Raw genomic sequence first — 72089 nt, 5'->3', positions numbered from 1 at the left:
AAGTCGAAACTACAAATGTCTATGCCAGAACAATCTGACCTGTGTTTGATACTGTTATGCCTGTAGTCTGAAAGATAGAGCACACCACCATGCTACATGTTAAAAAAATATCAGCACAGTATGTGCAGATGTGTAATGTGTACAGTCATGTCATCACCCCATAGTCCCATAGAAATGCAGTAACATGTTCCTAGACTTAAGCATCATCTAGCTGTCACCCAGACTGATGGTGCAATAGTAACAGAAAGCAATTGTCAGTAACACCCACAGTCAACTTACTGGTGCCGTCCAAGTGGTGTATCCTGCAGGCAGCCTGAGAACATATGATCATCAGAATGCACTGCCCTGCTACAGATGGCCTGCATCTGTCACACCTGCACTACAGGCCTCTGGCAAATGCCTATGCCTCACCCACAGTGCCCTTTAGCGAGTGTCATGGGGTCCACAACACCAACATAACACAGTCCACAAAATCCAAAGAAAGGCTATGCTGACAACTGCTAGGAGCAAACCTGCCAGCCTCAGGGAGCCAGAAATCAGGACAAAGCCATGAATAATGGGATGATGAAGGTCCAAAGAAAAGAACACCTGTGAAATACTGCTCTAATAATGTTATAAAGTTGATGGAATGATTTGTAGTAGCATTGAATGTCTGATGGGTACGAAGTCTGAAACTGCAGTGTCAACTGTCTGTAATATCTGACTTCAACCCAGAGTGACTTGCAAAGCACTTTTGCTGGAAAACTACACTTGTTTGTGTAACCAACAAGATATGTGAGTCATGGATGTGGACATTCTGTGATACTCTGTACAGTCGACAGGCAAACTAGGAGTTTAAACATGGGAATGCACCCACTGCAGGCAGGCCTAACCCTGGAAGATGATGACATGTCTGCACCCACAGAACCCTGGGCCACAGCCATGGGGAGTAACACACCCCTCCTTGATCACTCATCTTATGCAACATCCTGACCCCAACATGTGGCCATCCAAGCAAAATGAGGTGGGCCATACATGTATGTGTGACAAACACACACCTCCAGGCTAGTCAAACAGTTTGACACACACAAGACCCTCCAAGTGCAGTCAGCCACTGAGGAGAGCCCAATGCAAAGTACTGATAGCTATAGCCAAACATATCTGCCCAGGGCACACCCTCCACATATCCTATCCCCTACAAATATATCTGGAGTTTGCCTTTCACCCTGATCCTGTCTGATTTATATTACCCAACTGTGGACTCGAAATCAGACCAGGCCAAAACATAAATGCACAGAGATTCCACCACTGTAATATATCACCAAAGTGCTGGACCATTTCCACAGCACCAGCAGTCAATTGCTTGTAGGCACACCCCTCAACAGGCTGGATAGTGCAATAATGTGTAGCATTTGTCCCATAAACCTTGTGTGTGCATCATCCATCTTGTATTCCTCTGGTAAATCACTGTGATGATCTGAGGAGGTATGTCAACAGGTACTGAAACAGTACATGACAGTGTCAAATGGTATATATGACAGATGTCTGCTAAAACCAGCCCTGTAACCATTCATACATTACTGAGAGAAATTGTCACAATCATTGTATGACCCATTGTCCCCACATTTTGATAGGCTAAAGGTTGACAGGTATGGCTGTAGCACAAATCAAACAGGACTGCAGTACAACAATCTCTGGAATGGCATCCCACATGTACTATAGAAGGACACACTAGGCATGCTCATACACTTAATGAAATGTCAGTAGGATCTAGGAATAAACAGGCCTTCCCCACCCAGTGCACTTTCCATTGCCCCACCTTAGCAGTCTTGAAGATGTCTGTTAGGTAGAAGTTCTAATCTTAGTCCTGGAAAATGTAAAAGTGTGTGTGTGTGTGTGTGTGTGTGTGTGTGTGTGTGTGTGTGTGTGTGTGTGTGTGTGTGTGTGTGTGTGTGTTTTCACAAATAAAAGCTTTTGGGTCCATTCAAACCCAGTCCACATCCCCTTTCCCCACTTTACTAGTCCTGCAGATATCAGTCATCTTAGAAGTGCCTTCTGTCAGGTTTCAGCCCCATAGGCTCTGTGCTGTGTGCGATAACTGCATAACAAGATAGTACAAATAACTAGTTAGATAGGAGTTCTAATCTCAGTCCTGGCAAATGTAAAAGTGTGTGTTTGTGCATAAGTAGAAGCTGTCTGGGTCCATTTAATCCCAGTACACATCCCCTTTTCCCCACTTTAGCAGTCCTGCAGATATCAGTCATCTTAGAAGTGCCTTCTGTCAGCCCTCAGCCCCGTCAGCTCTGTGGCGCATGCAATAACTCCATAACTTGGTAGTACAAATAACTAATTAGGTAGGAGTTTTAATCTCAGTCCTGACAAATGTAGAAGTGTGTGTGTGTGTGTGTGTGTGTGTGTGTGTGTGTGTGTGTGTGTGTGTGTGTGTGTGTGTGTGTGTGTGTGTGTGTGACAGTTGTGGGTGAAAAGCTGAGGGAGGTGTGTGTTTGTTTATAGGTGAAACAGTTTTATGCCACATTCCCACCCACGACACTTCACAGTGCCCCACCTCATCAGTCCAGATGTCCGCCCTGTAAACTCAGTAGTGCATGTGATAAATGCTTAACACTATAGTGAAAATGACTAGTTTGGCAGGGGTTCTACTCTTTCCAGCAAATGTGTGTGTGGGTATGTATGTTTGTAAGTAGAAGTATTTTGATATGTTTCCCACCCACTGCCCTACTTTATCAGTCCTGCTGATGTCATTCCCCATATCAGCACCTCTGGCCAACTCACATCCCAGTAAGATCTGTAGCGCGTGTGGTAACTGTGTAATACTATGCTAGTTAAGTAGGGGTTCTACTCTCACATATAGTAAGTGTGTATGTGTGCCTGTTTGTAGCATAGCGTATTTTGATAGGTTAAACACCCACTGCCCTACTTTATCAGTCCTGCTAATGTCATTCCTCTTATAGGTTCATAAGTGTGTAGTAGGCTAATGGCTCAGAAGCCTTTACAAGCCTAGCCCATAGAAGGGCCTTGTCATTGTGCCACCCGATGTTACGTCCCAGTGCCTATATCAAGTATAACTATTGTAGTGATCCTTGGGTTGAACTATCTATTACCCATCGACTCATCAAGATTTCTCTGGAACAGGGTCATCTAGGTGCTCTGCATGACAGGTATGGAAAGTGTATTCCAGCATATGTGCAGCCTTTTGGTGAGGGACCTATCCCACCAGCATGTTGTGGGGATTGTGGTGCTAAGGTATGGGTATCTACAGTGTGTGGTGTGGATGGATTTATACGTAGCATTTCTAAACCAGCTGGGTCAGAAATGACTTTGTTAGTCAAGCACAGATATCTGCTAATTATGTCATATTACACTGAGAATAGCTTGGGTCTGCTGAGTCTGTCTGTGTAGGATGTGTGTTTAATGCCTAGGAACCCCTTTGTGGGGTGCTTCTGTGGCTTCCCTAGCAGTAGCAAGTGTCTAGTGAGGTACATGGCAAATGGGCCATAATACTTGAGGAGTGGTCTAATGAGAGAATAGTAGACAGAGATCATTATCTCTGTCTTCCTGGATGCAAAAGCCTTGGTAATGCAAAGTGCCATATAGAAGGATTTCCTGACCACAGTGGCAATGTGGTGCTTGAAGGAGAAGTTGCTGCCAACCTGTGTTCCCAGATCTATTATAAAGCATACAGTGTTCATTGCGCTACCAATCAGTGTGGTACTTACTGGAAAATTAGAGTTTTACAAAGGGGGATGATGATGCATATTGTGGTGTTAAGGTTCTGGGCATGGTTTCCACACCACTCAGTGGTCTCAGTGAGGCCTTTCTGTGGGATGTGTGCATCATTTGTGGAGTTAATGATAGCTCCCAGCTTGCAGTCCTCTGTGAACTTGGTCAGCCAGAGTTCATCTGTCTTGGGCTGGACTCCTGAAAAGTAGATGCTGGACAGGACACTACCCTGTACTGATCCCTGTGGGACTCCACTTGTGACTGCTTGCCAGTCTGACCTGGAGTTTGTCACTGTCATACTTGTGTGTTCTGTGAACCAGTTTGCACAACAAGCAATGATATGTGGGTTAATGCCTAGTTTGTGGGGTTTATCAATAATCCCTCACTGAGGGATGGTATCACAAGCTTTGGACAGATTTATGTAGGCTGTATGCAGTGCCTTACTGTCATACACAGCCCTGGTGACTCAGTCAGACGTCAACCAGATTGAGCAGGCATGATCTGCCATTCACAAAGCCAGACTGTGTGGGTTCAGAGTTAGGAGATCACCTATATCTTGGTCAATAAGGTCCCTGATAATTGGGTCCATACCCTTACATAGTAGACTTATCAGGCTAAGGGTCCAATAATACCTAGGGTCTGTAGATGCTACCCCTTTATGGAGAGTGATAACTGTAGTAGTGTGCCATGTTCGAGGGACAAAGCCTGAGGTGAGGCTGTGACTGATCAGGGCACACAGATTTGGTCCAAGGTCACTTTGTATGTCATGTAGAACACAACCATGGATAGGTTGGTGTCCCATGGAAGCTGTATTCTTACCTGTGGGCAATGCAGGTCTAACCTGGCCTGCAGTACTGCTGGATACCTGCCATTCATCTGCCATTGTGATTGTACACTTGTGGGAGGAGTGAGGGGTAAAGCTGGCACTGAATGTGTTGCCAAGACTGTGGCCAATATCTGTTGTCTCAGGATAGAAATTAGCATTGTGCAGTAACTCACAGCACTTGTGTTTAATGCTGTGGAGGTTGTTGATGTAACTATCAAAGGCTTTTAAGATTTTTGTCAGTGTCTGCTGCATTTCTGCCTTCATAGATGCCTGTAGGGGATTCCATGAGGGATCCCACGCTGTGCTTGAGGCTAATAAGGGGGTTCAACAGTCATGGGACACCACCTTTTTCTGCAACAGTGTCCTCCTTCTGTTGTATACTTTAGTAATGGCAGGGGACCATCACATTGTCTCCCAGTGTTTGGAGGACAGTGTCTGGTTTCTGTTGACTATGGCTAGTACCATGCATTCATGTACCTGTTTGTACAGTGCATATGTGTATGATTTGACAGTCATGCAGCTATTTCCCATTGCCATGGGTGCAGTGAAGTCATCCACCCCTGCTTGTATGGCTGCAAAGTCAGCTTTGGAGAGGTTTTGCAAGGTGGTTACCTTTGTGAGGGGTGTGGCTGACATGTTGAGTTCCATATTGATTACAGCCTGTGTGGATCTCACAAGGTAGGGATTGACATCTAGGAATGAGCAACAGTCCCATATTTAAGTAATCAACACAGGTCAAGGTTGCCGCATCCTCTACCAAGGGTCAGTATGAGCCGGTCCAGGGCACTGAAAATAATGAATTCCAGGAAGTGTTGGGCAACTGTACTGGCACTTGGCTACTTTCCTCAGGTGATGGAGGGGTAGTTGAAGTCTCCTACTATGTCAGTGTTGTGTTGGACCTTCATAGATGGCAGGGTGTTGAGGAATGTGCATTGACAGTCTAGGGACATAGATGTGGAACAATAGCAGGCTATCGTCTGGATTGCACTATTACTCCAAAGCAGTTGTACTGGAAGTATCTCTGATGCATTATGCTGGGATACTAGTCTGGAGGTGTTCCTATCCATAATGCATATGAAGACAACACCCCCTGTGGAGGTGTGGCGTGGTCCATGTTTGGGGGCTGAAAGCTGTGAAACGTGTTATAGCCTGTTACTGCAGGGCTGCTGTCTGCTGCTGTCAACAACCTCTCCATTACAGCAGAAATGTTAATGTTCTCCACTCCAAGGAGTGCTTTGAGTGACTGCATCCTGACAGTTAGATGTCTACTGTTGAGCAGTATGACCCTCAGATTGCATACATGTCTAGCTGTTATGGTGGTAATTACATTTGGAACACTGCCTAATAAGGCATTATAGGGGTGGCAAGACACTTAGCCAATACCTGGAAACCCAGGGCTGACAGATGTAGGACATCTGTGGCAAGTTATTCAGGTCTGTCTCAAACACAGCAAAATGGTGTGTAGGTGCATGAGCAAACAAACAAAAAAGAAAAGCACCCAAAGGACCACAGGATATTTATTTTAATAAAATAATAAAATAGTACACAGTGCATCAATGTTAAGCGCTTTCATCAAAAATTGTTTTTGACTTCATCAGAACATCCACACAATTTCAAAACTACCAATAAATACTCTCCACTTAATAAGCAATGAATTAACTTGCCAATAAATCAGTTAAGTAAAATACTATTTCCTTAAAAATATATCTTAACAATTCCCACTTCATATTAACAAATTATATGCATACCTACAAAAAATATAACATATAAAATACATATTATGTTCGAAGTCTATACAGATCCATATTTTGGTCTATATTGTTAAACACTACTTCTACATTAAAGTTAAATATTATAATGTATTTATGTCTTAAATATACATTGAAAAGTGCCCTTATAATTTGTAATGCCCTAAATATATGCAAATATTGTTCACTCATTAATGCATACTTAAATACTCTAAGTAATTCTATTAATTTTATTAGCTTTTTCCTTTAATACTGGGAAGATGAATAAATGGTCATTCAACCCTGGAGGGAAACTGGCGGCCAGTCTAGGTTGCCACATTAGTTCTTTTTTACAGAGATAATTCTTCCAGTCTCCACCCCTTACATCCAGGTTGACCACATCCACAATACCAAACTTAAAACCTGTGTGTCCCAAACAGTCCAAACTGTGTCTGTAAAGGGCATTGGTCTCTTTCTTGATTTTGATTTCATATAGGGGCTCATAAGTCCTGCACCTAAAAGCCCTCTCGGTCTTCCCAATATAAAACCATGGGCATGTATTGTATAATGCAATATAAACTATTCTATTAGTATGGCAATTTCCTTTTCTAAAACATAAAACACTGCCTATCCTGTTACTTAATGTAATAGAAGAACCCTGAAAAATGTCCCCACATTGGGAGCACCGCCCACAAGGTTTGGTGTTCTCCTCAATGTTAACCTGGCGTACCTTACTCTTCTCTAAATTTAACTGTATGTTGTTGCCAACTTTCATAGAAAAAAATAGGCTTCTCACCTACCTTACTGAAAATTTCACTGTTGATCTTAAAAATTTCCCAATTTTTGTATATAATTTGCTTGACTCTATTAGAAAAAGGACTATATTGGACAATACATGCCTGTTGGTAATTCTTGGTCCCTGTATTAGTGGGGGATTCAATAGTCAATTCACCTGCAATATTCCCTCATCCTTGATCTTGTTCGTCCTTCCTGGACCTTGTCCTGACATCCCCACAACTTAAAAGGGGTTTGTATTTATTTCCCCATTGGTCAATAATATCTTTTATAATAGGTTCAACCACGTGGGATGGGTATTTTCTTTCAAAAAACAAGGTCTTTAAAAAATTAAGCCCTTCTATGACATCTTCCTTTTCAGAGGTCATTCTAGCCACTCTGATGCCCTGCCCCTTCACAATACTTTTTTCTGTTTGTGAGGGTGGTGGCTGTGATAGGGTAAGGAACCATTACAAAAAGTGAGCTTGCGGTACACATTGGATTTAAAACAGCAAGGGGTCTTAGTAATCTTCACGTCCAGGAAACTAATTTCTGTTTTCCTGAATTTGTAGGTGAACCTTAAAAAGTTAGTATTGTTGTTTAAGTACTCTATGAACTGGGGTATATCTTCCTTTCTCCCCTTCCATAAAATAAAAATATCATCCAGGAATCTAAGATATAATAATATATCCCCCTGAAATCTACTATTGAAGACATGTTGTACTTCCCATCTCAGCAAAACCATGTTGGCATATAGGGGCACACATGTCGTTCCCATGGCAACCCCTCTGATTTGCTGGTAGTACTCTCCCTCAAAAAATATATAGTTGTTATCCAATACATGTGTCATGATTTCACAAATGAGCTGAAGTTCTCCAGAATCTAAATTAGAACATGTTGCCAATGTGTCTTCAAAAAGCACAATATAGACCAAAATATGGATCTGTATAGATTGGGAACATAATATGTATTTTATATGTTATATTTTTTGTAGGTATGCATATAGTTTGCTAATATGAAGTTGGAATGTAAAGATACTTTTTTAAGGAAATAGTATTTTACTTAATTGATTTATTTGCAAGTTAATTCATTGCTTATTAAGTGGAAAGTATTTTTTGGTAGTTTTGAAATTGTGTGGCTGTTCTGATGAAGTCAAAATCTTTGATGAAAGCGCTTAACATTGATGTACTGTGTACTATTTTATTATTTTATTAAAATAAATATCCTGTGGTCCTTTGGGTGCTTTTCTTTTTCATTTTGTTTGCTCATGCACCTACACACCATTTTGCTGTGTTTGTGTCTTTATTTTGGTCTGGGGACTTATGGATACCTTGGACATTCTTGATACACCAGTTGAGGTGGACCCTACACCAGTAGGGGAGATTGGTGAATTGAAAAAGGAAGTGGCAGAGCTTCGAGGAGAAGTTTCCAAACTCCTGAATCTTTCTGCTGGTTGTGGAGTGGATATCTTGGTCTTTACATGGCTTGGGGATTAGTCATGATAGTACGAAACCCAAGCCGGTTTTCCATGGCAATGAGGAAATTCTCATTGCTTCGGAAGAGGAGTTTCACGGGCAAAGGAAACGTAATGACGTCACCTCAGCAGCAGAGATCCATCATGGCGGCGACCTAAGGGCTGGTGAGCATGGTATTCAGCAAGGAGGAGCAGTTTTCCCACATTCTAAAGAGAAAATTCTACATTCTTCGTTTAACGGAGCTGTTTATCATGGAGAGGAGATGGACCTCATACGAAATGAGAATCGTTCACTTCCCAGGAATTCACCTATTGCCAACAAACGAGATACTGTGAACAATGTACATTCCCAGGTTACTTATTTAGGGGCTTTAGACCCAAATTTTAACAATAAGTCTTCAGTCAAACAGATTCATTCTTCTATACAAAACAAAGATATTTCTAATAAATATAGTAACCTGGTGAACAAGAATTTTAATTTTCAAGAACTCAGAAATGTACCCGGTGAGAAAGTTATTCACCCTTCTTCTAATGTTGTTGCATACAATTTTTAAAAAAAATTGATGTTTGCTTTTGAAAAGAAGCTTTATAAATTCAAAACATTACAAATTGAAGGTTTTTATCTCTCTGAATGTATTTGTTTAAAAATTGTACTGCAAGGTTTGTGGGCGTTTAAATTCCCTTTTGGCTTGTACTACGATGTAGAAATGGTTAATAATTTCACCAACCTGTTTGATAAATGGGGTTTGGACCTAATAGAAAAGGTAGTGTTTTATCAGGAGAAAATGAAAGTGAAAACTGAAAAAGAGCTAGATGAAATGAACAACAGTATATTACAAGATCTTTTGTTTTCCCAGTATGACGGATTGTATGCTAAGGTTATCAACAGAGTAGAAAGTAAATGTAACATACAATTTCAAAAGAAAAAAGAAAACTAAACTGAGACAAGCGCCAATATGAATTTAATGAGGCCAACCCCACTAATAAAATGTATTTAGAAAACAGGACAATGGAGGTGGGGAATGAGGTGGACAATGAATATTCAACACAGGCTGACATATACGATTGTGGTGACATGGATGGAGGATACAGGGACACAGAGGAAAACTATGGTCCCAACATGGGGGGTTTTCCAGGGCCCAGGCGCTCAAAAAGAATAGCCAACAGGAATTTGTACAATCAGGGGAATCACTGGAAAGGATTCAGCAACCGAGGGAGGGGCAGAGCATATCTTTAAGTGTGGGGGAGTCACAAATTGTGCACTCACTTCATGGCCTTAATGTTTACAACTATACATCCAAAGAAATCAAGGAGGAGTTCTTTACTTTATTTTGTAAGGGATTTAAATTTATTCCTACCCAGGTTCCTGATTTAGCTGAAGTCATGGTAGACATACATCTGTATACCGGAAAATTACATTTCCAGGTACTATTTCCCGAGGTCCAAAATGGGCCTGTGGTCCCACATACAAATGGAAGTACTAACCAAAAAGCAGGCATTAAGAAAAATAGCACGTACAATCCACCTCTGCTTCCTTTGATAAACATTTTTGAAAAAGCAGTAAAGGAGGAAATTTTATGATTTATGGGCAGAGGAAAAGAAATTCTATTGTAATTTAAATATTCAAGAAAGAAATTTAATGAAAGAACTGAGAGGTAATAGGACCCTTAGGATTATGGCTCCAGATAAAGGATGTGAAGTAGTTGTATTTTACACTGATGATTACATTAATGCTATGCAGGGTTTGTTATTTGATAAGGAGAATTATCGTCCAGTTTCTAGAAATCAAATTAATATTGCGTACCAGCGGATAGATAGCTATCTGGAGGAATACCTTCTTGAACAGAGAATCACTTTAGATATATACAAATTTTTAGTTAACACCCATCCCAAAATCCCATTTCTTTTCGGGATCCTTAAAATTCATAAACATATGGTATCCCCACCTTTTAGACCCATTGTGGCAGCTTGTGGGTCTAAAACACACAACGTAGCTGTGTTTGAGGACAAAACATGTCAACAGATTTTGGAAAGTATTTCACACATTTTAAAAGACTCTTGGGATTTTTTGGGACAGTTGAAGCAAGAACTTTGGTCCGAGGAGGTTACTTTTCTAACTATTGACATCCAGGATTTATTCACCTGTATCCCTAGAGTTGAGGGGATGGAGCTTTTTGAAGACACATTGGCAACATGTTCTAATTTAGATTCTGGAGGACTTCAGCTCATTTGTGAAATCATGACACATGTATTGGATAACAACTATATATTTTTGAGGGCGAGTACTACCAGCAAATCAGAGGAGTTGCCATGGGAACGGCATGTGCACCCCTCTATGCCAACATGCTTTTGCTGGGATGGGAAGTACAACATGTCTTCAATAGTAGATTTCAGGAGGATATATTATTATATCTTAGATTCCTGGGTGATATTTTTATTTTATGGAAGGGGAGAAAGGAAGATATACCCCAATTCACAGTGTACTTAAACAACAGTACTAACTTTTTAAGGTTCACCTATGAATTCAGGAAAACAGAAATTAGTTTCCTGAATGTGAAGATTACTAAGACTCCTTGTGGTTTTAAATCCAATGTGTACCGCAAGCCCACTTTTTGTAACGGTTACTTACACTACCACAGCGACCACCCTCACAAACAGAAAAAAACTAGCGTGAAGGGGCAGGGCATCAGAGCGGCTAGAATGACTTCTGAAAAGGAAGATGTCATAGCAGGGCTTAATTTTTTAAAGACCTTGTTTTTTGAAAGAGGATACCCATCCCACGTGGTTGAACCTATTATAAAAGATATTATTGACCAATGAGGAAACAAATACAAACCCCTTTTAAGTTGTGGGGATGTTAGGACAACGTCCGGGAAGGACGAACAAGATCAAGGACCAGGGAATATTGCAGGTGAATTGACTATTGAATCCCCCACTAATACAGGGACCAAGAATTACCAACAGGCATGTATTGTCCAATATAGTCCTTTATCTAATAGAGTCAAGCAAATTATATACAAAAAATTTTAAGATCAACAGCGAAATTTTCAGTAAGGTAGGTGAGAAGCCTATTTTTTCTATGAAAGTTGGCAACAACATAAAGTTGAATTTAGAGAAGAATAAGGTACGTCAGGTTAACACTGAGGAGAACACCAAACCTTGTGGGCGGTGCTCCCAATGTGGTTACATTTTTCAGGGTTCTTCTATTACATTAAGTAACAGGATAGGCAGTGTTTTATGTTTTAGAAAAGGGAATTAAAACAAAAAGAGCGAGAAACAAACAGAGCGATGTCCAAGGAATAAAATAAATTACAGTTTTATTAGCGCTTTCGAAGGGGTCAGTGCCTCTCCTTCTTCAGACAAAGTTTAAAGCAATTAATCAACCTTATATAGTAAAACAAATGAGACTAATTAATCAATTAAGTCAATAAAAACAATAAAAACACATTGTCATTCTTTTAAAAGAGAAAATGTTGCTCCTATAGAGAAGTGTGTGTGAAGCAATTTTAAAAAGACAACATATTCTATAAAAGTATATAGTACCTATTGTAAAAAATGTATGTATATACTATCCTGTATGCCAGTCGCTTAACATTTTATTACAAACCAAACCAGTATTGAAATTTGTGTGGGACAATTCAGATGTTTTACATCTTATAGGAATAAGAGATTGTAAATGCCTATAAATTTAGCATACAACCACTTTAAAAAACCTATTAGAGAAATAAAATAAGTATTTTTGCTATCCACGCTAGATATTTGAATACAAAACTTATTATGATAATAATGTATTATGAAAGACCACAACCAATCAAGTGATGTCTGTTAAAAAATATATATATTAACTATTCCATATACAAGTAGCTACTTCTAGTGTGTATATAGTACATTGTAACAATAAAGAAACTTTTTAAATTATTAAGATAAGGCAACATAAAAATACTCTAACATCTTGTGAATAAATAAATAAATAAATATGTATACAGAAACCTAATCCTATAATAAAATATTCTGTCATATTTGCCAAGGTAAAATAAAATCAATTATAAATGTGTTCATATAATATGTAATATTCTAGTGTCATGTTAAAATATTCATTAATCTTAGTAAAAGGAGAAGCAAACTACCTTCTCAAGGCTAAATACTTCAAAATACATTTTATAGAGACATACTCATTAAGGCCTAGAAACATGTGGGCCGCTGTTCTGATTTGCCACATAATCTCATCTATTTCCAGTTGTAGTTGCCAGGACCCCCCTCTTTCATCAATTAATCTTTGTTGTAATATAGTGAATTTGAACCTATGATCAGGATAGTCAATGGTGTGCCTAGCTAGGGCATTTAGTTGTATCTTTTTTATGAATGGCATATTGGTGTTCGTATATGCACTGCTTGATCTTCCTTTCGGTTTTACCAATGTAAAACACTGCATATTTATCACAACAAGCTGAGTAAATCACTCCCTTAGTTTCACAATTGTACTTGCCATTAACCTTATATGTTTTCTCTCTAATGGTAACCTTAGAATCAGTGCTCACGTGTCTACACTGTTGGCATGACCCACATCTAAACATTCAATGGTTCCTACCATGTGGATTATTTCTCTTTCTTTCCAGTAAGACTTTGAGATTAGCTCCTTTTCTATAGATTATTTTAGGTTTTTCTCCTGAAGAGTCCACTATCCTCAATTATTAGAGACCAATTTTTATTTAGCATATCCCTTGTTCTAAGATGGTGTAAGGAATAAGTACAAAGGAAGCTAGTTTTAAAATTGTATTCCCTGTTAGTGGCAACCAAATTGTGTTGGTTGTCAATATTTTCAACAATTTGGTTTGTGTTATTCTGCAGAAGGGGCTTAAAATGACCTATATTTCACTTATACGTAACTTCCAAGATGTTATTAGCCACCATAGGTTCAGGGTAGCCTCTATTAATAAACATGGTAGCCAGGAACTTACATTCCTCTGCAAAATCAGCCTCATCAGATACCATTCTATCTGCCCTTTTACGACAGCTCTTTTCTGATGGTAAGGGTGGCTACTGGTAAAATGCAGGAAGGAATTGGAGTAAGTAGGTTTTCTGTAAATTGGGCTTTTATATATAGAATTTATTGTGTCCTTAAACAAATTGATATCAAGAAAATTAATGTTGGTATCATGTATACTGTAAGTAAATTTGAAAAAGTCAGTCATTTGTGATATACTAGTGATGAAAGTCGGAACTAAGGCTTTCGGCCCCTTCCAAATCAGGAACATGTCGTCTTAGTATCTAGTATACCAAGTGACATTGTCCTGGAATAAGATTTTTTTAAATAATAGGGTCTTTTCCCAATGGGCCATTATACAATTAGCAAAGCTACCTCCGCAGGGTGACCCCATTGCAACCTCAGTTCTCTGTAGGTATAACTGCCCGTCAAAGACCATATAATTATTGGTTAAGACAACTTCAAGTAGAGTTTCCACCAAGTAAATAGTTTTCTCATCAATATGTCTTAATATCAAAAAATCTCTTATCCATTCAAGTCCTAAGCCTTGAGGTATTACAGTATATAAATCCTTTACATCAGTTGTGAGAAAACAAAAGTCTTGTTGGAAATGTAGTTTACTTATGTTGTTCAGGAAACTCCACGAGTCCTTACAAATCTGGGGCTCTTGTTCTACAAGGGGCCTTAGGATGCTGTCCATATATTTGGCGCATCCATATGTCACAGATCCTCGTCCATCCACAATGGGTCTAAAAGGGGGATCAGTGCATCTCTTATAGATTTTAGGTGTTCCAAACAAAGCTGGTATTCTAGGAGCAATCATAATTAAATATTGATGCACATCTAAGCCACAAGTTCCTTCTAAAAAGAGATCATCCAGTATAGTTGTTATTCTTTTATAAGCTATATCCAGTTCGTTAATACTAGCTTGTGTGTAAACCCTAGTAGTAAGGTGTTTATTCATACTTTCAATATATGTATTCTGGTCCATAAAGACCAGCCCTCCCCCTTTGTCGGGTTTCATACCCTAATGTTACACTCATGCAATAAGTTCAAAAATTCATGCTCATTTCTTGTGATGTTGATGTTAATGTTCCTTTTAATATCTTTGTCCTTAGCGATGGCTCTTGAATCCATCTCGCATATTTTTTACAAAGGAACTTAAACTTGTGTGCAAAGGTGAGTTATAAAGGTTTGAAACCCTGAGGGAATTAACTAAAGTAGACTTCCCCCCCCATTAGGACACTCAACTTTAATTTACGCACAAATAATTTCAAGTCCATTATAGTTTTAACAATGTCCATGTTCATATCGGGGACAAAGGACAAACCTTTGGAGAAAAAATCCACCATATCTTGAGTAATGGTTAGGACAGTGTAATTGTATATCTTAAAGTCCCCCCCCTGGAACTAATGAGTATTTGAGGATCTTTAAGGTGGTAACTGGTCATCTCCTGCATTGGTTCCATCTGTTCCTCGGCTGACCCTGGTTCCTGTTCGTCTTGCGGTTGGTATATTGACCATTGATTCCTCTGAAAACCCTGTTGGTTGCTGGTACTAGGCTGATTGTTGAAGTTTGAAGCCCCTTGCTGATGGGAGGAATGGTTGCTATTATGACCATTACTATTATTGTTATTGTTATTTAGTCTCTCACTCTGACGTAGAGGTTGTGGTTCCCCTGCATGATTGTTAGATTCTCCATTAATGAAGCTGTTATTCTCATCTTGTAAACCATTGTCAGTTTCAGAAAAGACATCCTGATTACTTATGTTCTGTGTATTAAAAGGTGGATGGGGGTATGCTCTATTATTTGCATATTCCTGTAAGTCTCTTGTAATTTTCTTCTTCTTGGTAACAAGTACCTTAGCCATAGTGGCCTCAATACTGGTAAAAATTCTGGCATACTCATATTTGTAACGAAAAAATTCATCGTCTGTTTTAATAGTATGTTCTAAAACTTCAAGTTCCCCTTTCAAACAATTAATTTCACTTTTATATTGGTTAATTAGTAACATTATGAACTCGAACCCCTGCTTGTCAAAAAGGGTCAAGAGCTCACGATGAAAGGGTGTTTTTTTGTTTTAACCAGTTTGTTGTCTTTGGTTAATGGTTAGAAAAGGGAATTTACATACTAATAGAATAGTTTATATTGTATTATGCAATACATGTCCAGGGTTTTATATTGTGAAGACTGAGAGGGCTTTTAGGTGCAGGATTTATGAGCACCTATATGAAATCAAAAACAAGAAAGAGACCAATGCCCTTTACAGACACAATTTGGACTGTTTGGGACACACAAGTTTTAAGTTTGGTATTGTGGATGTGGTCAACCTGGATGTAAGGGGTGGAGACTGGAAGAATTATCTCTGTAAAAAAGAACTAATGTGGCAACTTAGACTGGCCGCCAATTCCCCTCCAGGGTTGAATGACCATTTATCCACCTTCCCAGTATTAAAGGGAAAAGCTAATAAAATTAATAGAATTACTTAGAGTATTTAAGTATGCATTAATGAATGAACAATATTTGCATATATTTAGGACATTATAAATTATATGGGCACTTTTCAATGTATATTTAAGACATAAATACATTATAATATTTACATATTTAACTTTAATGTAGAAGTAGTGTTTAACAATATGGACCAAAATATGGATCTGTATAGATTGGGAACATAATATGTATTTTATGTTATATTTTTTGTAGGTATGCATATAGTTTGTTAATATGAAGTTGGAATGTTAAGATACTTTTTTAAGGAAATAGTATTTTACTTAATTGATTTACTGGCAAGTTAATTCATTGCTTATTAAGTAGAGAGTATTTACTGGTAGTTTTGAAATTGTGTGGCTGTTCTGATGAAGTCAAAATGTTTGATGAAAGCACTTAATATTGATGTACTGTGTATTATTTTATTAAAAGAAATATCATGTGGTCCTTTGGGTGCTTTTCTTTTTCATTTAAGTTATTGAAGTCTGTCAATCATGTTATCCCAAGTGGAGGTGTACTAGATCCCCTAAGAATGACACAAAACATGTAAGCCAATGTTGCAGTCAATCATCTGTTGATAGTACTGCAGCATCATTCTGGGTGATGGCAGTATACTGCTCAGGGCTACTGTCACACCTGCCTGGACCACATAATCAGAGAGTTCAACCATGTCTCTTGTGATGTAGTCCAGAGAGGTGTGTCCCAGGTCACTCACACCCACATGGATACACAGTGATACCCATAGTTGTTGTGGAGTGCCATGACTGGCTGTGTCATGTGTTGGATGCTGGCATGTGATAGATATTTGGCTGTTACCTGCTTCATATTCAACTTAGTGAATGGGATATGTGTGTGCCTCACTATTGAGTTAACCATGATCACTGTATTATGCAAGGTGATTAGCCTTAGGAGCTTAGGTTGAGGGGCACAGTGTGTAGGTGAAATGTGTCCTTTGGCATGTGCCATGTCATGGTGCCTGAGTGGATGTCTGTCTTGCTGGTCTGCACTGTTGGGGTAAATGTCCATTGAGTGCCTCTGGGAAGGTGGGTGTGTGGCTTTTCACTGTATGTCATGGCTGGCAAAGTGGGTGTCATGGTGAGATACATGTTCTACATGGTGTGGTACAGGTGTTGATCTTATCCTTTTGACCTGCTAGTCCAGTCTTTGCTGGAGAGTGCATATGTCTACATTGGGTGATATAGGGGTAATTCTCACAGGTCTGAGTGTTTGGAGTTTAGAGGACAGGGTTGTTTGTGTACATGAGGCAGTTGCAACAGGGCCTCAGAATGGACACATGCACCAGATTAATGGGTGAAAGCACAGAAAACTGCACTTTAATGATGCCAGGAGGGGTGGACATAACTAGTAAGTACTAGGGCTATTTCTGTGATGAACGAGTACTGCTGATGGGTCCCAGGTGTGTCACATTTATTGTTACAATAACCTGGTGAAATGCCAAGCTATAATGCAATTTGAAGTAAAAGACAGAAAGAACTAGCATGATGTAAGGGTGAAACTGAAGGCAGACTTTCTGCCACCTGTAATTCTTTACCTCAGCTGTGCAGTTATCAGCAGCTTTGGCCATTTGAAAATTCAGTAAGCTCTGTAGCACATGTGGTAGCTGCATAACACTATAGTAGACATAACTAGATAGGCAGGAGTTCTAATCCCAGTACTGGAAAGTGTGTGTGTGAGAATCATGCACTGTCTGCCTTATACCATTTTGACTTGTGTACTACCCTTCACACATCCCCTCGCTCCAATGTAGTAGTCCTGTTGATGTCATCCACCTTAGAAGTACCTTTGGAGTAGGTAAAAATGTATAAGCTCTATGGTGCATCTGATAACTGTATAGCACTGTAGTAGAAATAACTAGACAGGCATGGGCAAGACCAGACAGGAGGAGAAGGCAACTACACACACCACAAAACCAGCCTCACATAATGCTACCACACCACTGAATCAAACACATAAACACACAAAGACATACTCGGAGGCTCTGAGTAAAAATGTACCTAAACAGCAGAGGCCTCCAAAGCTGACACCCAAACAACTGCTACCTCAAGACACCCCACAAGCAACACATAAACCACAAAATCAGTGTGCAAAGCAGTCACAGCCCTTAAGGCCAAATACAACACCAAACATACTAGTCATAGGTGACTCCATAGTCAGACACACTGACGTCCCACTCACCAGGCTGAACAAGGAGAGGGTCACAGTAAGCTGCCTATCGGGCGCTAGAATCCACCACATAACACAAGCACTCGGGTCACTCCACAGCAAGTACAAATATGACACAGTCATTGTCCATGCTGGTGTGAACGACCTGAGACGTACCTCCCTGGACTACATGAAAAGAGACATAGAGGAGCTCTCTGATTATGTAGCCCAGGCAGGTATGACCCTGACTCTGAGCAGTATCCTTCCTTCACCAAGAATGGTGCCACAATATAGAGACAAGATGGCCAGCTTTAACAATTGTCTTAATGTCTGGTGTCATTCAAAGGGGATCCAGTGTCTGTCTGCCTGGGATGACATGCTTGACAAGCCACGCTGCTTCGCAAGGGACGGCTTGCACCTGTCACCCCTGGGATTCCGGATATTGGCTAAGGCTCTTGCCACCCCCATAGTGCCTTTTTTAGGCAAGGCTCAAATTCTAAACCTACCACCCTAGAAAACAAAAATGGGAAGAAACTGAGGGTAATGCTGCTCAATGCCAGAAGTCTAAATCTCAAAATGCACGCACTCGAGGCCCTTCTCAGTATGGAGAACATCAATGTCTGTGCTGTAACTGAAACCTGGTTTAAGGCTCCTGAGAGCACCCCGGCACTATTAGGTTTTACCTCATATCATGCGTTCCGGCCCCAAAACCTGGACCATACCACAAAAGGAGGAGGTGTATCCATATTCATAAAGGATACCCACACCTCCAGGTTGGTGGCAACGCACGAAGCTTCAGAAACCATCCAGGTGCAACTAACCATAGGCAAAACTGCTCTACAAATTGTAGCATGCTACAGGCCACCCTCTCAAACTCAGGAACCCCACACAGCCTTCCTGAAGACATTGGAGGGTATAAATGTATCTACAAACACCATCATATTGGGTGACTTCAACTACCCAAATATAGACTGGGAACATTACTCAAGCCCTAACTTTCTAGCCCAACAGTTCCTGGAGTTCATAAATTCAAATGCCATGGAACAGCTAGTCACTGTTCCCATGAGAGGAGAAAATATACTAGATCTCATTATCACAAACATGGGGACAAAATGCTCCACACCGGAAGTATATCCCTCATTGGTGAGATCTGATCATAAACTAATCTCATTGGAAATCCACATCCCGCCCCCACCCCAAACAAAAAAGACCACAGTGAAGAACTTCTCTAAAGCAAACTTCACACTACTCAAGACTGGTGTGGTATCCTTCAAGGCCCCTGAGCCAGTGGAAACCACAACCCAAACTGCAGAAGCCCTTACAAATTCCTTCTATGAACACCTCCAGGACTGCATGGATCAGGCAATCCCAAATAAAACCAAGACTCTTTCCACAAAGGGCAAATGTCCAGTCTGGCAGACCCCAGCCATTAACAAACTTTACAATAAGAGGAGAAAGCTATTACATGATAGAACAAAATCCATAAAAGGGAAGTCACCCCTGATCATTATTAGTAAAAAAATACGAGCACTCATAAAATCAACTAAGGCCAATTTTGAGAGAAAAATTGCCATGGATTCAAAGGACAATCATAAGGCCTTTTTCAGCTATGTTAGGAACCTGGGTGGAAACTCCCAGATATGCTCAGAATTAGTCCAAAATGATACAAAAATCACTGAACCCACAGACATCGCCAACATACTGGCAGACAGGTTCAGTGCAAACTTCACCCCCCTAAAGGAGAGATAACTATCCCAGCAGAGTGTAGCCTCCCAGACATCTCAAATGCGCTGGTGAAAGCTGCTCTCTCTAAAGCTAAAAACACAGCATCAATGGGACCGGATGGTGTCCCCAGCTGTGTGCTACACGAGCTAAATGAGGAATTAAACCCGCACATAAGGCAGCTGTTTAATCTCAGCCTTACCACAGGATACGTGCCCAAGGAGTGGCGTACGGCAACTGTGGTCCCACTCCACAAAGGCGGTGCCTCTACAGACCCAGGTAATTACCGCCCCATAAGCTTAACAAGTATAGTCTGCAAAGCTATGGAGAGGATCATAATGGAGCTCATAAACAAAGATATAGGGGACTTGCAGACATTGGACCCGACCCAGTTTGGCTTCGTCAAGGGCAGATCATGCCTTTTGAACTTGGTTGACTTCTTCGACACAGTCAACAAGGCCATTGATGAGGGAAAGGCAGTCCATACAGCCTACCTTGACCTTGCAAAGGCTTTCGACACAATACCCCACTCGGGTATTGTAGAAATACTTACCAGCTTAAATGTAAACCCATATGTGACAAGATGGGTTGCAAACTGGCTTAAGGACAGAACCCACAGGGTTAGAGTTGCTGGCACTATGTCAGACTCCAAGCCGGTCACAAGTGGTGTCCCACAGGGCTCGGTCCTTGGCCCCCTATTGTTCAGCATCTACTTCTCAGAAGTACAGGCCAACATGGGAGGACTTTGGCTGACAAAGTTTGCAGACGACTGCAAACTGGGTGCCATAGTGGAAAGTGCATCGGACACAGATATCCTTCAGAAGGGACTCACGGAAACAGATAGCTGGTGCCAGAGCCATGGCCTGAAGTTAAACACCAAAAAATGTATAGTCATACCCTTCGGGAAAAACAAGGTAACCCCAAGCTACCATATAGGTGGCAATCCACTAAGCACAGAAGAGGTTATCAGGGACCTGGGGACCCAGGTTGACAGTGGCCTTTCTTTTGACACTCACATTGCTAAAGTGGTTAGAAAGACCTTCTACATTGCCCACCTGATCATGAAGGGATTCACATCAAGATCTAGTGAGGTCATTGTTCCCCTGTACTCTTCACTTATCAGACCACTGATCGAGTACAATGCCCCATTCAGGATGCATCTCACCCGACATCTGCAGCAATTGGAGAGACCCCAAAAGTTCCTCACCAAAAAGATAAAGGGACTTCAAAATCTGTCATATGCTGCCAGATTGAAGAAACTCCAGCTCTATTCAGTCGCATACCGTCTGCTCAGAGGTGACATGTGCCTGACATACAAGGCCATGTCCAACCCGGAATTAATGGACATGCTCTACCTCATAAAATCCAAATCCACCAAAACCACTAGAGCAAGCAACTTAAACCTTAGCATGGATATAAATAGGACATGCTGGAGGGATAGATTTATCACTCAGAGACTCCCTATGCTGTGGAATAAAATCCCGGTCCATGTGAGGCAGAGCACCTCGCTGGCTCTGTTCAAGAGAAATCTTGACCTGTGGATGGGAGATCATAGGTTTACCCCGGGAATCATCTCTGTGTCACTGCTGGACAGAGGCACAACAAACTAATGGGTACAGTATTTTTTCATATAAGGGGTGGCGTAAGCCACAAAACTTTGGGCTAGGCTTATAAATGCCTTAGGGCAGATAGCCTAGTATAAACCTATGAACCTATGAATATCACTACTGCCAACTGTTAGGATGTTTGTGTGAGAATTGTGTGGTGAGTGGGTTATACTATTTTTGACTTCTGTACCACCCTTTACACTTTCCCTCACTCCAATTTAGTAGTCCTGTTAATGTCATCCACCTTAGAAGTATCTTTGGAGTTGGTGAAAATGTATAAGCTCTGTGGCATGTCTGATAACCATGCAGCACTATAGTAGAAATAACTAGATGGGCAGGAGTTCTAATCTCATTACTGTCAACTGGATGAGTGTGAGAATCATGTAGTGTGTAGGTTATACTGTCTTTGACCTGTGTACTACACTTTACACTTCCCCTCACTCCAATTTAGTAGTCCTTTTGATGTCATCCACCTTAGAAGTACCTTTGGAGCAGTTGAAAATGTATAACCTCTGTGGCATATCTGATAACTGTGTAGCACTATAATAGAAATAACTAGACGGGCAGGAGTTCTACTCCCAATACTGGCAACTGTTTGCGGTCATATCTTGTATAGATTATATCATTTTGATGTGTGTACCATACATGGCTGGTGATCACCTCCCAATACCATTACTTTATATACTGTGGTAACAGCATCTGCCTCACATACAGCAAGTTAAACCATTATACAGTCTTCTGTACAGATGTATCTGGAATATTCAGATGTTTGCAACCTATACGTGGTCAGAAGTGGTCTTTGTGCCTTAATACCCATGTATGTGATATTGTAGCCAAATAGGCCACAGTGAGTGTACTGACACATATGGCAGCATCAGGTATCTTCCCTGACTGAAACATCATGCTGATACAATGTCTGCCACCCTCTCAGGTGGCCAGACTTGTAGGTGCAATGCATGAGTCCAGATGCTTGGTTTTAGACGTGAACTGTTCATGTTATGGGTCGCATTAAAGGTTGGAAGAGGTGTGGACTGACATATTGTGGTCCCAATTTGTATGTATCAGAAACACCTTGCATCTTAACAGGGGTGTGCCCACAATTTATATAAACTGTATACCAGTAATGTGTCACACATGTCCCTTAGGTGATTTGTCCAGCCCATTTTGCTGGCCTCTGTCCAGACATCTTGCACTGTCAAGTTGTTAGGTATGCTACAGAAATGTTGAGTTCACCTCAGATAGGCCCCTGTGGTGACCACTGTGATGCAATACAGTTAAACCCACCACAAGTGAACCTGCATATAAAGCAATATAGCTATTACTGACAGTTTTGTGCATGGTGAATTCCATGTCCTTCACATGCCTGGGGTATTGCCAGGCCACAACAGAACACTCTCATACTCACCAGCTTCAGGCTGCTGTCCCATATGCAGACCAGAGGGTCCTGAGTGGTTGTGACAGAAAGGTATTGTCAGCAGACTCACATGTGGCCTTGGTACAGGATGGATGCAACATGTCTGTACATTTACAGTACAAACCCCAATAATACACAATTTTCTGTCCTCACCATAGATGTGTACCTCTGTGCATTAGAAAACCCCATCCACAACTGCAGTTGGACATGACACATGGATGTAGATACAGTACAGATACAAGTATGTCTGATACATTAGTGTACTAATCCCCACTGGGCCCTTACCTGCACGCTCCCTGTCTATTGTGTGGGTGTCACCCACCTCCAGTATGTTAGCCTCTGTACCCTGGTGTTGGACTTGGCTGTGTGCCCAAAGGTTGGTAGGGGTTCATATGCTACAGAACTTGGTTGTGTGATGGATGACAAAGAGAAATGTGAAGTCATTTGTATGATGTGGTGATGACTGTTCCCAAGAGTGACAGAGTGGTCATTGTAGCAGATATCAATGGGTATGTTGGTGAAGGGAACAGAGGGTCTGTGGAAGTGATGAGTATGCATGGTGTTAAAAGGAATGCAGATGCTGAGATGGTAGTGGATTTTGCAAAACTGGACATGGCTGTGGTTAATATGTACTATAACATGAGGGAGGAGTATAGGGTGAGTTACAAGACTGTAGTAAGATGCACACAGGTGGAATATATCCAATGTAGGAGGGCCCATTTGAAGGGATTGGAGACTGTAAAGGGGTGAAGGGGAAATTGTATTTAGGCAGCACAGAATGTTGGTCTGCAGGATGATGGCGATCAAGAAGAGTGGCATTTTGAGTTCAGCAGTAAGGATCACATGGTATGAATTGGAAAAGGGTGATTGTGAGGTGGAGTTCAAGTAAGAGTTAAGACAGACACTGGGTGGCACTGTCAATTTACCATATATCTGGTTAAGTACAGCAGAGCTACTAAGGGAGACAGATAGAAAGGTGCTTGGTGTGACATGTGGATGGAGGAAGTAGTACAAGGAGACCTGGTGGTGGACTGAGGAAGTACAAGACAGTATACAAAGAAAGAGGATGGGGAAAAAGGAGTAAGACTGTCAGAGAGATGAGAAAAGTAGACAGGAGTTTGAGGAGATGAGATGCATGGCCAACAGAGACGTGGCAAAGGCTAAGGATGAGGCATATGAAGAGTTGTATGACAGTTTGGACACTAAGAAGGGATGATAGGAGTTGTACCAATTGTCTAGACAGATGTACTGAGCTAGGAAAGATGTGCAGCAGATAAGGGTGATAAAGGATAATGAGGTAAATGTACTCACAAGTGAGGAGAGTGTGTTGACCACATGGACAGAGTACTTTGAGAGGCTGATGACTGCAGAGAATGAAACAGAGAAGATTGGATGATGTGGGTATGGTGAATCAGGAAGTGCAACAGCTTAACAAGGAAGATGTAAGGATAGGATATAATACATGTGTTTGAATGATTTATTACTAGAGGGGCTCACTGATATGGAGACATACAACTTTTTAAAGGTTGAAAACCCAAAGTCCCCTCTATTTTTTGTATACCCAAGGTGCACAAAAACACCTCGGACCCACCTTTCAGGCCTATTGTCTCAGCTGAAGGATTAGTAACTGCACCATTAGCTAAATAGATAGACTCAAAACTAAAAGATATAGTGCTGAACAACACAAACATTTTAAAGGACTCCTGGGATTTTTTAAGATGTATTGACAACACTAAACAAGAAAACAGAGCTCTATTAAATTGGACATAGTGGATCTATTTACATGTATCCCACACAATGTAGGCTTATTATGGTTTGAAGAATTTTTAGCTGAAAGGAAGGCTGTTTCTTTTAATGTGTTTTGCACTTGTATAGTTTTAATGGACCTAGTCCTGAAGAATAATTTTATATTCTTTCAGGGTGACTATTACAAACAATTGAAGGGAGTAGCAATGGGGAAACATTGTGCCCCAACATATGTGAGCATTATTCTTTTATACTGGGAGAATAAATATAATGTTATGTCAGATTTTAAGAAATATTGGGATATTTATGGGCGTTTTCTTGATAATATATGCCTTTTTTGGAACAACACGGACACAAATTCTTTTGAATTTCTTGAATACATTACAAAAACAACTCATTTTTTACAATTTAAATATCAAATAAATAATACTGAGCTGAACTATTTAGATGTCAAGATACAGAGGTTTGGTAATGGTTTTAAATCCAGAATACATAGGAAACATGTTTTCTAATTCCTATTTACATTATACTAGCGCCCACCCTCCTTATCAGAAAAGAGGAGTAATAAAAGGACAGTTGGTGTAGGCTAGTAGAATGACATCTATGATCAAGATTCCAGAGTGAGTGTAAATGTATTATGGAAATATTCAAGGCCAGAGGTTACCCTTGCGACTTGTTGTCTGAAGTTTTGACAGAGGTTATGGGGGCAAGGGCTTCTAGATTTGCTCCTGTTTTGGGTAGAACACTTTTTTTCTCTGGACACAGCTACTCTCAGCAAGGATGCTGGAGATGACTGGAGTAGTTTTCAATCTGCCCTAGTCTTCACATACAATGGAGAAAGCAACTTGGTGAAGAGAGTCATTAATAATGAGTGGAATAGGTTTACTAATTCATCAGATTTAAATTTTATATTCGACAAACCACTCAAATATGTATATTAAAAAAGGGTGCAACATTAAAATATTTTAGAAGGGGGTTCACACCACCAGAATTATGGTATTTGTTCCAGCAATAAAAAGGAACACACAAGTGTGGTAATTGCCCTCAATGTTGTAACATCCAGATTGGTGATGTTTTATATTTGAAATGTAGGAACAAGTATATAACGACAAAAAGGTTTGCAAATTGTAACACCACAGGTGTGATATACATTGCTTTGTGTGGTATATGTGACTCCTTCTATGTGGGTAAGACAGAAAGAAAGTTAAAACAAAGAATGTATGAGCACGGATATGATATAAGAAGGAAAGTGATAATAATGCCCTGTACAAACATTCCCAAGTATGTGAAAATGCTGAGTATCAATCTTTTATAATAGAAGATGTACCCATAGACCCCAGGGGTGGACCCTGGGAGACCTGGCTTGAGTATAGGGAGTTATACTGGCAATTAGTGTTAGACACTAGTAACTACCCAGGGTTAAATGGCATGGTATCTTCAAAACCAGTATTAAAGCTTAGATCTGCTAAACTGTAAACAGCTTCACATTGACAATTCACAAAGTCATATGTGAATTACCATTTTAATTTTTAACATTGCATTTCAATATTGTACTTTATATTGCATTATATTTATGTAAATATTTTAGACAATCTGTTTCAATCATTTTGTGATACTATTTTATTCATGTATCCTCCACAAGATGGTGCCATTTCATTCCATTTGTTTTTCATACATTCACTTTTACTAAAACTTTTATTTGTTTTAATCAGATTTCAAGTATAAGTGGCAAACACTTATTAGTGTGAAAATCTACATACACCCCATTTGACATTTTTTACATAACAGTTCAAGACTGTTTTTTTTTGCATATTTTGTTTAATTTATATACATTGCATTTTAGAGTTAATTGATGAACACTTTCTATTGGGTCATTTTAATTGGGTAAGGTATTTATATGATCACCTGGACAGTATATGCCTATCTGATGAAGTTTTGTAAGATGAAAATGTAAGGGGAATTGGTTTTACGTTATTTATGTGCCTTGTGTTCGTTTGTGGCTTGGAATAACCTTTTCTGTTGTGTGGACCTGTTGGTTTCCAGTGCCTTCATACAGTTTAAAAGATGTAAGGATAGCTACGAAGGGGGTGAATACTAGCAAGGCCCACATTACATACCTGTGAAAGCATGGAGGTGTTTAGCGGAAATGGCAGTGGTGTGTTTAGCCACACTATTTACTGATATCTTGGGTGGTGTGAGGTTGTATGTGGAGTGGAGAGAAAGTGCTTGAGTATGGTCTTAATTATAAGGTTGATGTGCAGAGCTGTGGTAACTATGGAGGGATAACATTGAGTTTGATCTGCACTGAGAGTAGGGAACCGATTTAGGGACCTTACAGAGGTAGAAATATGCTGTAGAGAGGGGAGTAATGAAGGTCAGCAGGAGTATCACTGAATATCTGTGTGTGAATGAGAGGGAGGATAGTGGAATGTTGAGGATGCATGGGGCAGATTAGGCAAAGGTGGATGTGCTCAAATGATTGGGATCAACATTTCAGAGTAATGATGACTGTGGCAGACAGGTGAAGAGAGTACAGGCAGGATGGAGAGGTTGGAGAAGAGTGCCAGGATTGAGTTGTGACAGATGAGCACCAGTAAATGTGATGTGTAAGGTCTACAAGAGGGTAGTGAGACCACCTATGTTATGGGCTGGAGACAGTGGCAATGAGAAAAAATGCAGGAGACAGAGCTGCACATGGCAGAGGCACAGATATTACAATTTGCACTGGGTGTGACATGGGTGCACAGGTATAGCAATGTGTATATGAGAGAGACAGGCCATGTTGGACAGATATGACACTAAGTTGGAGAGGCAGGATTACATCAGTTTGGACATGTGCTGAGGAGGGCTGCTGAGTATATTGGGAAAAGGATGGTTAAGGATGTAGCTGCCAGGTAAAAGGAAGAGAGGAAAGCCTCAGATAAGGTTTATGGATGTGGTGAGAGACAGCAAGATTCAGGGGACAGGCAGAAATGGCAACAGATGATCCCCTGTGGCAATCCCAAATGGGAAAAGCCAGAGGACAATGAAGGAGGATGTTGTAATGTCAGTCTTCACATATTTGTCAACTATTTGACAGACATAACACAACTCTATGGGTAAATGACTACAAATATGAGGCACACATATGGTCAGTGTGCATAACACTGGACAGTTAAATGTTATGAGCTCAGTATATAACATGCAGTTCAACACACATCTACAGCAGTACTTTACTATGCAAATACCATGTATAGGTGTCTCATATATCTGAGACAAACAAGTATATACTGTACTAGTTGTATTCACAAGTAAGATATGGATATGTACAGCATCCCAGTAGCTGGCCTAGCATTGTCAAAGTCAATATTGGTCAACGCATTCCAGTAGTAGTCATATGTGAGACATCCTTTCCTGGGGCCTTACTGATAATCTATGCCACTGCAGACAGACCCAGATGCTATGGCCATAGTTTCTGATCAGCAATATATTGGTACAGCAAGCATTGTTGAGACATATATGTTAACCCTCCTCTTTCACATTCTTACATACCCTATTCTGCAGTCCATGAAATGCTTACTTGTTCGACATACCTGTCTTTGTATTTTTCAAACTATAGTTGGTTATCTGCTGTTATTTGTTGTCTTTTGCCCAGTTTCTCACTCTCCTTCTCTCCACACATGTAGGGTGGACATCTGTGTTGCATAGGCAGCAGCTTGTCTTTTGTAGGCAATGCTCATGACCATGCAATGGCCTGATCACCAATTGGTGTTCCCCATTACTAATTGCATGCAGAAAAGCTGTGTAGTTCTTTCAATAGCCAATGTAATGGCAACACACTCCTATAATTAAGTATTCCATGTGAGTGCTAGCCCTTTCCCTTACCTGTGAGGAAGACATCCTGGAGGTGTGTGAACTAATACCTCTCACAACAAGACTTGCGGAGACAAGCCAAATAAATAGTGAAGGTTCAAGACTTAGGGGCAGAATGTGAGTATTGCTGTTACATGTTTGGAATACTGTTAGTTTAATAGGGTTTGTCTGAACGTGCTACTTCTGCATGGGTTTCAGTCTGACACAGTTCTGTCTCTGCATAGCTCTAAACTGTAGGGCTATCCACATAATGGCCAGAGGTTAACTTGTTATGTTTGGTCTGTTCCCCAGACAAGTGTTGTCCTTGGCAAATCAATAGCACACTCTGGTGATTGCAATCAGTAAATGCTAACATTCATTTGTTTTTCAGACTTTATATCCCTCAGAAAAAATATGTTACAGCAAACCCTGTAACACCAGCAATTTTCACCTCTAGATGGTTAAATGAGAAGTGTAATTGGAGGCTGTGTATTAAATTATGTAATTAAGTGCTAATTGCTTCTTGTATTTAAGGCAAGTATTTCTTGTAATGTTGTACTCATTGAAGGCTTTGGCAAAGACATTAAGAGTATAATAAACTTGTGTGAATTACTGGCTGGTTATATTTTTCTTTGCTATGTTCAGTCATTTTAGTTGTTTTGCTAAGAGGTTGTTTAATGTCTGGCCATTGTGTATGGCCTATCATGATTTTGTAGCAGTGTACTGTTCACTTATTTATATGGACTGTGGGGGGGCAGATGTGAGTGTCATGAGTCCTTCTGTATCCAACTGTACATGCTGCCCCAGTTATGGGTGGTCTATCAGCTGCATATGTTTGTATGGGCATTTTGAGACATGTATGCATATATATATATATATATATATATATATATATATATATATATATACACATACACCTCAGTATTTATTGGTAATATATCTATATATTGTTATACACATATATGTATCTCCATACTTATCTATCTCTCTCTCTATGTATATGTTTCTTTTCAGATATATATATTTGTAGATACCAATCCTTCCTATTTGCACAGTGTCTCCTCCCAATTGTAAATTGGCTGTAAAGTATGGTATGTTTGAGAAAATATCCTAAAGTCATACATCTCAGATGGCTTACTGGTAAGTTGCTGTTGCTATAGTGTGCAGGGTCCTGGGTTCAAGTCCTGCACAGATCGCTTATTCTGTTGTTAGGCAGAATAAGGCTTGTTGGATACAGAGTGATTAAGGCAGTTTTGAGCAGCTTCATAGGTTCATAGGTAGGTACTAGGCTATTGGCCCTAGGGCCTATATAAACCTAGCCAAAAAGGTACCCTGGCTTTTGCCACCCAAGAAAATTATTTTCCTGTGCCCCAGTTGAGCAGAGCCACAGAGGTGATCCTCAGGGTGAATTTTCTATTTCCTATCCAATCATCAAGATTTTTCTTGAAGAGTGCTAATGAGGAGCTTTGTTTGATATAAACAGGTAGTTTGTTCCAGAGTATGGGAAGTCTCTGTGACAGGAATCTATCCCTCCAGCATGTTCTGTTTATTGTGGTGACAAGGTTTAGGTCCTTAGAGAATGTAGCTCAGAGGGATTGGGATTTCTTTAAGTGGAGCACGTCCAACAGCTCTGGGTTTGACATAGCTTTGTCTGTTAGGCAGAGATCGCCTCTGAGTAGGCGATAGGTGACGGAGTAAAGCTGGAGTTTTTTTTAGATGGTCTGCATTGGGCATCTGTTTGAGACTGGTAATCCTTTTTGTGAGGTATTTCTGTGGCCTTTCCAGCTGTTGTAGATGTCTTGTGAGGTACAAACCAAAAGGGACATTGTACTTTATAATGGGTCTAATGAAAGACGAGTAGAGGGGAACAATGACTTCTTTTTTCCTAGAAGAAAACCTTTTGTGATGAGGTGTGCCACATAGAAGGATTTCCTGACTACTGTGGCAATGTGATTATCAAAGGAGAGACTACTATCCACCTGTGTCCCAATGTCTCATCACACTTTCGGTGTTAAGTAGACTACCACCTATGTGGTAGCTCATGGGTACAGAGTTTTTATCAAAGGGGACGACAATGTACATTTTGGCATTGAGCTTGAGCTCTGACATCAGGCATCTGTCTCAGTGAGGCACTTTTGTAGGATGTTCACATCGTTAGGAGTTTTGATTATGGCTCCTAGTTTGCAGTCATCTGCGAACTTCATTAGCCAAAGACCTTCTGTATTAGCCTGTACTTCAGAAAAGTAGATACCAAACAGGAGACGACCCAGGACTGAACCTTGTGATACTCCACTTGTCACTGGTCTGAAGTTAGATTTGGAGTCTGCTACTTTTCATAGTGTGGGCTCTGTCAGTGAGCCAGTTGGCAACCCATCTTGTGACAGAGATTTATACCTAGTTTAGTGAGTTTATCTATAATTCCAGAGTGGGGGATGGTGTCAAAAGCCTTGGCAAGATCTAGATAGGCAGTGTGGTGACCCACCTTACCCTCATCTATGGCTTTGGTGACTGCTTCAAAGAAGTCTATCAGGTTAAGGAGACATGCTCTGCCTTTTACAAACCCAAAATGGGTGGGGTCCAGAGTTTGGAGATTAACAATATCTTTGTTTATAAGTTACATGATACATTCCATGGCCTTGCAGACCAGGCTCGTTAGGCTAATGGGGCAGTAGTTCCCAGCGTCCATGGTGGCTCCCCTTTGTGGAGTGGGATAACTGTCACTGTGTACCATCCAGTGGGCACAAAGCCGGAGGTGAGGCTATGATTGAACATGGTGCTTAGGTGGGGTCCCAGTTCATTCTGTAGTTCATGTAGAACACAGCCTGGGATGTTGTCAGGTCCCATGGATGCTGTGTTTTTGGCTTTGGAGAGTGTAGTTTTCACCTGTGCAGCCATGATTACAAGAACTTTGCATTCTTCTGGTATACAGATGAGCCCTTTAGGGGATGAGAGGGGGTAAAGTTAGCACTGAACCTATCTGCCAGGATGTTGGCAATAGCAGTTGGTTCTGTATATTTAGTGCCATTGTGGTGTAACTCAGAGCATATCTGAGTCTTGCCATTGAGATTCTTGGCATAGCTATAGAATGCTTTGTGGTTGTCTTTAGAATCAATGGTGATTTTGTTTCCGTAACTAGCTTTGGAGGATTTTATGAGGGATCTAGCTTCTTACTGAGTCTGAACAGGGAGTTCCTCCAATCATGGGATTTTACTTTTTTCGCAAGAGTTTCTTTCTTTTGTTGTAGAATTTGTTTATGGCAGGGGACCAACAAATTGGCTTCCTTTTTTTTGGAGGATAGCATCTTGGTTCTGTGAGGGATAGCATGATCCATGCACTCATGTAAGTGCTTACAAAGTGCATTTGTGTAGGATTCAGCAGTCATACCTCTATTGTCCGTCTGCATGGGTGTCATGAAGTTTGCCACTTCTGTCTTAAGAAGCATGAAGTTGGCTTTGGAGAAATTCTTTACTGTGGTTTCCCTAATGGGGGTTGGGGGCGGGATGTGGATATCTAGGGTGATTAGCTTGTGATCGGATCTGACCAATGAGGAATTGACCTCTGGTGTGGAACACCAATCACCCTTTAACTGTGTCTGAGCGGGTTTGAAAGACAGTAAGAAGTACTAACATACGGTTAAACAAATAGGCACTTACACCATGTAGGTTTTGCTTACCAGTGTGCAAATCTGCTTAGCATTTACATTTAAGCAGTACTGAAACCTGCTAAGCATAGCTCAGCCCTGGTACCCATTGATCACATTCCAGTCTGATAAAATAGCAGGGTAATGACATCTTTAATAAGTGTATTTAATTTCCTGTACATAACATGCTTCTATGTGCTGTCATTACAGTAGCAAGGGGTGTGACTACACTGTATGGGACACTTGGATATACATGGGTAGTACCACAATGTTTTTTTAATTTGTTTTATACATGGGTAGTATCCCAGGTTATATGCAGTCGCACTTGCATGTTACACCAGCTACAGTATAGTGGTTGACAAAAATAGTTTAACACATATTGCATTATTAAGTTAGTTATTTTAACAGTGCTTTTCCAAGTAAAAGTAGATTGCAGATTGTAGTACTTAAACCACATACCCCTGCATGCAAAGCTGGGACTCTGAGTGCTAACTATCTTGTTCTTGGTGTTTGAGCTGTATGTTTTGTATGCATCTCCTATCATATTAATATGATGTTATGATATTAACTGTAGACTGCTATGTTTTTGGACATGTCATTGAGGACTTCTGTCATGTAGTAATGGCATACCTTTCAGTTTCAGACTTCTGTCCTTCAAAACATTCATCCTAATGCATAACCTGTTGGCTATCTACTTTGTCTGTCCTCTGTACAGATGTGCAGATGTCAGGTATTGCTAAGGCCATACAACTATGTAGGTGCCCACATAATATTGTGCTGTGGGCCTGGACACTGCTGTTAGTTCCAACATATGGGACATTCCTTAATGTGGGCCTTGCCCCTTTTCCTTGCCTGTATGAGGGACAATACAGAGGTGGTGGGCTACAGCTTCACATACAATAGGTGGCAATACATCACAGGACAGGACATTTGGAGACAGCCCAACAACACAGGGGACATATCCCCAGAAGTTTGAACAGATTATATGTCATCAGTACTGTTATACACATGGTGGATTAATGGAGTGACAGGTTTGTGTGGACATGCATTTAGTGAGTGACTTCACAACTGAGAGTGATATGTCCCTGGCATACCTCTCCACTGGCATGCTGTCCACAGACTGGCCTCATGTTTGCCTGTAATGTTTTGTCTGTTCCCCAGACAGTTGGTGTCCTTGGTAAATCAGTTGTGGACTCTGTGGAAAGCAGTCAATAAATACATCTATTGGAATTACTGACTTCATATTCTTCATAAAAGATATCTTACAACAAACCCAGTAACATCTGCAACTGTCTCAATGTATGACAGCAATATGTTCAATCTACCCCTGTGTTTGTGCCTCTGTCCCCAGATTATGTCAGGCTTTGTCCAGATGTCAATGAGGCTCAGGCATATTTAGTATCATTATTTCTTTCCATTCATTCTTGCTACCATCCCAGTGATGTAGTAGACCCACAGATATGTCAGAGAAGAGGCTATATATATATATATATATATATATATATATATATATATATATATATATATGAGTCCTGAGCCTGTACATTCTGAGGTGAACTGTACATGTGAGAGGTCTGTGTATGTCTGGCCATTGTTAATAGGCTGTCAGGACTGTGTACACATGTCATGTGTACATGTTATTTGGGCTGTGTGTGGCAGGGGGGTGGATGTAAGTGTTATGGGTCCTTTTTATCTGACTGTGCATGCTGCTCCAGTTTCTGCTGATCTATTGGCTGTATGTGTTTGTAGGGGCAGACACAGACATGTCCTGTACCAAGGTTAGGATTCAGACTACACTGTGAACTGGGACTGTATATGTAGGGCTAGTGTGTGGCAAACGATGATGTATTTGTTCACACACTCCGTATACTCTACAGTTCACTTGACTTACCGGTATGTGACTGTGACTGTGGTGATATTGCTTGTGGGTATGCGCATTCACAATGTTGTCTGTTTGTCAGTGCTGTTGCTTCCCTGTAGTGCCTGATATATTTGCAAATACATGTGTAATTACCCATAGCAGATTTCCTATTTCAATTACTTGTGCTATTTCACAAAATATATGCACACAGAAGGGTGTTACTACAGCAACTGTGTTAGCTTATCTACCCCAGTATTTCAAATACATCACCATTTTCATGGCTTCCACCCACCACTTTGTCAGCCTTGGTCCAGATTCATTGCAATAATGGGCTCTGAGCATACCTCTCAACTGGCTGGATTGTTTCAGGGTGTCCAGGTTTATTGCTCATATTTCTGGTCTGATTTACAGATTATTCTCATTTCTCTGGTAAATCACAGTGATGATATGATTGCTGTCAGAAAATGAGGACATACATTTCATTTACCTACTTCACATCCATCAGAATATGTATGCTGAAACAAACTGTCATTCTATGAAGGAGAGTACAGGGAGACAATTACCTCTTCCTTCCTGGATGCTAATGTGTGAGTAATGAGATGTGCCACATAGATGGACTTTCTGACCACAGTGGCAATGTGGTGGCCAAAAGAGACATTGCTGGCAACCTGTGTACCCAGATCCCTTATAATGCCTTCTTTGTTCAGGGCACTACCATTGATGTGGTAATTCATGGGAACAGGGTTTTCCCAAACACATTTTCTGACACTGAGCTTAAGGCCATGGCTCTGACACCAGTCACTGGTCTCAGTGAGGCCTTTCTGTAGGAACCCAACATCACTTGGGTAGTTAATAATAGCTCTCAACTTGCAATTGTCTGCAACCTTTGTCAGCCAAAGTCCTTTCATGTTGGCATGGACTTCAAAGAAGTTGATACCAAACATGAGAGGACGCAGGGCAGAACCCTGTGGGACTCCAGTTATGACTGCTGAGCAGTCTGACTTGGAGACAGCTATTTTCACACTGTGAGTTCTATCTGTGACCCAGTTTGCAACCCACCTAGTGATATAGGGGTTGATGCCTAGCTTAGTGAGTTTTTGCATGATTCCTGAGTGGGGAATGTTATCAAAGGCTTTGGCCAGATCAAGGTAGGCTGTATGTGCCACCTTGCCTTCATCCACAGCTCAGGTGACTGACTCCAAGAGGTTGACCAGGTTGATTGAGCAGGTAAGACCTACCCTTCACAAAACTAAACTGTGTGGGATCCTGAGTCTGCAGATTCACATATCCATGTTTATTAGGTGCATGATGAAGCATTCCATAGCTTTGTATAAAAAACTTGTCAGGCTATTGGGGCGGTGGTTCCCAGGGTCTGTAGTCACTCCTCCTTTGTGGAGAGGGGTGACTGTAGCAGTGCACAATTCAGTAGGGACAAAAACCGAGGTGAGGCTGTGACTGAACAGGACACACAGGCGAGGTGCCAGGTCACTGTGTAGTTCATGTAGAACACAGCCAGGGATATTGTCAGGTCCCATAGAAGCTTGGCCTTGGACAGTGATACTGGGTGTCTGGCAGTGTACTGGTATTGTGACTGGTTCTTTGGGGGAAAAGGGCAAAGTTTGCATTCAGTATGTCAGCCAGTATATTGGCAATATTTGTTGCCTCAGTCTAGGAGGTACCATTGTCCAGTTGCCTTGGAGATTCTTTACATAACTGTATGAGGCCTTGTGGTTGTCTTTATTATGTGCTCCAGTTCTGTTTTCACAGCTAGCTTTGGAGTATTTGATGAGGGATCTCAACTTTTGCTTGAGGCCGATAAGGGTTTCCTTATAGTCTTGGGACTTCACCTTATTCTGTATCAGTTTCCTCTTTCTGTTGTACAGTTTCTTTATGGCCAGGGACCACCAGATTGGCTTCCTTTTTTGGAGGTGAGGGTCTTGGTTCTATTGGGCATAGCAGTATCCATGCATTTGGTATGTATTCATAGTGCATTGTTGTTTGATTCAGCAGTCATGCAACTAGTCTCCATTTGAATGGCTGCCATGAAGTTAGCCACCTCTGTTTTTAGGAGGCCAAAGTTAACTTTGAAAAAGCAATTCAGGGTGGTTACCTGTGCAGGGGTGGTAGGAGGGCTTTGGATTTCCAAAGGTGATTACTTTGTGGTCAGATCTAACAAGGGAGGAGTTGACTACTGGTGAACAGCAACAGTCGCCCATGTTAGTAAGGACCAGGTTGATGTGATGGGCAAGTGCATCAGTACATGAGTAGCTTTCCCATTTAATGGTGGGGTAGTTGACGTCAACCAGTATGAGTGTTAGGTTGGAGAATATTAACCTCCAGGGTGTTTAGGGACATGGAGTGTGTGTTGTAGGACATGTTTGGGGACCTATAGCAGGCTACAACCTGAACCACTGTCTTACCCAGTGTTAGCTACACCTGCAGGATCTGTGATGCATAATGTTGAACTACCACTCTGGAGGTGTGTGCATCCATTGTGAATATGGAAATGCCACCACCTTTGGAGATTCAGTCCAAGTTCTGCAGCCAAAAGATGTGGAATGAGTTATAGGCTGGTAGTGCAGGGGTGCTTCCTGCTGCCTTTAACCAGGTCTCTATTACAGCACAGATGTCATTGTTTCTCATTTTAAGGCATACTTCCAGTGAGTGCATTTTCAGATTTAGACTTCTAGGGTGCAGAAGCATGACCCTCATATTGTATATTTATATACAAATACACACACACGTATATATATATATATATATATATATATATATATATATATATATATATATATATACATACATAGAGAGAGAGAGAGAGAGATTTGTTCACATATATGCATCTCCATACATATATAGAGAGAACCTGACTGATATACAGACTCCTTTCCCAACTGTTGAATAACTGGGCTAACTGAGGTTTGGAAAATTAGCACTGTTTTGTCCAGCTCAGATGGTGTAATGGTACATTGCTTTGATTGTAGTTTATAGGGCCCTGGTTCAAGAGTTATTATTTTGTTGCAAGGCAGAACAGTTGCTGCTGGGGGGTGGGGTGGGAGGGACAAGGGCAATATTTAAAAAAGGTCCCTAGTTTGGGCCCATTGACCCTCATTTTGACAGCCTTTGGACAGATTTGTTGCAGTAAGAGGTTCAGAGTATGGATCTGATGTCCGACTGCACTATATATATATATATATATATATATATATATATATATATATATATATATATATATATATATATATATATATACACACACACACATATATATATATATATATATATATATATATATATATATATATATATATATATATATATATATATATTTTTTTTTTTTAGGTACATACAGAGATATTTATATATATGCATGTATTTATTTACATATATATATATATATATATATATATATATATATATATATATATATATATATCATATATGTGTATATTTTATATGTATTATCTCTACATATATTATGTATTAATGTTTATATATATATATATATATATATATATATATATATATATATATATATATATATATGTGTGTGTGTGTGTGTGTGTGTGTGTACAAAACTTGACTGATTTTAAAAAACATTTTCCCTACTGTTGAATAACTCTACTGAATGAGATATCTACAGCTCAGATGTCTTAGGGGTAAATTGCTGTGGATATGGTGTGCAGGATCCTTATCCTTATATACTTATCCTTATATACTTATTATTTTGTTGCTGGGAAGAACAGGGGGTGTTGGATACAGAGTGATTAAGGCACTTTTAAGCAGTTGTAAGCGGGTTTGCATGAGTTTGTGTGGTGGTAAGCAATGCTAATATCCTTACAGACAGTTAGCCTTAAAAGTGCTTAATCTGTGTAGGCTTTGCTTAGCACCACGCAAACAGGCTTACTCCCGCTTACTACTGCCTACTCCCACTTACCCCCATGCTAATTTCTTTAAAAAAAAGAAAAAAGGTGTGATATGACAGTGGTGAAAAGGGGGTATATAGAGGGAAAACAATATGAAAGATAGCTAGGGATATGCAGGATGGGTGTGTTGAAGGTTCATAGCCGTCCATTTCTCCTACAGCAACAGCTGTGCATATATACTGAATTTGGAGGTAAATTTGGACACTCAAACACCTGAGTGAGGGGTGAGGACAACAATAATGTGTTGTAAAGCCAATTAGATCAGATTACATGTGTCCAGTGGACACATGTATGAAATGGACAGCTATGTATGGGGCAACTTTTTTTTTTGAGAACAGATTGCCTTTTTTTAAGGTGAGAGTGGGTTGTTGGGGAAGGATAGTAGGTATATTTGGGGAGGTAGGTTGGGTAGGAAGACAGATAAAAGAGACATGACAGCATACAGGGGTGGTATATGACACATGTGGGGGGTAAACAACTTGGACGGGGAGGGTTGTTTGGTAATCAGAAGCTCACAAACCCCCAAATGGATACAGTGGGACTAAGGTCCCCACCCATGGGCAGTCACCACTGCACCTTCACGACCCCGAAGGTTGCTGTGCTGGGGGCTGAGCAGGATGGGCAGGCTGACCCTCAAAATATGCCACATGACCCTCAACCTGGCATAGCAGATCTCCCAATTCTTTGTGGAGCTCACTACACACCAGACCCTGGAGCTGGCTTCGAGTGACAGGATCCTGTCTGCACCTGCACCCAGAGGGGCACGAGCCCTATCCCCTGAGGCAGTTCCACATGAAGATGGTGCAGGACCAGTGGATGAGGAGGTCCTGGGGTGGGTCCCAGACATGCTGGGACCCGGTACCATGGCCAGATGAGGCGGGTTTGGCAGATCCACTGGGATCAGCCTTCCCAGATGTGCTATGGTGTTGCAGTTTTAGAACATATGTTGGTTAGTCATTAAAAACACATTCCAGGATTAGTTATAACAGCATGCATGAGTATTCCCATTAACCCAAAACAACAGATCTAGAACATTTGCATAGCAAACAGAACACATGCATATATGGAACCACAGTGGGCATTACATCAGCATGCAGGTTACATTGATAGCAACAGGCCACCAATGATAGTATTTGAACAGGGAACATAAATTGGAAAACATTTCAGTATTTGTAGAGCAGTAGGACACGTGTCCCAGTGGTAGGTTTGGTGGAAAACATACCCACTCATGTATGTGTTTAGATGATTGGTGAAGATAAGGTGTGGGAGAGAGAGAGATGTCAATTAACAGATGTAGATTCTTCAAGTGATCACAGCTTTAATGATCATTTCTCTAATCATTACTCTGCAGGTATTATTGCGACATATGGCCTTGGGTTGGGCAGTGGTATGTTTGTGCACAGTGTATAATTACAGCCTTCTTATAGCTACTTTATACCTTTTCTTACCTGGCAGACCTGTGGAGGAGATTTCTGTTAATGCTACCTGACTGTTTCTACCCATATTCACATGGTCAGGCTTACATATGTGCAATCATACTGTGTGTGTGTGTGTGTGTGTGCTACTGCCATACTCTGCCTTGATTTCTATCGGTTATCCTGGTTGTTGGCAGCAAGGACCAGTAGCTGTGACAGCATGGCACTTGAACATTTCTTGGGGGAGACTACTTGGTGTATGTATTTATCTTGCTGTCATTTGCAGCCTTAGGGTTGGACCATGGGTGTTGGACACAGTATAACTACAGCCTTCTTATAGCTGCTTTATGCCTTTTCTTACCTGGCAGACCTGTTGAGGAAATTTCTGCTAACACTACCTGACTGTTTCTACACATATTCACAAAATCCTAGGTGAAATTATGCATGCAGCAAACTACCACTCCTGGGATTCAAACCATTTCTGTGCAGAAAATACAACAAAAGATGCTGTGTTTCATCAGAACAAGCTATTGAGAAACTGCTGTTGCTTCATTGAATATTTTCTGCCTAATACTCTCTTTGTTGTAAAATCTGACCTTGTAATTACAACATTCTTATACATACATTCCTATACATACCTTTTCACATAGCACAGTGTGGAAAACAGTGGTTAACACAACATTACTAGTCAGATATCAGATCTTGGTGCATGAAACATTTCGTATCAGTTAATCTTGTGTCTTACAAAGGCACTAACTTTGTCATATGACACTTGATTGTTTAATGCTTTCACAGCTATAGTTCCTGTGCATGATCTGTACACATTTCAGTTCATACAATATCAAAGTAAACACAACCAGTCCAGGGTTTTGAATTTTATTGACAGACAGTTACAGTTGTATTTATATATATATAACCTATATGAGACTATTACTGTAATATTGTCTGGTTTATTCAGTGCAAACCATATCCATTTTTAATACTGCAAGGTGACATTCTTCTCCTTTATATTTATTTGGTATTAATACTACAAGTTAGATTGTTACTCACCAGCCTTGTGACACAGCCTTAGCAGTCTGCTTGCATGGGCTTCCTGGTTTGCAGCCTGCTCAGCTGGAGCTGTACAGAAGATAGAGAAACATGAGAAACATTTATGCATACCTACCATCACATACACGGGCTGGACTTTGGTAAACAGTTATTGATATTAATACTTACACATGCCTGGGACGTCCCTCTGTCATGCATCTTGGATCCACTGGTCCAAGAGCTCCCTCTACCTCCGCTTCAAGTCGGCAAAGTGGTGTTGGGCCTTCACTGGTGAGATCACGGGCGAGAATTTCCCAAGCCTCCGCTTTGTATTGTGAGCCCTGGTACTGGTCCTGCAGCAGTCTCATATCATGTTTTTTTTTATGAGGAGTCCTACCATGACCCTGGACTCCTGTATGCCCCAGAATTGCACCCAAAAGCGCACACCCTCTCCAACACCAGCCATTGTGCCTACAGTGGGGAGCTACAACTGGTTATGAGCTGTATTCCCACCTGTCAGGTTTAAATACAGCTGATTTTTTGCCCTTTGCTATGATTGTATGGTTTTGAATATGCTAAGCTAAGCACTGGGCAAACCCGCTTAGCTGGTATAAGCATTGCTTAGAGGGGTAGATGCTAAGCATTGCTTACCAGTGCGCAAATCTGCTTAGCTACACTAATTCTTGCTTAGAATTTACATTTAAGCAACGCTTATACTGGCTAAGCATAGCTGATCACAAGTTAGCATTGTTCAGCTTTCCTTTTACAGACTATCAGCATTGTGAGGTTGATTCCTCATAAATGACATATTATGATATGTATGTTTACCTTCCATAACATCCCCCTATGTGCTTTCATGACATTACATTTTGTGTGACTGCACTGTATGGGACACTTGTGTTTATATGGGGGTTTCAGAAATGTATTACACTGACATCTCACATTTGGACCTACTACACTACTCTGGTTGACAAATATATGTTATTTACTACCTAATTATAAAAAAATTAAAAAAATAAATAAAAAGGACTGCTTTCACATATAAAATGGAAATATCTTAATTGGGGACAGAACTGTGAATGCCTACATACAAAATGTACTCTCTAACCACTGCACTGTCCCACATTGCTGATTTTTGGCTGTATATTTCTATTTAGCTCCTTGTGATGTGTAAGATAGGCTGAGCATAGCTGCACGATGTGCACTCCCGCTCAACTACTCTTAAACTTTATTGTGAAAAAAAAAAGAATACATATGTGTTTTATTTTTATTTACTGTGGGGGCTTGCACATTGCTTTCTGCACCATTATCTGAGTATTGCTCTTACAAACTTAGAAAGTTGATAGAATAAATAGGTTTTGCATTAGCTTAACATTTTGGTCCTGTGGAGTCAGGGAAGTACACATTTTAGGAGCACACCAAAATATATGAGTCACATATCTGTACACATTTCTAAAATAGTTGAGCGTTATGCTCCACGAACACTAACAAGTGTCCCGGACACTTTCACTGCTTTTGCATTGCCATACAGCAACTCTGGACTGCACAGGCCCATGTTTGTGTAGGAATACAGCATCACACCTTCATGCATATGCAAGGCGCGCTGCTGTTCTATATGGACATGGAACACTCCATGTAAGAATAACTCTATTCTTACACAGAGCAGTGCTGAATCTTGGGGAACATCTTTGAAGGTAAGGTGTACCTGGATTCATGAAAAACAAGCTGAGATTCTGACCAGAGCCAGATCCAGCACTAGGCAACCTAGTTAGTCAGCTAGGGCCTACTGGTTGGCGGGGGGCTGCCACAAAATTTACATTTCATCTTTAAGGACACACTCTGCATGCATTACATTTTTTCTTTAAGGATGCACTCAGAGTGTGTCCTTAGCAGCATCTGTTCATGCATCACACACACATTTATTATTTATTTATTTATTTAAATTTGTTGACCGGGAGTGTCCGACTGGACGTAGGTCCATTTTCAGCGGAGGCCCGGGGGAGAAAAGCTCCACAGTTAAAATAAACAGACAGCATATACATTGGATTACATAGTGAATAACAATTTACATAGCAATTACTTACAACATATTTACAGATGAAGAACATAGTACATCAGTAGACAACTAGAATCTTTATCTGTGAAGTGCATACCAGACATTAACAAATGTTACAAGAAGAAGAAGTTCGTGCTGTATAATAAGTACTGGCTTATGAGCATCTGAGCTTGCTATAATCAAGATAGTTAGTGGAGTGGAAAGAAAGGTAGTGGTTGGATGGGGTGGATGATATTAGAGTGGGAGTTGCAAGGGCATAGCCAGCATGTTTTAGTTGCTTTTAGTAAAGTTTTGAAGTGGGTGCATGATGGTATGGAGGTAATTGTGGGTGGGAGTGAGTTCCATAATTTGGCTAAGGCGCAAGAGAATAGTGCTTCACCAGCAGAGTTATTGGCTTTAGTGATCTGCAAGTGATTTTTGCTGCTGGATCTTAGTGGTCTTGTGGTGCGATAGGGTTGGAGTAGATTCTGGAGGGATGGGACATTTAGTGGATGGTTTACTAGTTTGTGGGCGAGTGAGAGTTGATACCACTGAAGGAGGTGAGGGAGTTCAAGCCAGCCCAGTTCAGCAAGTGAGAGACAGTGGTGACTACGGTAGGATGCCCCTGTGGCGAATTTGGCGATTTTGTTGTAGCAGGTCTCTAGCTTGTTTAGATCACATTGCCTTAGGTTGGTATATATTGGAGAGGCATAAAGTAGGGTGGAGATAAGGTGGGAATTTGCTATTGAAATCTTTGCTGCTTTGGTGAGAAATTGCTTATTTCTGTATAATGCTCCTAGTTTTTTGTGGACTTTTTTTATAGTCATGGATATGTGAATGTCAAATTTTAGTTTATTGTCTATTTCCACTCCTAGCAATTTGGTGTGTTCAGTTGGGTTTATAATGTTGTTGTCTTTTGCCGTGATGTTAAAGTGAGAGTTGTTTTGAGTATGTTTGGTGGGTTGGAAGATGAGTAGTTTAGTTTTGTTTGGGTTGAGTATTAATCGAGCATCGGATAACCATGTTTCAACAGAGGAAAAGGCTTCCTGTGTGACTTTTTGCAGTTTTGGTAGGGAGTGGGCTGAGCAGATGATGGTCGAGTCATCTGCGTATTGTATGAGTGTGCCATATTTGGTGGCAGAGGCTAGATTATTGGTGTAAACCGAGAAGAGTAGGGGTCCAAGGATAGATCATTCGGGAACCCCTATGGAGACAGGTAGTTGGGGAGATATGTCATTCTGCCATACAACGGATTGTTGGCGGTCAGACAGGTAACTCTGAAACCAGTTGGTGACCAATTGTGAGAAGGATAGGTTATTGAGGACAGCGATAAGTTGTTTGTGTGGGACCATGTCAAATGCTTTAGATAGGTCTAGGAAAGTAGCAGAGGAGAGATAGCCATTGTTTTTATGCTGAAGGATAGTGTTAGTAAAGGAGAGTAAGGCAGTGGTGGTGCTATGGTTTGGTCGGAAACCATGCTGAGTACTGGAAAGGAGGTTGTTAGTAAGGAGGTAGTCTGAGACCTGAGAGTGTATTCATCTCTCTAGTATTTTGGAGAGTGGAGAGAGAATAGCTATGGGGCGGTAACTGGTTAGTTATGTGGAGGGTCCGCCTTTGTGGAGGGGAATTATATGTGATACTTTCCACAGTGTGGGAATGTAACTTTCTGACATAGATCAGTTAATCAAGATGGATACTGGGTAGGCCAGAGCATCAGCTGCTATTTGTAGGTATTCACTTGGGAGGCTGTCTGCTGCTAATTTGGTGGGTTTAAGTTTAGTTGAGTTTTTTTTATGTTGGAGGTAGGTACAGGAGAAAAAGAGAAGGCAGTGGGGAGATTACTAGTTGAAGGTGTGGGTTGGAGGAGAGGGGGGTTGTGTTGTTTAGCTAGTGATAGTATAGTTTGGGTGAAGTGTGTGTTGAATGAGGTAGCAATATTTTCTGAGAAGTGAGGGATGTTAGGAGAAGGGGTACTGACTTTACCTGGATGGAGGATGGAGTTTATGGAGGACCAGAATTGTTTGGGGCTGTGTTGTGAGGAGACTAGGGCAGACTGGTAGTATTGGGATTTGTCCTGTTTTATTAGCTTTTTGACTCTATTGCGTAGTTCTAGGAATTTCTGTCTAGCTGAGGGGGTTTTGGTTTTGCGCCAGTGCTACCAGGCTTTATCCCTGTTTTTCATTTCTGACTTAGTGGTTTTCTGTAGCCATGGGGAGGGTTGTGCTTTGGTTCTGGAGAATCTTATGGGGGCATGGTAATTAAGGATGTTCAGGGAGGTAGTATTAAAAAATTCAACTGCATCATCTAGACTGAGGTACTTTAGAGGATGCCAGTTACATTCTTTGAGGGATGAGATGAATGTGAGTGGGTTAAAGTTTAGTTTTTTATGTATTTGATGGTAGATGACAGGTTTAGCTTGGTCTAGGTATTTTTTGAGTAGGAATGTTGGGGAGTGATCACTGAGGCTATCTGATAAGCAGCCTGTTATATATGACTGGGGGCTCTGACTAGTATCCAATCCAGGGTAGTGTGCTTGGTGGAGTTTTTATTTATCCTGGTTGGTGACTGGACTAGTTGAGTGAAGCCATGAAGGTGTACATGATGGGTTGGATTGTTGCCAGAACAGGATTGCCAATCAATATTGAAATCAACTAAGATGATAGTTTCTTGGGAGAGATGGTGGGTAGACCAGATGAGGAGGTTTTCTAGGGGAGGGATGTTTTGGCCAGGTGGGAAGTAGCATCCAATTATGTTGATGGTTTTGTTTTGGTTAATTTTGAGGTTGGCATATATTATTTCTTCATTGCCTATTTGTGGAGCTGATGATTTTAAGATCTGGATATTTAGATGCTGTTTAAATATTATAGCTACACCACCTCCTTTTTTATTTAGCCGGTCTACTCTTAGTATGCCTTAACCTGTAGGGGGTATTTGCTCACTGGTAATGTGAGGTTTTAGCCAGGTTTCTGTCAGGATGACTATATCTGGGGAGTACAAGTCTATGGTGGCATGGAGTTTATAGACTTTGTTGGATATACTTGTAATATTTAGGCGTAGTAAAAGGAAGTCACTTGGCTTTCTATTGGCTGTAATATGGGAGAAGTTGTGGTTTCTAGTCTGATTATGAAGATTGGGGTTAGAGATGGTAGGGCCAGGGTTGGGGTGGATGTCTCCACTTAGGGCTAGTATTGATAAGCATGAGATTATTAGTTTTCTCAGTTTTTGAATGTGTTTGTTTATAAGGAAATCTTTATGATTGTGCTCTGTGGGTAATAGGTATGGTGGGAGGGTTACTATGTTAAGTTGTAGGGATGCTTTATGTTTGAGTAATATAGCTGGTAGAATATGTGGGGGGTGCATAGGGATGGTTCTTGAGGTGGTGGGAGGGGAGTTGAGTGTGAGTGAGACATGAGTGGTGGTGTGAGTAGTAGTACAGTGGTAGTGGTTGAGTGGGGGAATGATAGAGCTTTGGTAGGATGTAAGATATGCAAGGAGAGTGCATGCAGTGAGCATAGGAAAGGTATGCTTGTACATGTTAGTTGAGGAGGTGTGATAGTAGTGGGAAGATGGAGGAGTTAGTGTTGGGTTAGTGCTGTGGTTGTCTATTAGAAAGATGGGAGGGGTTTGGGTGCAATAAAGGTGGGACCACGGGGCGGGACGGAATAGGGGGCAGGGTGGGGAGCGAAGCGGGTAGAGACCCTGTTAGTTGCTGGTATGAGGGGCTGGAAACAATCACAAAAATTTTAACATTAGAACAGAGCATGTTAAGCTATACAATGGATTATGGCTGTTCCAAACAAACACAAAGAACAGGTCATCACAGATGTAGAAGTGTGTGTGCACGCAGCTGCAGGTGTGTGTGTGTGCATGTACAAGACGCTGCATGCAATGCCCCCTGTTAAGGTTTGCAGAATGGTTAACTCATTCATGTTCTAATCCTGTACCTTGAATACAGGACTCTAGAGCCTTAATCCTCTACACCAGCTGTCAGACTGTCATGAGCAAATGCATTTCAAGGACTGTTGAGTTTCAGTGCATTTTCAAAGACTGTTGATTTTCTGTGCATTTTCAAGGAATGTTAACTTTCTGTGCATTTTCAAGAAATGTTGAGTTTCAAGGGAAGAGAAGTTTACTGTTGCCCATGCTAAGTCTGTTTTCAATGTGTAACTGTTTTGATTAGCAAATGGCCATCTTCAGTGTTTGTTCAATTAGCTTTGTAAGCATAGTTAGTAGCAAAATGGGTAGCATACTTGCTTTTGGTGCAAAAGGTTGTGGGTTCTAGTCCCACACCACAGAGAAGAAGTATTGCTATTACAGTGCCCCCATTAAGGGAAGATGGGGCACTGTGTTCTCCTTTGGATAAAATGTTTAATAACTACCAGCCTGTTGCTGGTTTGATAGTCATTCCCTATACAATATTACCAGTTTACCAATTTTTTTAATGTAACATGTAGAGTTTATTCTTCAAGGGCAGCAGTCACTGACTTTGTACATGAAACGCTGAAATGTAAAGTTGTTTACCAGCAGCAACCTCTTTGTTATTTATAGATCTCTTAATGTGGAATTATTCATATGACTTTTACTTCTGCAGATTGTGTATATTGACTGATATGGAATTGTAATGACAGACATTTGAGTGGCATTTGTGGTTGAAATGTTCCGTAATGGGTAGTTTTCTGATTATTGGTTCATACATTTTGTTTCACTGCCTACTGAAAAAATGTTCAAACCTGCAAATTTAAAATACACTCTAACAAGCAGTGCTGTATTATTCAAGGAATATAATTTAATACAATCAGGATGGTGCATAAAATGGATCCCTATCAGTTGACTGAGTTTTCAGAAACTCCAACTTCACATCAGTGAGATAATATAATTGAATTTCCAAAAACTCAAAGCTTTTGAATGGAGATCACAGTACAGTGAGAATTGGGAAATTTACCATTTTTCTCAATGTAGTGCCATCTCAGAGTTGGTATATATCATTTGCAGGGTGGGGGCTTGCACCTGTGCAAAAAAACATAAAAAAATAGATTTTTGTGGGTTTTTTTTTTTTTTTTTTTTTTTTAATGTTTGAGTTTTCGGAAATTCAGTCATATCCTCTCGCCGATCTGAATTTCAAGTTTCTGAAAACTCAATCAACTAATGTAGATCCCATCAAAGAACACATGCATGTATGCATACCCCAAAAATGTGTGAAAGGGTCCTATGGTTTGAAAACAGCCCATATGTAAACTTAATCCACCAGGTGCATTTTCTTTGAATATAGGTTTCAATGCCATTTCAATGAATGTGAGTTTCAGGGGCAGAGAAATTTACTTTTCATGCTAAGTCTCTTTTCATTGTGAGACTGTATTGTTTTGTTTAGCAAATGGCTATCAGATTTTGTGCTATCCAATTTTAAATAAAAGTTTTAAGTATCTCTAATCATTGTAGAAGTAAAAGCATGCACACTGTCAGGTTTGAACAGTGTGTGGTAACTGGAGACAAATAGCCAATAATGAGACACTGTAATGGCTGTGGGGGTGCTGCCAGAAGGGGCTGCTGGGGGGGGGGCTGATTCATTACCCTGCCTAGGGCCCCATTTGACCATGATCCAACTCTGATGCTGGCTATAACATCTCTTGCATATTACTCTCAGGAATGTCATTGAAAATGTCCACAGTAAAAAAAAATAATTTGATTTTCTTTTTTAACTGTATGGTACACATGTAACATCTATTAGCACACATATCACATGACATTCTTTTCCTAGGAATTGACTTAATCCAAACATTGGTGTCAGGTTTCATACATTATAATATCTGAAACCACTTTCTGATCCATAAAAGCAATAACATTGATCACCAGTATTTACCTGATAAGCAAAACTCACTTACTTATTAACCCCTACCATCCCAAACAAATAAATATCAATGGCACCTAATTTTAAGAAGTACAGCTTTACTTGTTTTTTTCAGTTAGTAACTATCTTTGGGATTCAATAAACTCCATGCAGGAATAGTGCTATTCCTGCATGGAGTGGTTCATGTCCGTGTAGCCACAGCAGCACGCCTTGCATATTCATGAAGGAGTGCTGCTGTTTAAGCTACATGGTCATGAAGCATGAACAAGTGCAGGGAGTGTGTCTAAGTAGTGCACAGACCACGAACACACCCCCTGCAATCAGAAAGTGACGTATGGTACTTCCAAACCCTAGCTGGCATAATATTAGAGAATTTCTCTAATATTATGGCAGAATTTCAGTATCCGTGGACACTGAAATGAAATAAATTAATTTCAGTGCCCGCAGACACTGAAATATATACGGGAGCAGGAAACCAATGCAAGGGGGTGTGACAGGTTCTGTGACACACCCCTTGCATTGTAAAAGTGCCGTACGACACCTCACAATCTGCTAAAGCAGGAAATGTGAACAAAGGCACAAACAATTGGGGAAAATCCCTAAAAAGGGAGACATCTGAAATATTGCCCTCACCAACTTAGAAAGTTAATAGAAAACAGGATATAACAGTAGATACAGAAGGAATCACCACAGGATGAAAATCTCCGTAAAAATTCAGTGCATCTTTATTTGGAAACAGAAAATGAGCGCTTTTGCGTAGTAAACTACGCTTCTTCAGATATATTTAACAGTAAAGTTACTTTCCTTTTATACAACTTTTTTGGCGCACAAGCCAACAATAATTCAATTAATCAATTAACTAAACAATCATCTAATTTAATCAGTTAAATACACTAAGCAATACTATGCATTTTCGTTGACCTCATATAGCACACTTAATTCATAGCACACATATAAAGGGTGCTCAATAATTTGAAAAAAATATATATAACAAACAAGAGCACTATGAAAACCATATTAACCATTGTATTCACTACATCTGTGCCAACAAATGCTATGCAGATGTAAGCAAACTTGCATAAAAAGAAACCATATATCTAAACAGCTATAGATAGAAGCCTGAAAGCCAAATGTATGCAATTATTTCCTGACTGCAGTCCTCAAAGAGTTGTCAGAACACCACCATACTCACTATCTAATATAATAATAATATTATATATTTTTTTCTAGGATAAGGATTGTTTAAGCGTAGCTAAGCAGTTGTGCGGGTTATGGCCCTCCACTTACCATAGCTTAAACATCCCATAGGAGATAAATACAATCTAGACCTAAAATTGCCAAGCTGTGATAGTGTAGTGGTTAGAGTCCCAGCTTTAGATGCAGACATTCATAGTTCAAGTCCCAAAACAGGCAAGTTATTTTTATATGGGAAATTAGTGTTAAAATTATTTTTTTAAACTTAAATTATGCAGTAACTGTTTTTTGTCAACCAGGGTAGTGTAGCTGGTGTAAAATGGAAGTGTGAGTGCATATAACATGTGAAACCACCCATGTATACACAAGTGTCCCATACAGTATAGTCACACCCCTTGCCAATGTAAGGAAAGTACATAGAGGGATGTCATGTAAAGTGAATCATATACACTTAATAAATGAAGTCAGTATTCTGATATATTCAAAATGAAAAGTGAGCAGCGGTGAGCAATGCTCAGCTCTGCTTAGCAGGTGTAACCATTTTAGACCTGAATGCTAAGCAGCACGTAGCTCAGCTAAGCGGATTTGTACACTGCTTAGTCAAGCTTAACCTTTTCAAAATGGTCCAATGACAAGAAAGGGTGGAAATATCACACTATTTAAATGGCGCAGGTGGGAATACAGACATAATCTGTTGTAGTTCATCTGTGCAGATACAATGGCTGGCATAGGATAGGGAGTGTGCTTTTTTGCACAATACTGGAGCATTTAGGAGTCCAGGGTCACGGCTGGACTCCTAGTAAAACAACATGAGGAGAGACTGCTGCAGGGACAGTACCAGGGCTCCCAATCAAAGCGGAGGCCTGGGACTGTCTCTCACATGACCTCACCAGTGCTTCGTGCATACCCCAGACTGGTGAGCAGGTACAGCACCACTATGCCGACCTAAAGAATAGGAAGGGAGCTCTCTTGGACCAGTGGATCCAAGATGGATGGGACCGGAATGCTCCAAATATCACTATCAAGTAGTTTGTAGCAAATACCAGCCTGAGAATGTGATAGACAGATTTGCATAATGTGTGCTTTTCTCCCCTGCAGCTGCAGCAGACAGGGCTATGAACATCAAAGCTCATGGTGACAGACTGCTGAGGCTGCACCGACAGGCTGGTGAGTACAAATCTATTTAGCTAAGAGGAGTACATTGCTTACTGCTAGTAAGTATACTGTTACTGTGTGAATTGAATAAATAAAAAGTTTGACTGACTAATATTGATGTACAATAAAGACCTTTACAAAAAATTGTTGTGTTTATTCTGGTATGTTGTTATAGACATATATAGAATGTATACAGGTTCTTCACAGCAAATATGTCTGTGACAGCATACATTAACTGAGGTTCATCTGTGAACAAGCTGTTAAGAGAAACTGTAGATGGTGTAGCTGTAAAACAAGATATAAATTAAATGTGAAATAACATACTGCACTAAGATCTGAACCCTGAATAGTAATATGTAAAGTATCAAAGTGTGTTCCATGCAGCATTGCCTTGTGTTAACCTTTGCTTTCCAGATTGTAGTAATCCAAAGGAGTAATGCACAGTACAATAACTATCTGTCATGTATGCATCACAGGATTACAAGCTCAAACTGTCTAAGAGACTAATAGGCAGAAACCAGGAAAAAAAGCAGTTCCCAAAGTAGCTTAATGTGATAAGATATAGCTTACTTGTCAGTTTTGCACACCCACACATGGTTCGAATCCAGAGAGTGGTACTAAGATGTGTGCATATCTACACACAAGGAATCATGAATAAATGTAAAAACAGTCAGGTAGTGTTAACAGATATTTTCTCCACAGGTTTTACAGGTAAGGAAATGTTGGTAGTAGCTGTATGAAGGATATACTAATAAACTGTGTACAACTGTTCAATTGTCCCACCACGTCTGCAAATGACAGCAGGGTAGGTATATACAATATGCACTCTTCCCAAATCATACCTCTCAACTGTACAGATATTCATTGAATGTCCATTTTACATAAAATAGCGGTGTCATGGCAAATCAGTGGCAAATCATTATAGACTGAAGTTAGAAAAAGATAGACATATAAGTGTCAGACATCATATCCTTCAGAAAAGCCATCCAAATGCAAAACCTGTTATTTTATCAAGTTTGTAAGAGCAATATCTAAAAATTCTCTATATTTATGGACATTTGTCCCACTCTTATATATGGCTTTGTCCAGGTATCATTTATTTTATTTTTATTTTATTTTACATTTGTTAACTGGGAAAGTCTGACTGGATATATGCCCATTTTCAGCAGAGGCCCGGGAAGAAAAGCTCCACATATTCAGACAAACAAAAATTCACATAATATAAGAATACAATCTAGCATTTCATAGGAAAAAACAGCATATTTATAGCAAAGACACAGTCCAACAAGTGATTACATATGTGTCATAGTATAATATTACAATATAAGATGTAAAACATTTACCTAATAGCATTAAGTACTCACATACAGAAAAGAGTAAACATTGTACCGCAATTGTCTGCTAGTTAAAGGATATGAAATAGTAATGAAATAGTAATATCCTGTTGACAGCTAAGTAGTGGTACAGGAGTATGGGGGGGGTAGTCGGGGTTTGGACAAGTACAGAGCCAGTGAGATTTTAGGTGTGCTTTAAGAGCATTTTTGAAGAGACTGATGGAAGGGAGGGTAGTTATGGCAGTGGGAAGGGGGTTCCAGGTTTTGGATATGGAGCAGGAGAATAGCACTTCTCCCACAGAGTTACTGGCTTTGATGACTTGGAGTAGATTTTTGTTGAAGGAGTGAAGGGGTCTGGAGGAGTGGTAAGGTTGGAGAAGTGTGTGAAGTAAGGGGATTTTAAGACGGTGGTTTACAAGTTTATGAGCAAAGGTAAGTTGGGTTAGGTGTAGGAGTTGAGGGTGCTCAAGCCAGTCGAGGTTTCTAAGGGAGACACAGTGGTGACTGTGGTGGGAGTCCCCTGTGGCAAATTTTGTGATTTTATTGTAGCAGGCTTCGAGTTTCTTTAGGTCTTATTGTCTAAGATTTGTAAGGATGGGTGATGCATAGAGTAGGGTTGAGATTAATTTGGAAGTTGCGGTAGAGATTCTACCTGGTTTGGTTAGATATTATCGGTTTCTATATAAGGCACCCAGTTTTTTGTGGGCTTTTTTTTATTGTGAGTGATATGTGAGTGTCCAATTTGAGTTTGTTGTCAATCTGTACACTGAGTAGCTTAATGTGGGCTGTTGGTGATATGGAGGTATTGTCTTTGGCAAGTATGTTGAAATGGGGGATGTTTGGGTAGACTTTGAGGGTTGGAAGATGAGGAGTTTGGTCTTATTTGGGTTGAGGATGAGTTGAGCATTTAATAGCCATCTTTCAACAGAAGAGAAAGATTCTTGAGTGATCTGTTGTAGTTCTGTTAGAGCTGGGGCTGAGCAGATGAGAGTGGAGTCATATGCATACTGTATGAGGGAGGTATGCTTGGTGGTGGGATGCAGGTCATTGGTGAATAAGGAGAAGAGCAAGGGACCAAGGATGGAGCCTTGGGGAACCCCAAGAGTAACAGAGAGGCAAGGGGATGGATTGTTGTGCCAGACAACTGACTGCTGGTGTCCATGTAGATAGCTGTGGAACCAGTTGGTGGCAGGTGTGAAGGAGAGGTTGGGGAGTGGAGAGTAGAAGATCATGTGATACAATGTCAAAGGCCTTGGATAGGAAAAGAAATACAGCAGAGGAGAAACGGCCATTGTTTTTATGTTGGAGGATGGTGTTATTGAAGGAGATCAGAGCACTTGTAGTGCTGTGTTGTGGCCTGAAACCATGCTGGGTATAGGAGAGGAGATTACTGTCTAGGAGATATTTGGAGATCTGTGAGTTGATACATTTTTTGAGTATCTTGGAGAGAGGCAAGAGGATGGTAATGGGGTGGTAGTTGGAGATGTCTGTTGAGGGGCTGCCTTTGTGTAGGTGTATGATGTAGGATATTTTCCATAAGGTTGGCACATAGGACTCAGATATGGAGCAGTTGAGTAATATGGGGATGGGATAAGCTAGGACATCAGCTATTCTTAGGTATTCTGTGTGCAGATTGTCAGCTGCTAGTCTTGTGGATTTTAATTTTGTCAATAGTCTTTTTATGCTGGAGGTGGGTACTGTGGAGAGGAAGAAGGGAGGGAGGGGGCAAGTTAGGTTGGGTGTGGGGGGGTTTATGTAGGGATGTGTTTTTTTTTAGTTAGGAATGGGACGGTCTCTGTAAAATGTTTGTTGAAAGAGTCGGCTATGCTACAGGTGGAGAGAGGGGTGTTTGGTGGGTGTTTACCTTCCCTGGGCAGAGGATAGAGTTAATTGTGGACCAGAATTCCTTTGGGTTGTTTTGGTAGGAGTTTAGGGATGTCGGATGGAAAAGGGCTTTGCCTGCTTTTACTTGCTTTTTGACTTTATGCAGTTCAAGAAATAGCTGCCTATCTGAGGGGTTTTTGGTTCTGCGCCATTGTTCCCATATTTTATCCCTGGATTTTGTAAGGTCTGGTGTTTTTTGTAGCCAGGGGGAGTTTTTAGTTCTGATTTTGGTGTATCTTTTGGGGACATGGGTGTTAAGGATGTTGAGGAAGGTGCTGTTAAAGTAGTGGACTGCTTCATCTAGGTTGAGATATTTTAAAGGTGACCATTTTATTTTTTGTAGGGAGGTGGTGAAGGAGCTGGAGTTAAATTTTGCTTTGTAGCAACTGTGTCAGTGGATAATGGGTTTGCTACTATTTATGTGATGTTTTAGTAGGAAGGTTGGGGAGTGGTCACTTAGGGAGTCAGGTAAGGTGCCTGCTAGGTAAGGGTGAGGATCTTTGTTGACTAGGACCCAATCAAGAATGGTGTGATTATTAGGGTTTTTATTTATCCTGGTTGGAGATTGTATTAGCTGTGAGAAGCCATGGAGATCTAGGTGGAGTGCTGGGGGATTACTATTGCAGGATAGCCAGTTGATGTTAAAGTCACTGAGTATGATGGTTTCTTGGGGTAGGGAGAGATTGTCCCAGTTTAACAGGTTTTCAAGGGGGGTATGTTTTGGCCTGGAGGGAAGTAGCAGCCTATTATATTGATTGCTTTCTTAGGGTTTAATTTGAGAGTCATGTGGAGAATGTCTTCCTTGTTAAGCTGGGGAGCTGACTGGGTGAGAATTTGGATATTGAGGTGGTGTTTATATATCAGTGCCACTCCTCCTCCTTTTCTGGATATTCTGTCCTTGCGGAAGATGTTATATCTAGGTGGGAGTATTTCTTCACATTTGATGTGAGGTTTAAGCCAGAATTTGGTTAGGATAAGGATGTCAGGGGACTACAAGTGTATGTATGCCTGAAGGTCTTGGATTTTGTTACAGATGTTTCTGATGTTAAGAGACATAATGATGAGGTCATTTGGCTTTTTATTAAGTGTGACTTGGGTGATGGGGGGCTATTTGGAGAGGGATTTGTGGAGAGGTTGGAGAAACTGGGGCCAAGGTTAGGGTGCATGTCTCCACTGAGAACAAGTTTAGAGAGAGTTCTGAGAGTATATTTTATATATGCAGTGAAGTATTTTTGGTATTTTAAGGATAATTTGCATTCAAATGAGGTGGGAGTTTGGTAATTAAGCAGTTGTGGTGGAAGGAGGCATTTTGTGGTTGGACTTGTGAAATTATGTGGTGGGAATTTGAGTGGAGTAGCTGACAAAGTGCAGTGGAAGTGGTTGGGAGAATTATAGGTTCATAGGTTCATACTAGGCTATCTGCCCGAGGGCATTTACAAGCCTAGCCCATAGTTTTGTGGCTTACGCCACCCCTTTAGTATGGGGAACTATACCCATTATTTTGCTGTGCCTCTGTTGAGCAGTGACACTGAGGTAATCCCTGGGGTATATCTGCGATCTCCCATCCATTGGTCAAGATTTCTCTTGAACAAGGCCAGCGAGGTGCTCTGCCTCACATATACCGGGATTTTATTCCACAGCATAGGGAGTCTTTGGGTGATGAATCTATCCCTCCAGCACATCCTATTAATAGCCGGTCGAGGTTTAAGTCTCCGCCTTGTGGCTCTGACGGATCTAGATTTTTGAGGTGAAGCATATTCATCAAATCTGGGTTTGACATGGCCTTGTATGTTAGGCAAAGGTCACCTCTGAGCAAGCGTGCGACTGAATAGAGCTGGAGTTCTTTCAGTCGGGCAGCATAGGACAGATGTTTGAGACCCTTTATCCTTTTGGTGAGGAACTTTTGTGGCCTCTCCAGCTGCTGCAAGTGTCGGGTCAGATACATTCGAATGGGGCATTGTACTCAATCATTGGTCTGATGAGTGATGAGTATAGGGAGACTATGACCTCCCTTGATCTAGATGAGAATCCCTTCATGATAAGGTGGGCAATGTAGAAGGTCTTCCTAACTACTTTAGCTACATGGGTGTCGAATGACAGACTACTATCAACCTGGGTCCCCAGGTCCCTGATAACTTCTTCTGTGCTCAGTGGATTGCCACCTATTTCGTAGCTAGGGTAACCTTGTTTTTCCCGAAGGGTATGACTATGCATTTTGGCATTTAACTTTAGGCCATGGCTCTGGCACCAGTTATCCGTTTCTGTGAGACCCTTCTGAAGGATATCTGTGTCAGATGTGTTTTCTACTATGGCCCAGTTTGCAGTCATCTGCAAACTTTGTCAGCCATAACCCTCCTGTGTTTGCTTGTACTTGGAAAAGTAGATGCCAAACAAGAGTGGGCCCAGGACTGAGCCCTGTGGTACACCACTTGTGACAGGCTTTGAGTCTGACATGGCACCAGCAACTCTGACCCTGTGGGTTCTGTCACTCAGCCAGTTTGCAACCCATCTTGTGATGTATGGGTTAACATTTAAGCTGATGAGTTTTTCAATGATACCCAAGTGGGGTATTGTATCAAAGGCCTCGCCAGATCGAGGTAGGCTGTATGGACTGCCTTTCCTCATCAATGGCTTTGGTGACTGTTTGAAAAAGTCAACCAAGTTTAGAAGGCATGATCTGCCTTTGACAAAGCCAAACTGGGATGGATCCAAAGTCTGCAAATTCCCTATGTCTTTATTTATGAGGTCCATTATGATCCTCTCCATGGCTTTGCAGATAAGGCTTGTCAAGCTAATGGGCGGTAATTTCCAGGGTCGGTGGAGGCACCGCCTTTGTGAAGTGGGACCACAGTTGCAGTGCCACTCCTGGGTGCGTATCCAGAGGTAAGACTATGATTAAACAGCTGTCCTAGCTGTGGGTTTAATTCCTCGTTGAGTTCGTGGAGCACACAGCCGGGGACACCATCAGGTCCCATGGATGCTGTGTTTTTGCTTTGGAGAGAGCAGTTCTCACTTGGGCGTTGGAGATGTTTGGGGGGCTGCAATCGCTTGGTATAGATATCTCTCCTTTTGGGGGGGAGGGGTGGGTTTGGGGGGCTGCAATCGCTTGGTATAGATATCTCTCCTTTTGGGGGGGAGGGGGGGAGGACTGAAATGTCTTTGTAGGAAGTAGTATATGCTAGAATAGTGCAGGTAAGGATTATAATTGTAGTTAGTGACATGACTGTGTTGGGGTTAGGATGTGTAATAAAAAGGTAGGAGTAGAGGGGTGGAGATTATGGGAAATATGAGCTGATTGGTTGGATATTACTGGGAGTGGTCTTTGTGCTAAACTAAATTAGAGTATAGCTGGGGTGGTTGGGATTTGGGGCAGGGAGAGGAGCGGAGTTAGTGAAGTGAATGGAGCAGGCTAAAACCCTCAGCAAGGATTGCAGGGTAAGTGATAAATATAGTAACACTCACTAGTTCTATTTTGGACTATACTTGATTTCTATAGCTAAATTCAAAGTTTTCTGCTGGAAATGACTGTAAAGGAATTATTAGGCAGTGGGAGTAAAGGTGGGGTTGGTTAAAGAGGGTTTCAGGTGGGGACAGCATTGGTCCGATCGAGTGCATGCTACCCTACGTATAAGGAAAGTTGAACACATACACTGTGCTTTTCAGGGTAACATTCTTATTTTACAGTATTCTGAGTTGTTCCTGTGGAGGTAATCAGGAGTCCTTGCTAGGTGGGGAACTAAAAGTCAGGCAGTTTAGTGAAAAAAGAAACTGTGAGGGAAAGAAAAGGGAAAAATATTAAGCTACTTGAAGTTATTACTGGGTAGGAGAGATTAGAGACATGTTACGAGCACAGAAGAAGGTCATAAATCAACAGTAAAACAGGCAGAGCTGAACAGAATGTTGGTAAATTATCCCTAATAACATCAGGTACAATTCATAGGTTCATAGGTTCATAGGTTCATACTAGGCTATCTGCCCAAGGGCATTTATAAGCCTAGCCCATAGTTATGTGGCTTTCGCCACCCCTTTAGTTTGAATAAAACTATGCCTATTATTTTGCTGTGCCTCTGTCAAGCAGTGACACTGAAGTAATCCCTGGGGTATATCTGCGATCTCCCATCCATTGGTCAAGATTCCTCTTGAACAAGGCCAGCGAGGTGCTCTGCCTCACATGTACCGGGATTTTGTTCCACAGCATAGGGAGTCTCTGGGTGATGAATTTGTCCCTCCAGCACGTTCTATTAATAACCGTGTCAAGGTTTAAGTCTCCCGCCCTTGTGGTTCTGAGGGATCTAGATTTTCTGAGGTGAAGCATATTCATCAAATCTGGGTTTGACATGGCCTTATATGTCAGGCACAGGTCACCTCTGAGCAAGCGGTATGAGACTGAATAGAGCTGGAGTTCTTTCAGTCGGGCAGCATAAGACATATTTTTGAGACCCTTTATCCTTTTGGTGAGGAACTTTTGGGCCTTTCCAGCTGCTGCAGGTGTCGGGTCAGATACATTCCGAATGGGGCATTGTACTCAATCATAGGTCTAATGAGTGATGAGTACAGGGGGAAGATGACCTCCCTTGATCTAGATGTGAATCCCTTCATGATCAGGTGGGCAATGTAGAAGGTTTTCCTAACTACTTTAGCAACATGAGTGTCAAACGAAAGGCTACTGTCAACCTGGGTCCCCAGATCCCTGATGACTTCTTCTGTGCTCAGCGGATTGCCACCTATATGGTAGCTAGGGGTAACCTTGTTTTTCCCGAAGGGTATGACTATGCATTTCTTGGTGTTTAACTTTAGGCCATGGCTCTGGCACCAGTTATCCGTTTCTGTGAGGCCCTTCTGAAGGATATCTGTGTCAGATGTGTTTTCGACTATGGTGCCAAGGCAAGTTTAGGCATTCATAAATATAGGTCTAAGGAACATAACATGGACACGTGTATCTGCTTCGCTACTAGCAACTGTATATTACTTGCAGTGACTCTGAATAAAGGTTTCTTTGTAGTGGTAGCTTAGTATTAAATAACAGAACACATATGTGAGATTCTACTCTAAAGAGCTCTAACATATGTTTAGGTGTCGATAGCAATAACAGCATCCCAGTACCAGCATTCCAGTTTCCACCAAAACTTGCAGTTTAACACAAAGTAGAATAACTTTCCGACTTCTGTTTTAATCCTTAAGTCTGCTCAGGAAAACTAAAGGCTACACAACAGAACATGAAAATGATAGACATATAAGTGTCAGACATCATATCCTTCTGCTCTAAGAGGTTGAGAGGTATGTTCCTGATGCATGTCGCTCAAGTGTCATGTTGTCACGGCTAGGGGTCACTGCTGCAAATAATCCTGGGCACAGATAGGAAACCAGCTGACATATGCCAGTAGCACACTCACATAACAGCAGTTCAGGGTACCCCTCCTGTGCCAGATATGTAACCCTGACATGTACCAGCCTCCTCTAGTCATGTACCCAGAGTTGTCACAGTTTACCTCACACCACTCCAGGATGATTGTTTAATAGGTATGTTTGTACTACAGAAGATATGGGCCATAGGTATGTTTGTACTACAGAAGATATGGGCCATAGGTAGATGTAAGTGAGGGCAAACCCATAGAGTACTGAGCAGTACTGTTGTGGAAAATAGAAGCATAAACAGTTGTTACTGGACTTTTTGTCTCTCCCTCACCCTTCATCTGCATCAATAATTATTGCTCATATACTACAGGTATGCTGTGCTCCAACCCTAATGTTGGGACTTGTGTTATCTTATTGTTAATATATTTGATTGCGTGCATGTTAACATACCTTGTTCATATACCATTGTTGGTGGCCTGATGCCATCAATGTTACTGGCATGCTGTTATGATGCATACTGTTGTTCCATTTATGCATATGTTCTGTTTAACATCCAACTGCTTCAAATCTGTTTTATGGGGTTAATTGGAACACCCATACATGCTGTTATAACTAATCTTGAAATGTGTTGTTCATGACCAGCCAAAATATTTTGGAAAATCTCAACATCATAGCACATTGGGGAAGGCAACTCCCAGTGGATCTGCCTGTCCCACCTCATCTGGCAGTGGCACCAGCCCCCAGCATATCTGGAACCCAATCCAGATCTCCATCATTCGCTGGTCCTGTACCACCTTCGGGTGGAACTGCCGCAGGGGACAAGGCCTGCCCCCTCAGGAGCAGGCACTGACAGGAGCCAGTCACCTGCAGTCAGGTCTGGGATTTGGTGTGCAACACCCTTCGACTGGAGTTTGGAGAGCAGCTTCTCCAGATTGAGGGCCACCTGGCATACTTTGAGATGCAGGCTGCCCCTCCTGTCGAGCCACCAGCACAGCCACCTTTGAGGCCATAAAGGTGCAGTGGTGACTGCCCATGGGTGTGGATCTCAGTCCCACTTTAATGATATGGGGGCCCATGGGCTTTGGATTCCCTACCACCCTCCCCATCAAATGTGTTTACTCCATCATGTAAACCACCAACGACCAGCAAAAAATGATAGTGAACACGCAGTAATGAAGAAATAATGATTATTTATTTATAATTCCTTCAAATCCAGACCGGTTTTGGCTATTCAGCCTTTATCAATGAATACAATAAAGTTTTTTTGAATGAAATAAAGCAGCCTGCATTTATACTAGTCTCTGATTACCTGGAAGCAATATTACAGCACCACCCAGTGGCGGTAGGATAGCCAATAAATTTAAAAAGTTGAAGGGGAGGGATTTCAAAAATGATGATTTTATGATTACTCACACAAGCCAGTGAAAGTAGAGAGGAAATGAGATATATGATCAGATTAACATAAGAGACAGGCAACTAGAAAGACAGTGGTATTTAACAAGACAACTGTAACTGGGTGGGAAGGCGGAAAAGAAATTCTGCCTGACTCAGAAGAGAGAGAGCTGTGGTCTCTTTTGAAGTTTTAATATGCTGTTAAAGCAGAATGCAAGTAAAACACAAGGTAAAGAAAACAAACCACAATATTCAAAATATAGAAAGGCAATAAAGTAATACAAAAATACAAAATATAAAAGCAAACTAACCTTTCCTTCATAGCAAAGTGCAGCAGAGTCTGGATGAGACTTTCTGGCCTGCCTGTACTCTCTTCTTCTCGTCTCCCTCACACTCATCATTACTCTGAACTGTTGATCCCAAGTACCATCCACCTTTGCAAACTCTGCTCCCTGCGTCCTCACAATTACGCTATCCTCCCTCCCATTCACACACATATATTCTGTCTTAGTCCTGCTGACCTTCATTCCTCTCCTCTCTAGGGCATATCTTCACCTCTCCAGGGTCTCCTCAACCTGTTCCCTACTCTCACTACAGATCACAATGTCATATGCAAACATCACAGTCAATGGGGACTCCTGTCTGATCTTGTCTGTCAACCTGTCCATCACCACTGCAAATAAGAGCAAAGAGCTGATATAATCCCACCTCCACCTTAAATGCATCCATCACTCCCACTGCAGAACTCACCACTGTCACACTACCCTTGTACATATCCTGTACCACTCACATATTTCTCTGCCACTCATGACTTCCTCATACAGTACCACAACTCCTCTCTAGGCACCCTGTCATATGCTTTCTCTAAGTCTACAAAGACACAATGCAACTCCTTCTGACCTTCTCTGTACTTCTTCATCAACACTCTCAGAGCAAAAATTGCATCTGTAGTGCTCTTTCCCGGCATGAAACCATACTGCTGATCACTAATCATCACCTCCCTTCTTAACCTATCTTCCACTACTCTTTCCCATAACTTCATGCTGTGACTGATCAATGTTATCCCTCTGTAGTTACTGCAGCTCTGCCCATCACCCTTATTCTTATAATCAATACCCAAACACTTTCTCCACTCCTCACGCATTCTTTCACGTTCCAAGATTTCATTAAACAATCTGGTTAAAAAACCCACTGTCATTTCTCCTAAACACTTCCATGCATCCACAGGTATTGTCATCTGGACCAACAGCCTTTCCATTCTTTATCCTCTTCATAGCTGTCCTTACTTCCTCCTTGCTAATCAGTTGCACTTTCTGATTCACCATACCCACATCATCCAACCTTCTGTCACTCTCATTCTCTTCATTCATCAGCCCCTCAAAGTACTCTTTCCATATACTCAACATACTCTCCTCGCTTGGGAGTATGTTTCCCTCATTATCCTTTATCACCCTTATCTGCTGCACATCTTTCCTAGCTCAGTCCCTCTGTCTAGCCAATTGGTACAGGTCCTTTACTCCATCCTTACTGTGCAGCCTTTCATACAACTATTCATATGCCTCATCCTTAGCCTTCGCCACCTCTCTCTTTTTGCCATGCACCTCATCTCCCTATATGCCTGTCTACTTTCTTCATCTCTCTGACAATCCCACTTCTTCTTTTCCAACCTCTTTCTCTGTATACTCTACTGTACTTCCTCATTCCTCCACCAGGTATCCTTGTCCTCCTTCCTCTGTGCAAATGTCACATTAAGCACCTTTCTAGTTGTCTCCCTTACTAGCTCTGCTGTAGTTACCCAGATATTCGGTAACTCTTCACTGCCACCCAGTGCCTGTCTTAACTCTTCCCTGAACTCAACCTCACAATCACCCTTTTTCAGTTTCCAACATTTGATCCTTGGTGCCGCCCTCACACTCCTCCTCCTCTTCTTGATCACCATCGTCATCCCACAAACCAACATTCTTTGCTGCCTAACTACACTTTCCCCTGTCACCACTTTAGAGCCTCCAATCTCCTTCAAACTGGCCCTCCTACATGAGATATAATCCACCTGTGTGCATCTTCCTCCACTCTTGTATGTCACCCTATGCTCCACTGCCTTTTTAAAATATGTATTTACCCCAGCCATGTCCATCCTTTTTGCAAAATCCACTACCATTTAACCTTCTGCATTCCAGTGCTTAACAACATACCTACCCATCATTTCTGCATCCTCTCTGTTCCCTTCACCAACATGCCCATTGAAATCTGCTCCAATCACCACTCTCTCACCCTTGGGTACAGTCATCACCACTTTATACAACTCAATCCAACATTTTTCTTTCTCATCCATCGCACACCCAACTTGTGGAGCATATGTACTAACATTCATCATTACACCATCAATTTCCAGCTTCATAAACATCACTCTATCCGACACCCTTTTCACCTCCAAAAACACTCTTGGCATACTGTTCCTTCAGGATAACCCCTACACCATCTCTCCTCCCATCCACACCATGATAGAACAATTTGGACCCACCTCCGATACACCTAGCCTTACCACCCTTCCATCTGGTCTCTTGCACAAACAATATATCAACCTTCCTTCTATCCATCATATCATCTAGCTCTGTCCCCATACCAGTCATACTGCCAACATTAAAAGTTCCTACCCTCACTACCACACTCCTAGCCTTTCTCCGCTCATCCTGCCATATGAGTGTTGGACATCCTCCAGGGTATGTCTGCGAATGCAAAGGCTACTGTACTATCAAATGGCTTAAGTGTGTTATATTAAGAAAGTGTCACTAATTTTGGTCCATTGTCCCCATGTATGTATGATGTCCTCCAGATGTCCTGCTCTAACAGGCTGAGAGGAATGACTGAGCAGCAAGAGTGTAAATACAGTGTGCCACACTGACATAGAACAGAAATGTATATCAGGTATTACCTGTGCACATGTATGTATGTATGAGTAAGTGTACCTGGCTGCCTCATAACAACAGACATGGGATGCAAAACATCAGGTAAATAAGCTGTACATGTTGTGCACGTGTTTAATTTTAGTTTCTGTGCATCCAGTAGAGTAAGATTTCTACAGCTACTGGTTGCCGCATTGCTCTGACACAGACATGGGTACTAGAATAAGCATGATTATCAGGTTGAAACTGGAAAGGTGTCCAACTGTGTCATGACCTTGTGTCCATGCCTACTACAAACAGCTATATGACCACCTACATAGCTGTATGGACTCAGAAATAGCTTACTTGTAAAACCTGCCTCCACCAAGGTAGAGTAATCCCCTTTGCTGGACAACAGCAATACACAAACCACATAATTGGTCTCTATATTAGCTGTCCAGGGCAAAGTAGGAGCAGGCACCAACTCGGCAGCAAGTCAACTTTTGTCTGAACGAGTATATAAGGTCACAGGCTGATTACTGTAAGTACAAATTGGACACATCCACCAAGGGTAATCACAAGGCCATCTTCACATATGTCTGAAATCTCAGAGGCAACAACCCAACCCACCCTGTAATGGTGGTCAATCACACCACATACACACACACCATAGCTATAGCCAACCTGCTGCAGACAGGTTTAGGGCAAACATCATCCCCTGGGTCATCATCAGTGTAGGTGGATATGCACAGCACCCGCACCCCTCCCCTCATCATCAGGGAGCTGGTATATACTGCCTAATCAAAGTCATTTAAAGCAAATCTCCATGGGACATGATAACATTCCTGTCTGCATCCTACATGAACTCAGGCATATGCTTCCAGCTCCATTACACACTGTATGCAACCAAAGCCTGAGCACCATTGACATCCCATTTGCAAGGAAGATGGCTACTGTCATCCCTCTACACAAACGTGAATGATGAATGGTGGTTTATGCAATGTACTGGCCCTCATTGGGGTGAACATGACACATCAGGACTCAGGAGTGCAATGCAGGTTCATACTGGGCTGACAGATGACTGAGGTATGATGCGGTTTTAAGTGGTGGCTAATGATCGTCAATGTTGATGTGCTGGCTCTGTAAATAACTTTGGGCAATGTCTGAGGTCCTGTGATGTGTTTCCCTGACAATGTCTTCCAGGTGGCATGAAGCATCAGCCAGCATATACTGCAGATGAAAATACAGCCATCACCGATGCCGTAATCTAGCACCATGGGGTGATGTTCGGCCGTAGCCAACAAACTCTGCGGGAGCGGACTGCCTTGTGGGATGGCCTTGTCCACAGAGTTAACACCTTGGGCCACCATGACCAAATATATGATCAGGTCAGGCATTTGGCAACTGACGTGATACGTCGTGCTCAGCAAAGGGCTGCTGCCGTGGCCAGGAACTGTACTGCTACAGGTGAGGTCCAGCCACACAAGCCCCACTTATGGCAACAGAGGAGCAACTTGCCAACCTTGGAGCAGCCCCCAGACAACAGCCAATACAAGAAACACAAGTCATGGAGGTGGGTGGCCCCCAGGCAACAGGTGAGGAGCATCCAGGTAAGACCATAGTGTACATCAATTTAATCATGTAGCAGTCATACTGTCTTCTATAGAGTATCTAGATGCATATGTCAGTTCAAACTGCATTTGTGGGCAGAGTTTAGTAATCCACACAAGTGCACATCTATGGTAAAGGACAGCAAATTGTGTACTATCAGAACATGTACTGTACATGTGCAGAAAAGTAGCATTCATCTTGTACCAATGACAAATGTGAGTCTGCTGACAATACCTCTCCCTCACAATTACATAGGTACCTCTGGTCTGGATGTGGGACAACAGCCTGAAGCCAGTGAATATGGGATTTTCCTGTTGTGGCTCACTAGTACCCCAGGCATGTTAAGGTCATGCATGTGACCATGCACACAACTGTTACTCTCAGCCATTTTGCGATATCTGCATGTTCACTTGTGGTGGCGTTAACTGCATTGCATCACAGTGGTCATCACAGAGGCCTATTTGCAGGAGATGTCACATATATGTAGCATACCTCACAACCTGTCACTGTAAAAAATCTGGACAAAGACTAACAAAACAATTAACTAAAACAATTACCCAAAACTAGGGACATATTTTATAAATTAGTGTTATACAGTGCATATGAATGGTGTACACACACCTGTTAGAATGCCAGGTATTTGTGATATACAAAAATGAGAGCACAATTAAACATTTCTGATCCTTTCCAACCTTTCATGTGACCTATAACCTGCACAATTCAATTGTAAAGCAAACAAATCTGTTAGGGAAACAATTATGACACATAAAAAGTGTACAAGAAGCTAGAAGCATACATGTGCACAGACTGAAGCTAATACTGTGTTGAAGAAGCTTTTGATATAATTACAACATTACGTCTTCTTGAGTACACACCTGCCATCAATTACAGAGACTATTTGATTAACACCAGATAATGGCCAGCTGTCCTGCAGGATTATCCTAACATTTACTCAGTTGCCTATGACAGCAACAGCCATCGTTCGCATACAGCTTACGAAGCAGCAAAGGGATCTCATTTGTGAAAGGTATCAGCCCAGAGAAGGGTACACACACATTTCCACAGCATTGCATATACCATGGAACACAGTGAAATCAGTCATCAAATGGTGGTGTAAATATGGGACAACAGTGACATTGCAAAGAACTGGACATCCCTCCAAATGTGTGGAAACAACAAGACCCAAACTGATCAGAGAGGCTGCCAGGAGACCTGTAGCAACAGTACAGGAGTTGCAGGAATCTCTGGCAAGTACCGGTTGTGTACTAATTGTGACAACAATCCCATGTATTCTCCACATGTCTGGCCTATGGGGTAGGGTTGGAAGATGGAAGCCTTTACTTACACAGAACAACATCCAGGTCTGGCAAATTTCTCAAGAAAAATACATCAGGTCTCCCAAAATCATGTGGGGAAATGTGTTATGGTGTAATGAGACCAAGGTTGCACTTTTTTGGCCACAATACAAAAAGGTTTGTTTGGCACAACAACAACACTGTGCATCACCAAAAGAACACCATCCCCATGGTGAAGCATGTGATGGCAGTGTCCTGCTTTGGGGTTGCTGTTCATCAGCTGGAAGTGGGCCTTTAACCAAGGTTGAGGGGATTAGGAACAGTTCCAATTACCAGCCTCTTTTGGCCCAAACTCTTCATGTGTTTGCTAGAAAGCTGTGGATGGAGATGAATTACACCTGTCCACATGACAATGACCCAAACCATACATCAAAATCCAAAAAAGAATGCTTTCACCAAAAGACACTCAATGTTTTGGAATGGCCCAGCCACAGTCCACACCTACATCCAATGGAAAATCTGTGGGATGCCCTGAAGAGGGCTGTGCAGAAGAGATGCCCTCGCAATCTGACAAAGTTGGAGGGTTCTGCAAGGGAGAGTGTACAAATATTGCTAAGTCAAGATGTGCAATGCTGATACACACCTTCCCAAGAGGACTGACTGCTGTTATGAAATCAAAAGGTGCATTAACAAAGTATTAATTTAACGGTGTGCACAGTCATGCAACCAGCCTATTGTACATATTTCAACTTCTACATGTTACCCCTAAACAATGTGTCTGGATTCACAGGTTATAGGTCACATTAAAGGTGGGAAATGTTATCACATGATTTCTGTGGTCTCTTGGTATATATCAGACAAATCAGGCTTGTTAACAGGGGTATCTACACTTATAATATCCACTGTAAGCTTAAAAGGTTGTTAGTATAACTGATCCTGTTATAGCATACATGCACTGCAGGTTTTGAAGTGTGAATCTCAAAATATGTCATTAAATAGTGACACCAGTCCTGAGATCATCCCAGTAATGTGTCAGACAAACACAGGATTTATGACAAACAGACCAGAAATATGAGCCACACATGTAGACATTCAGCAACACTCTGCACAGTTGAGAGGTATGCTCTGTAGGAGTTGCCACTGTGCTATACAGGTGAACAGTAATTGTGTGTACATGAGTGCAGCATGTGCTACTTGAAGGCCCATCACCTACTAACACTACTCATGTATCACAGAAGTGTATATAAGTAGTAACATTAAGTGGAAAGGGCAGCTTTGCATGGTGTTGAGGGCCTGTCCAGGGTGTGTATGTAGTGGTCTGACTGTGTTGTGAATGTCACCAGTTGGCTATTGTGAGGTCTGTGTAATGCCTGTCTGCCACCTCACCTGTATGTGTCCATGTGTGTGTGTGTGTGTGTGTGTGTGTGTGTGTGTGTGTGTGTGTGTGTGTGTGTGTGTGTGTGTGTAGCAGCTAACTTTATAGTGCAGGTATTGATTTACATATGTTGTCTTTCCCCCACAGGTGGACATGGTGGTCACGGTCCCTCCCACTCAGAATCTGATGTCAGTGTCTCTGCAGACTCTGACAATGATGATGGTCATAGTCAGGTACAAGTGGGGTTGTCAGGGGCTGAATCTTTGCCATCAGTTGGCATCCCGCAGTCATCCACAATGTCCCAGCACACAGTCATAATGCCCACACATGCCCCATCCACAGCAGCCACAGATGATGGACAGTTGGTAGGTGGTGGCATGGAACAGGCTAGTGTGATGACTATGGCAGGTCTGATTGTAGACACTGGCCATAGCCAGAGTGCAGTTGAGGTCCCACACAGGCAGATGGACAGGGCTGCTCACAGCAGGACTGCTGCTTATCAAGCTGTGTCACAAGTGCCACAGCAGGTGTCACTAGACACATGTTTTGGGCTGTCATGGATGCACAGGCCCATAATGAATGCAACACCAGATAAATACTCAGGGTATTGGATGCAACTCTTCTTGATTTACATGGCAACATACATGAACTTGTTGAGGCCACATGCCAAAATACTGAGGTCATGAATATACGGTGGGGTGAGACCCTGGCAATCCTCGACCATGGCATGTCTGTGCTAGAGTGTGTGGTGGGAGATGGGCTTCAGCCATGTAAATGTAGGTCAGCATCAACATCAGCTGAGAGTCTACAGGGCTGTGCACCTTCACACTCCCATAGTAGCAGTGATTTCAGCACTACAGAAGGGGGGTTGCTGTCCACATCACAATGAAGCAGACCATGGGCACGTGGTCCTGGATGGTCCCATCAGGGACACAGATCCAGCAGACAGTGGTCACCATCAGGAAGAAGTACTGCATCTGGTGGTGCCAGTGAGATCACTGGCAGGACCAGTTCACGTGTCCATGGCCGGATATGATGAACTGGACACCTTGCCATGTATGGTCCACAGCTGTCCAACATACCCCTGTGTAGGACAACCACATGGCATGACTGTGTGTATACATACACACGCACATCTGTATCACAGGCAGGTCACCTCCAGACACACACAGCACCTCTGCACAGCCCATCTATAGGATACCCCTCCAAACACAGACACATGATGTCAACCATATGGCCCAGCCTAGGCCTCTGGCAAACCCACACCACACCCTGTGCATATGATGATACCTGTGCAACATCCCTGTCATCCATACCATCAATGCAGGGACATGCTAATATGGGTCTGATGCACAGGGTGAATATAGTACAGTGTAGCTATGTAATATTGTGTAAGGTGCTGTCTGTTTGCATTTGTTATGGGTACACAAAGGTGTATGTACCTTAATAGCCATGATGCATTACTGCTGTTAGTACCACTGACTGAATGTAGTCTGACATGCTGTATTCTGTCTGTGTTCCAGGTGTCTGTGTGTCTGCAGGCTGTGGCCCTGCACACATTACCAACATGGAGTATGGCAGAGTGGAAATACACCGACCATTTCATAGCATCTGCAGTCAGCCACCGTAAATAATATCCATGCTATTCCTCTTTCTCTCTCCTCTAACCTTCATACTATTCTACATTACATACCCCTCTCTCCTCTAGTTCCACATGTTTTCTATCCTCAACCTCCAGTCTCATCTCAAATCTAATTCTTTCTATATAATATCCCTATTTATGTCTAGCCCCTTCTTCTAACCCCTTTTTCCCCACTGCCTCTTATTTCCACCTTCCCTCCCTCTCTCCTATTCTTGATTCTTAAACCCCCTCTGCATTACCTCTACTCATCTCCACAGTTTACTTCTTTACAATGCTCTGTAAAGCCTTACTGCTAAACTACTGTTTAATCTTGACTGTAATGTAAATATTGTAAATAGTTTTCTGCTTACTCTGTTAGAATATGATGTGTAATCTGTACACTAGACTGCTATTTTTGTACTCAAATGGAGCTTTTCTCCCCGGGTCACTGGTGAAAAAGGGCTTTTGCCCAGCTAGACTAACCCGGTCAACAAATGTAAAATAAATAAATAAAATAAAAATAGCCAAGGTACAGCTTTATATGTACGTTTACTAGGTGTGTATGCATGCAACAGTGTGTGACGGACACTGTTGTCAGACAGTGTGACCTTGCATACATGCCCCTTGTCACAGACAGGTAGCCTTCTGATATGTCACCTCGGTGTTGTGTAGTACCACAGGTTCATACATACAGAACAGATTACTGGAGTACTATCAGTAGGTCCCTCACAAGTTTAGCCATCAGAATGACTTCAACAGATTCACCTGTCAGTACCTGTTGCCCCTGCCATTTCTTTCCCATACACTCAACCCCAAAGCAGTTGGTGAGGGCATGCATGGTACTGTGTATGACAGGTTTGTGGTATATATTCATGAGTTCACAAGGTGGAACAGGGAGACAAAATAGTATATCCTTCACATACACACAGTAAAGACTGACACAGGGGATGTGCACATATTAACACAAACACAGTTGGCAATAGGCAGATTAGTAAACCTACATATCCACTTTAATATAATATAGCACTACATACACATGACATGCCCCACATAGATTATATGCATGACACATAACCCACTACCTCTTACAACACATAATGTTATGAATGCCTTCTGGATGGTGAGATAACCCACCAGAAATAGCAAATTGAGTCATCTATTGCCCCTACAAACCTGAACAAGTGATAGGGTAACATACATTGTATCAGTATGATGTTTCAGTCAGGTATGATATCCGATGCTGACATGTGTGTTACTACACTAACTGTGACCTATTTGGCAACAATATCACATACATGGCCATTGTTAGGGGACACAGACCACATATAGGTTGCAAACATCTGGATATTCCATAGACATCTGTACAGATGACTACTATGGTCTGTACAACAGTTTAACATGCTGCATGTGAGGCAGATACAATTAACACACTATATAAAGTAATGCCATCAGGAGGTGGTAAACAGGAGTGGATGGTCAACACATCAAAATGGTATAACCAAAACAGGATATGATTCTCACCCAAACAGTTGCCAGTATTAAGATTAGAACCCCTACCTATCTAGTTATTTCTACTATATTGTTACACAGCTATCAGTTGTGCCACAGAGCATATATGAATTCACCTTGCCCCAAGGTACTTCTAAGGTGAGTGACATCAGCAGTCCTTGTAAAGTAGGGTAATGGGAAGTATACAGGGTGGTACACAACTCTATAACCCGCACATGATATGATTCTCACACAAACACACACACACACACTCTTTCTTGACAGCATTGGGATTAGAACCCCAGTCTATCTAGCTATTTGTACTATAGTGTTATGCAGTTATCACAGGCACTAGAGAGGTCACTGACCTGACAACTGGCCAAAGATGCTGATAAGGGGAATTACATCAGCAGGACTGATAAAGTAGGGCACCGAGTGGGAAACATAGGTTCATAGGTACATAGGTAAGTACTAGGCTATCTGCCCAAGGGCATCTATAAGCCTAGCCAGAATGTGTTGGCTTTTGCCACCCCCTTAGATTAGTTCCCTGTGCCTTGGTCCAGCAGAGCCATTAGTTCCCTGTGCCTCTGTCCAGCAGAGCCACTGCAGTGATCCCCGGGGTATATTTTCTGTTTCCCATCCACTCGTCAAGGTTTATCTTAAAGAGTGTTAGTGAGGGGCTCTGCCTAATGTAGATTGGAATCCTGTTCCAAAGCATGGGGAGTCTCTGGGACAATAATCTATCCCTCCAGCACATCCTATTTATCATTGTAGTGAGGTTTAGATCCCTATAGCATGTGGCTCTTGGGGATTTGTTTTTTTTTTTTTTTTAGGTGGAGCATGTCCATCAATTTTGGGTTGGACATGGCCTTGTATGTCAGGCAGAGATCACCTCTTAGTAAGTGGCATGCAACCAAGTACAGCTGGAGTTTCTTCAGTCAGGCTGCATAGGGCATATGTTTGAGGCCAGTAATCCTCTTGGTGAGGTACTTCTGTGGTCTTTCCAGCTGTTGCCGGTATCATGTAAGGCACATCACAAATGGGGTGTTGTACTCTATGATGGGTCTGATGAGTGATGGGTAGAGGGGCACAATAACCTCTATTGTTCTAGATGTGAACCTTTTTTGATTAGGTGGGCCACATAGAAGGATTTTCTAACCACCTTGGCAATATGATTATCAAAGGAGAGATTACTATCTACTTGGGTCCCCAGATCCCTTATTACATTTTCTGTATTTAGGGGATTACCACGTATGTGGTAGTTCACGGGTATT

This window comes from Protopterus annectens, chromosome 3.part1, assembly GCF_019279795.1.
Source record: "Protopterus annectens isolate FY-2018-M chromosome 3.part1, PAN1.0, whole genome shotgun sequence".
NCBI classification, from domain to species: Eukaryota; Metazoa; Chordata; order Ceratodontiformes; family Protopteridae; genus Protopterus; species Protopterus annectens.
Note: the sequence above shows the minus strand (reverse complement) of the source record.